The sequence below is a fragment of the Oppia nitens genome, unplaced genomic scaffold, assembly GCF_028296485.1.
Source record: "Oppia nitens isolate AA-2021 unplaced genomic scaffold, nextdenovo-longstitch-racon4-pilon3 scaffold5_pilon_pilon_pilon, whole genome shotgun sequence".
Taxonomy (NCBI): domain Eukaryota; kingdom Metazoa; phylum Arthropoda; class Arachnida; order Sarcoptiformes; family Oppiidae; genus Oppia; species Oppia nitens.
Genome location: NW_026533243.1, coordinates 8,209,522 through 8,281,610, shown reverse-complemented (window position 1 = coordinate 8,281,610; position 72,089 = coordinate 8,209,522). Strand labels below are relative to the sequence as shown.

Here is a 72,089-nt window from a genome sequence, read left to right as displayed (position 1 = left end):
AACCACGAAATTTGATAAAAAAAATGTTGAGACGCTTATATAAACATATACTATACATACCTTAGATTAAATATATACCTACCTATCTATACATCTCTCTCGTTAAACACCCCTCCCGTTCCTCATTCACTTTCTCTCTCTCTTTCACTTAATTCAGTTCACATAAATATATTTATTTATAAATAACTATTGAATACCACAACTCAATAGTTTTAGGTTTAAGTTTTTAGGTATATTTGCCTATGAATTGAATTCAATTTTTTTCGCCTCATATTTGTATAGTTTAAAGATAGACATACAGTACAAAATGTTTGGCTGAAAAACCATAAACATTCAAGTATTGTGTGTATATTAATGCTATTTGATGTATAGATTTTTTAAAAATAAAATTAATTTTTTTTTCTCTACAATTTGTATTTACATTATCTCTATCTTAAAGTAAAGTACACATTAATAAGATATATAAATTGATAGTTATTATTAAAAAATAAGGTTTTTTAAGTCTCTAAAGACTGTATTCCCATAATACTATATGTGTTTTTTTTGTTTTTTATTTATTTAAAATTAATTTATTTTACTCATTTTATTTTCTAAACCATCGAAATGTATTAAATTATGTATATATTTACTGATAACTCTTGCAAAAAAAACCCGACCCGACTCCATATAAAGGCTTTTACTATTTATTAGTATTATTATTATTATTATTATTATTATTTATTTTTGGTTTAATAATCATAATATTTAATAAAATTTTTTTATTTTAATTTATTTGGGAATTATATTTATCTCATGTATATATTTATTAAATATACATTACTACTATATATTCTGTATATAATATATATTAATACTATATATATATATACTGTATGAGTGTGTGTGTATAACTCGGTTTCAGAAAAATGGCCATAAATTAAAAAACTTATTATTATGAATGATTACCCCCTCCCTGTCCTATCCCTTAGACCCCTATCACTAGGGCCTCCAATTTCTAATCTATGAAACGATATTATTATTTATTTTTTTTCTCTTAAAATACACACAATATTTTTTTCAAGTCCGCATATAACGAGTGGTTCATGTAATAAGTAAAGTCAAATAATTTAAACCTGTTTTATCATAATTTGAATGATACAAACTGTGTTTTTTTGTGAATGATATGTATATACTGTTTATATCGTCAATATTATACATATATATGATATGTACAGTGAATTATATAATATACTGTATATTATAAAACAGATAAGAGATTACTTACAGTATAATATAAAAAACTAATTTCAAATAATATAACTAATACAGAACACGTATATAACTAATATAAGTATAATATATATATATATATATATATAAATATTATGAATATATTTATATATATAACGTATAATAAAAAAAATATATTAATATTACTAAAACACGGGTTTATTATTAAACAATTTATTTGATGAGATGATTGTAATGATGATCACATCGCGCGCATATTATTTCACAAAAATACCAGTGCTCTTGGATTATACAAAAATAAATAAAATACTATACACTCAMTCACACACACACACAACAAATGTATCGGTATTTCCAATTTAGAGATAAAAAATAATAATAATAACAAAAATCAATTCATTTCCGTGCTATCACTATCCTTAACCCATAGATATACATATATCATATCAAAGAAATATATATATATGCCATTCCCCTATCCATAATAAGCAAACATAACGATTAAAATTACCATTAAATTACTTTTTTTAATATAATCTTCTCTCTCTCTCTCTCTCTCTCTCTCTCTCTCTCTCTCTCTCTCTCTCTCTCTCTCTCTCTCTCTCTCTCTATCAGTGTTTATGAAATGCTTAAAATAATAAACTCTACACTTCATATAAATCCAAACTACATATATATCATATAAATTATGAAATATACTTTTGTATATCTATAATGTTATTTTTTGTATGTAGATTATAATAATGTAATCGATTGAATTAGTTTTTCTTTATTTCAGTTATTACATAACAACATCTTAGAGAGAGAGAGAGAGAGAGAGAGAGAGAGAGAGACGAATAGTCATAAACTTGAAATTAAATTTTCAAATCAAGAAAATATTAAATGTGTTTTTAAAATGAGATGATATGTGAAAAATATCTGAAAGGCATTCAAAAAAAGGAGACTTCATTTTGCAAATAGTTTTTACTTTATAATAATAATAATAATAATTGAGTGTAATAATAGTAATGATAATAATATGTAATAAATAGTCATTCAATTCCTGGTACTGGAAAATACATTACCTAACAAAACTACTATTACTACTACTACTACTAATCATAAACCGTTATAAATATATGTGTTTTAATCAATTGCTAATATGAATTACTATTAATTAAAATCATAACAAACTATTTGTTTGTTGGGTTTCTCYATCATTGATAAATATAAAATTATAAATCATTTATTTATTTCAATTTGAAAATAACTTGTTTAATACATATATAAACTTATTGATACAGTTACTTCTTTTCAATACAATATTAATTATAATATCGATATATATATATACTAAATGAAAAACTATATATTTTAGTAATCAATAAATATAAGATTATAATCTTATTAATGTGATATATAATGTTCAAAAATTTACACGATTTTATACAACTTGTTTATTATAAATATTATCAATAGTATATTTTTTCCAATATATCAAATATATATATATATAAATTATCTAGTTGATAATTTTTATTTCAAATTAAATTAATTTCTATCAAAATATTTTATTTTATCTCTTAAACTATTTTTATCATAAAATGATTTAAATATACAATTTTTTTTATTTGTAACATTGATTTCAGTTGGCATTGAATTATCATTTAAATATGATAAGGAAATCAGGAAATTATTTTATTTTATTATTTTCTTTAAATAATAATTTTAGTAAGCATTTATGAAATCAAAAAATAATAATAATAATAAAACATTTATATAATATAATATTTATTTATTTATACATTATTTTTTTATTTGTTACTCTTTTTCTTTTTATTATTTTTCTCAGCCAAACATTTTTCTAATGTAATTATTATAATCGTATAACAGGTCCGTCCGATAATCATATAATTTACAAATAATAATAAAAAAAGATATAATAATAAATATATTCAATTCAAATTGAATAATATTATATAATGTACACCACATTTATAATAATAAGTAATATATAACTAACAAATATATGTAATATATATTATACAATAAGTTATATACAGGTATAATATGTGTATAACTAATATCATAGTCGAGCCCTTTTTTTGCTCAGTTGACTTACATATAACTTAAATATATATTTTTTTATTATTGTTGGTATTATTAACTAAAATTATATTTGATTTGTTTATTTCCCTATTTTTATATCCATAGGAATAAAAACATAAACAAAACAAAAGCATATATATATTTAAACTTTTAAATTAAATTGTATTTTTCAAAAAAGCATACCATCATAAAATATAAAGAGAAATAATAATAATATAAATAATAAAATTATTTAATTTATAAACTCATAGTATTTTAAGGGTTGCATTTAAAATATCAAAATGTTGTTTGATATTAAGGGAACGGTAGGTTATATGATGAGTTTTATTAAAGGAGAGAGAGAGAGACTCTCCCATTTATTTGAATGTATGTGCCCATGAAAAATAAACTAATGACATATACAGAGTGATGATGAGCAGCCACAAGCTCAGGCATATACATACTGATGAAACCAGGAAAGGGATGATAATAAAGGCCAGTCAGTCATTTCATTGCCAGTGCAATAGTTTCTATGTCTGTATGTGTGTTGTCTATGTGTTTGTCTATGTGTGTGTGTGTGTGTGTGTGTGTAATATTTTATGTAATGTTTGTACAAAAATACATCCTTAAACATATACAGTACTCTATATGTATGTCTGTGTTATATGTATATTAAAAGGGCAAACATAAGGTTTGCCACAGAAAAATAAATTTATAAGCAAATATGCGATATTAAAAATATGTAATAATAATAATAATTTGATAGACTGAACAAAATAGCACATAAATTACATATCAAAATAATATATATATATATAAATTTTTAAAAATCGGTAACACATAGACAATCATAACAAACATTATTATCATATAATAAGTGACTCTTTTTTTCTCTCTCTCTCTCTCTTCAAATATAACAATACTGTTGTTTTGTTGTATTTATTTTTGATTCAAATAAATGACAGACACTTCAAATTATATAAATATAAAATATAGCACAAGTAGTAGTGTTTTATTTTTGAATGTGCGCTTCAAAAACTTATGATTGTCTATTTTATTTTATTGTATTTCAAATACATAAGCTATACACATACCGGAGCCGTTCAATAAGTTATATATAGCTTGTTGTTGTTTTTGGTGCTGTCTTTTATAATATTGCACAGTCAAGTGATTTTGTGGCCTTACTTTTTTTTAATATAATATATATATATTTGTGGCCATATATTAGGTGATGTTATATCACGATCTATGGCTATATGTAGGGGGAGAGAGAAAAAACGAGACATAAATATTGCTTTATAAGATAAACTATAAGAGAGAGAGAGAGAGAGAGAGAGATGCACTTGTATTACATATACTGTATAACCAACAAACTTTTATATACCAGTGCCAAGGAGTGCGCCCATGAACTTCTAATATAACAACTATCCCTCCATATAATAACTTTACTATATATTGTATGGTTTATATACAAACTCCTTATAAAATAATTATTATCTCTCTCTCTCTCTCTYTCTTTCTCAAAAATATATGGTGTTTAACACATAATAGAAGTCTATGGAGTTTTTTTTCGAGGTCTACTACTCTCTAATACTAAACTACAAGAGTCGCCCAAAGCATTCAAACCATATAATACAACTAACCAACAAAAAATAAATAATTTTTAAAAACTAAAAACATAGAAAATATACCACACTTTTAGTATATACTGTATATACAGTATAAAAGAAAAATTGACTTTTAGTATAATATATTAGTTTCGTATTAATATAGCAGCGGTTGTATGTATGGAAGTCCATCATAATTAAGTTAACAATAATAGATTTATATGATTGCTATTATTGTTATTATTATAAAAACTATATTATATACAATATATAAATGCTTTTTATATATATATTTTGTTTCTACATATATTTAGAGTAATAGTATTTTGTTTTTTTGCTGTTTGTTGAAAATATCATTATTAGCCTAATAACAGTGTCTTATAACAAATAAATGAATAGTAATACAAAAAACTTGATTTTTTCAATTATTTCCATTACTACATATTATTAATATTATTTTATTAAGAGATTTTAATTTTGTTTAGTATTTATTTTTATTACTATTATTATTATACGTAAAACATATTATTATCGTATGCAGTCATATAAATAAATATCATATATATGGCACATATATCTATTTTTTTGAGGCCAAACACACGGTTTGTTATTTTAGATAAACTGCTGAACTTCCAGGTCTACTCCCTGTCCACAAAACACATACGGAAGGGATTGAATAGCAAGTGTTTGGTATGAGTGTGTGTTGAGAAAATTGACTAATATGCCGGTGCCTTAAAATGTATGCACAGTGTAGTGCACACACACACACATACATACATACGCTCACATAATTAACTCCAGTTCCCATCGTTGAACTACTCAAACACCATACCATATATCAAGAGAGAGAGAGAGAGAGAGAGCTTTATAATCAACTTAAGACCTACTAATTATCGGCTCGCGAGAGGTAAACCTAAACCCAAAAATCTTTTCTCTCTCCCTGTTTGGGAAAGGGATGAAAAACTGTAAGTGCAAGTGTGTGTGTGTGTGTGTGTGTGTGTGTAAACAATAACAAAACTATCACTCATTTAGTGTGTCTCGATTTGCTTATGTATCCCATATTATATCAATGGCTCCAAAATATAACCATAGACTCTAATTATGGATATATGAGCTCTGGTAGTAATTAGCTCAGTTAGCTTGATTGAAAAAATTAAAGATTAACAGTTAGTAACTATAGTATTGAACAGTATATAGACAATTAGTTCAGTAATTAGTATTTGACTGGACATCTCAGTRAGATTTATTTTAAAAAAATTGTTCAACAAAAATAACATTAAAMACAACACCCAATGTTATCTGAAAATTATATATTTTAATCCAAAATATCTTTTTTTGTAAAAAAAATAAATAATGAAAAACAACAACAAATAAATATTTTAAAAAGACAACTCTTGTTATGTGTGGTTATTAATGTGCGCCCCATATATACATGAAATAAAAAAAAGTGCTCATAATTTTCAACACAATATAAATAATATATTTTTTAGAAAATAAAAAAATCTTAAAATTGTTGAATTATATATATATATATATATAAAACAGAGTCAACAACAAAAAAACAATGTTGTATAACTTTGAAATATTTTTATTATATATTTTACAGAATATATATAYTGTAGTTATAAGTTATTTAGTTTTAATTTATAACACTTTTTTGTTTGATAGCACATATGGTGGTGTTGTTCAATGTTATGCATAAAAATTTTACATAACTATCATAAAACTTAGTATATATTTATATACATTTTATTTTATTTTATTTTGTTTTGTTTTGTTTTTCTGTTATATATATATATGTGCTATACTTATGTTTATTAACAGATCCTTTAAGTGTAAAATTTTCATTTTATTAACAATTTTTGGTTTTATTATTATTAATATAATAATATTTTATATAAATTTTTATATACCCTTATGTCACGTCCACCCGATCTCTCTCTCTCTTTCTCATTGAGTCTCAATAATCACTAAATAAATCTTTTTTTAAATAACTTTCTACATATAAAAAATATAAACAAAATAAAACATTTTATATATATATATACAGTATATACTGTATATTAAAAAACAATACAAACTTATAAATAAATTTCATCGTTAAACAGCAWTTTATGAATTTTATTACATTATATATTCTTATTATTATTTATTTTTTTATTTGAATTTTTATTTAATTATTATTTTTTCAGTTTTCTCACACCGTCTGCTTAAAAACTTATTGGCAATGATTCTTATCATAGAAATTGCTATTATATTGTCTGTATATATATATATATATATATAATATAAATACTGTATATAAATATATTAATATAATGGTATAAAACTTATTGTCTGTTATATAACAACACAAAGGGCTCATTGACTTTAAATATCAGACCATAAGTTTACTTAAATACTAGCAAATAATAGGGCGTACCTTAAAAATGGTATAAAATCTAAAAGTATATATATATATATATATATTTATAACTTATTAAACAGTTTTTTGTTATATGTAGTTTTCCGCAATAGATATAATATTAACAAACAATCAAACAAACACTTATATTGTGTCGCTATGCGCCACTACATATCAACAATGGCGCCCACAGGTGCGCAATGCGCTTAACAGCACCTGTAGCTGATTTACAGAACTCAGTATGCGCTGAGACTAGTATGCGAACAGTCGTATAATTTGAATAATAAAAATCGTTTTTTGCTAAACACGTGTTTTTTCGATAATTACTTTACCGCCGATTCCCCGATATTTGAGTTGACCACCGCTCGCTATGCTATAGTCAACTCAATTGGCGCAGTCGGCAGGATCGAATTTACGCTAAAATTCACCGATTTTATAACCCGTTTTAACCGCTTTTACGACTAATCGTTTGAATGAAAAATTCAACGGTTTTTTAGACGCCTTTATTTTAACGACTTTTATTAAACGACATTTGCGACGACTAAGTGCTTATTAAGAAGCGTAAAGACCGAAGAAGGTACCGATGTCTCTCCGATCCGGTAATAACTACAGGGCAACCCTGCCGCCCACCGACGCCGAAGATATTACCGAAGATATTCCCGAAGATAATGCCGAAGACATGACGAATATAGCCGACGACTTGGATAGCCTAACTCAGGACATTAACGCCGACACCAACCTCGATGAGTTGGCAGAGCGTATGGCCACGTTGGCCACCGCTGCCCGCACCGCTGCGGCAGCCCGCGAACAAGTTATCCAAAACGGGCTTACAGCCAGACGATTGGCAAATGCGAATACAATGAGACGATTGGATTTCACCGATAGCCGTAACGCTAGACCATTATCGACGCCACATCACGCCAGGACTTCATCGAAGATGTGTGAATCGTTTAGTGGCGACAAATCGATTGTACCGATAGACGAATGGATAGACGGTTTTAATTCGCTGGTATACGATTTTACCGACAGCGTGAAGCTTACATCGTTGGCCAAACACGTTACCGGCGAGGCGTACAGTTGGTATTGCCGTGAGGTCGCACGGAAACGACCTGACATCACGTGGGACACGTGTAGGACAAAGATGATCGCCCGGTTCGGCCGTCAAGTAGGCCACGGAATAGTTGAAGCATCTGAACGACGACTTCGAGGAAACGAATCCGTTTTGTCCTATTATAATGATATGCGCCGGCTTTTGGACGAAGCCGAGGCCACGGATAAGCAGGCAGTCGGGCTACTTACGAAGGGTATGCCCGACTGGTATAAGCCTCACTTGGCCGCCCAGAAACCGAAAACTCCCGAAGATTGGTTCGGTATTGCCGTTGCAATAGAAGAAACTCGAAAGAGACAGCGCTATCCCGGAGTTCATACGATGGAAGACGCAGAAGACAAGAAGAAACACGAGAAGAAATACGATTGGAAGAAGAAGCGGAATAATGACAAACCTACCGTTCCTTGTCCTCGTTGTAAGCGATTCGGAGCTACCGAATACCATTGGATGCGACTCTGTCACCGACCAGACACAAGACAGCCACCAGCACCGCGGCCGACCTCAGGAAATGATGCGATAGCCGCAGTGAACGCCATTGTTATCAATGACGACCGACATTATGGCGTAAAGATTAACGACAAAACGGTCAACGCATTCATGGATCACGGATCCGAATTAACGATATTATCGAAAGAAATAGCTGATGAATTGCGTTTACGACCTACGGGAAGAGGCATCAAGGTGAAGACTGTGGCCGGATTCAAGACAACTCTCGGAGAAGTCCGAGTCGACATTAAACTAGACCGACAGTCCGCCAGAGTATCGATGCACGTAATGGACGATATCTCGTATGATGTCATCGTTGGTATCGATATAGCGTATATGGAGACGAAGGTACGTTTGAAGGAAAGCTATGCGATTAAGATTGTCGAAGAAGCATCAATGGCTCTAATGACAGTCGTTGGTGATGCTGAAGAACCTAAGGATCCGCTACTCTCAGAATACGATGTGTTTGCGCGACACGACAAAGTTGTCGGACGCGTACGAAATGTTAAACACGTTATACGTTTGAAGGCCAATGCCGTTCCGATAGTTCAGCGCCCGTTCCGGGTATCCGCTGAACGAGAAAAGTTGATGAAGAAGGAGACCGATGGTCTGCTAGCCAAAGGGCTCATCCGTCCGTCCCGCTCTCCCTGGGCATCACCGCTATTTCTCGTTGTCAAAAAAGACGGAGGATATCGAAGTGTAATTGATTACCGAAAGGTAAACGCACAGACCGTCAGTGAACGCACACCACTACCGATAATACGAGATCTGATCGACAAGTTGTCCGGATCTACCGTTTTCACCACATTAGACGTGGCGTGGGGCTATTGGCAGATGCCAATCGCCGAAGAGTCAATGGAAGTTACCGCATTCGTGACGCCTTACGGACAGTTTGAATGGACAGTGCTCGCAATGGGACTAACCAACGCTTGTTCGGTGTTCCAGAGGGAGATACGAAAAATACTTAACGAACTGGTCGGCAATGGTGTCGAATGCTATCTCGACGACATTCTAGTCCACTCTCGAGATAGAGATAGTCATCGAAAACTTCTTCGAAAAGTATTCGAAAAACTAGTCGCTGAAGGAATCCGTTTGCGCCGAGAAAAATGCCGATTCTTCGCCGAATCCGTTGAATTTCTAGGACACGTAGTGTCGGCCGGTTGCGTACAACCATCGTCTAAGAAGGTCAAAGCTGTCCGCGAGTTTCCAATACCGAAGACCACGAAGAATATACAAGAATACGTAGGACTCGTTAATTTTTTTCGACAATTTGTCGAAAACTTCTCTAAGATCGCCGAACCATTGACCGACTTAACTCGAAAAGACGTCCAATTTGTGTGGACGGACCGACAACAACACGCCTTTGATGGTCTAAAAGACGCACTTTGTTCCGCACCCATACTCCGAATTTATGACCCGAACCTACCGTTGATTCTCCAGACGGACGGCTCAACAGTAGGATTAGGAGCCGTGCTATCGCAGCGCGATACCGATGGTACGATTAAACCGATTGCGTATTGGTCGCAGAAATTGAATAAAGCAGAAACTCGATACTCATCGGCCGAACTAGAATGTCTGGCCGTTGTCCGTTCAGTCGAACATTTTAACGTATATTTAGACGGTATCCATTTCGACGTATTCTCCGATTGTGTAGCTCTTAAGTGGCTCTTTGGTGTGGCCAACCCGTCGAGTCGTCTATTCCGATGGTCAGTACGTCTGGGAGTATACGATTATACTGTACATCATCGACCGGGAAAGGAAAATCTTGCCGCCGATGCGTTCTCCCGAAATCCGGTAGTCATGGTCATCGAATTGGGCCGGTTTGCCGCTAAACAACACGAAATAAAAGAATATAATATCCGAAAACCGAAAATAATCGATGGACTCGTGAACGTTACCTATCGTGGTGTCACCAAACTGGTCGTCCCTCCCTCGATGGTTAACGAAGTATTAATCGAGTTCCACGATGGGCTAAATCATCCGGGAATCGCTAAAACCTTGAAAGCGATTTCGTCTAAACATTGGTGGCCGACGATAGGTTCCGATGTCGCCGCGTATGTCCGCAGTTGTCACCCGTGCCAGTTGGTTAAGCCGCCAAACGAGACAACACACGGTACTAGTCGTCCTATACCGACACCCGACAAACCGAATCAGCTCTGGTCGTTAGATACTATCGTAATTGGTTCCGCCGCAAGAAGTACCGCCGCTCAGTATATAATCGTTTTGGTCGATAACCATTCGCGATATACTTGGGCTGCGGCTGTTAAACGCAATTCGACCGAAGCCGCCATTAATCTAATAAGTCGACTGTTCGATAGCGTTGGTCGACCGAAGGCAATATTAAGCGATAATGGTTCGTCATTTACGGCTAAACGTTTTCGTAATTATCTACACGAACGTGGGGTTCGCCACCTCCTCACGCCTCCCTATCATCCGCAAGGAAACGGTGTGGTCGAAAAAACCAACGATGCGATCGCTAAAGGTATGCGGATGGCGTTAATCGATCGGCCGACAGTCCGTTGGTCGACAGTATTGGCCGATGTATTGATCGCCCATAACGATCAAATTCATGGTATAACGGGATACCCGCCGAGATATCTACATTTTGGTATCGTTGCCGATGGACACGCCGTCCCGCTAGTAGGACTAGAAGAAGCCCGAAGACTGGGTACCGAACGATCCAGGCGTTCACAAGATCTACGAAAAGAAAGACACGATGAAAGACATCAACGATCAGATCTACGCGTTGGTGATATAGTTAAGTACCGKTTGCCCGACAATCACCCGTCGCGTAATAAATTGACGCCTTATTACGTCGGCCCGTGCCGTATATCTGACCAAATCGGACCCGAAACCTACCGTATAGACCAACTAGACGTGAAAGACGGGACAATCGTTAAAACTTTGGTATCGCATTCCTCGAACTTATTGCGGTATAACTTACGAAAAGATTGCGTATTCATCGATAAACCCGACGGTAACATCCAAAACACGACACGTGAACCGATATAAGATACATTATTCGCGTGACTCGAGATAACGGAAAATACGAAGAAAACGACTACAATTTCATGAGTTTGGATATATCCCGTATCGCCGGTCCTGTCCGGTGGCGAGTGTGTATATACTACATATCAACAATGGCGCCCACAGGTGCGCAATGCGCTTAACAGCACCTGTAGCTGATTTACAGCACTCAGTATGCGCTGAGACTAGTATGCGAACAGTCGTATAATTTGAATAATAAAAATCGTTTTTTGCTAAACACGTGTTTTTTCGATAATTACTTTACCGCCGATTCCCCGATATTTGAGTTGACCACCGCTCGCTATGCTATAGTCAACTCAATATAAATATATAAAAGTTAAGATAAAATAAAAAAATTTAAAAATTAAATTATAAAATAAGTTATATACCCATTATTTACACAATAAATAATTATCATATTTATTAATTAACTTCAATGACAAAACAATTACAAATATTTCTTTTCTAACAAAATAAATAATTTTAATAAATTAAATAATTTGCATATAAAATAAGTAAAAAAATTATTTATATGTAAAACAATAATAAATAAAAAATAATAACTGCTTTATTAAAATATTTAACAAAAAATATAAATAAAAATACCACAAAATATCTATTTAAAAGTATTTTTTATAAAAAATAATAATCTATTGCAATAAACATTTAAATTTCATATTTTTGGTGCAATTTTTATTTTGTTTTTATTTTGTAGTAGAGTTAGTAGTAGTGGTATTGAAATATTTATGAGTAATTTAAATCCCTATAGTTATGTATATATTTATTAGATATACAAAAAAAAGTATTTTAATGCAAATTATATGACTTTCCGGTTATGTCATCAAAAAAATCTCTTTTGAAAAAAAACATTTCATATCTCTATATCTCTTATCTATTATCTATTACCGGAGCTATATATATATATATGATGTATATATTTAGTTATATCTTGTGTGTAAGTATAATAAAATATTATTTTTTTATTTTTCAATTAAACAAAAATATGAAATATTTATGTTAGTTGTTTGTAATTCAAAAATAACCCGACAAAAGACAACACACATATCAGATAACTAAAGTTAACTAAAAATCAAATGTATTTTTTTTTTGGTTAACTATTACTACAACAAAATACTAACACATCATATGTCGCCAAAAGGTTTTATTTATTTATTTTTTTCTTAGCCTTTCTCTCTCTCTCTCTCTCTCTCTCTCTCTCTTTACCAATGAATTCATTAATAAAATTGACTTAAAATATTCATGTCTTTTGAGTTGAAATTTTTTACTTTTGTTGTTATCAGTCTCTCTCTCTCTCTCTCTCTTTCTCTCTCTCTTTCTTTCACTCACTTACTCTCCCTCTTTCTCAGGTATATTGAATATCAAACATACTTTCCTCAGCTTAGCCCATGAGTATACCGTATATTATATATATATATATATAATAAACTAACTAATAATAATAATAATAATTTTTCTGAAAAATTATCCACCGATTTAGATGATAAGTACATATTTTTGTTTTAGTCGCAAATAAAATATGTATAAATACTTCATTAGTTATATACAGAGTGTCTCATCTCTTATTCAAAATACAGTAAATATTTTTTTCTTCCAGTCATTCAAGTCGTTGGGATTTAACAAAATAATAATAATATTTGAAATTATTTATTTTTTGGTTAAAATTATACAATTTTCTTTGTAAGTTATGAATAGCAAATAGTAATTTTTTTATTTTAGTTTTTTACTATATTTTGTTGTTGTTGTTGTTAAACACTAGGATATAAAAAAACTATAAAAATATAGATAATATATTTTCAATGACGAGTCAATTTTCTAGAGTTAACAATAATGATGATAATAACGATAATTGTTTGTCTCATTAGTGAATCTATTATGAAAAATAGTTGTCTATGAAATAAAAATAAAAATTGAAAACTTTTTATATATATATATATATATATTTATTCATTATTTTTACAATSAGTTTGCTATGAATTTTTAGTTTGAATTCTAAGTATTTATGTAATAGAGTATTATTTTTTTATTATATTTTCAACGAAAAACAAAATCAAAATAAAATAAAATAATTTTCAATTTTTCATTATATTTGTTGCCCATTTGTTGCGGCAGTTTTTTTTATTATTATTATTTAGCATTATTTTGTGACACAATGTATTGAATAGAAATTACACCTTAATTATTGTTTTAAAAGAAATTTTGTTTTTTATTAAAGTTTTTATTTTAAAATAAACCCGATAATACCTGTGCTGTTTTTATGGGTGTCTGGCATTTCATAGGGCATGTATGGTGTCTACCTGTGTGTGTGTGTGTACTCAGTACAGTATGTATGTGTTTATGGCTCAGGTATATATCGATAGCTAGAAATTCCCAACTCAACAGTCATAACTAACATCCAGTCACTAATAGTCACGGCTTTTCACTCAATTATTTTGCTAATAGTTTTCCAACAAATAAAAAAATATGTATATTTTAATACAGTATTATTGAATATATTGAATATTTAATGATAATAATAATAATAATAATAAGAAAATATAAATATAAAATGAAAAATTCTTTAGTTTGTAAAATTGGAAACAAAATAATTGCAAAACAGTTTATACTAAATATTTAATAAATATTTTTTTATTTTGTATATAACTATTATATATTTAGTTTGATCTTAATTTTGTTGTTGTTTTTGGTTTAGTAAACATTTATAATTAACATCCATGGTTATTTTTAACATCTGTATACATTAATTTATTAAACATGTTAAATACTATTAGCAAGTTTATAAATTATAGCAATTAAGTCACTACACACACACACACACACACATGCAAAAAAACAAGGGGTTAATCATGCAATGAGATTAAAATGAGCGCACATTTTTTTTGGTGCCTATTTAATCACAACTCAATTAAAATAAAATTATTGCCATCAGTGCTGTTATATATATATATATATATATATATATACCAGTATTTACATTAATTTAATCTGCATATACAGTATATAAAGGTAAATTGCCTTATAGTTGAATATCAAATACATACACACATATTTAAACACATTTATTATATTAAATATATACCATATTATACTATATATATATATATATAGCAAATTATATTTTTAGCCTTAAGTTTATTTTCTAGTATAATATATTGTATATTGTGTATGAGTATATATATAAATATATATATGCTATAATACATAATATATAGTCGTATTTTTGCATTAAATGAAATAAAAAACTTACGCCTGAATTCAATTTAATACATAATAATCTCTGGGTTTTTGTGTTGCAAAAGAAAAAGTGTTTTTCTCTAACTTTTATAAACTTATAAATTTATAAATATATATATATATATAACACAAAAATGCCGAGAGATTTGTTGAGTAAAAATTAATGATTTTTATCGTCAAAGTGAGAGAGAAAAAAATTTGGCTTTTTTTCCTCTCAATAATTTTAAACTTAATTAAATATTTTTTTAAATACTATGTATACTATGTCGATGTGTTTGTTGTTAATGTTGTAGTAGTAGTTGTGTTGTAATGTCTTTTAAGATTAGTTTCAAAGAGAAAATTATTTTCAGTTAATTTATTTTGATTTCAATATATATATATATATATATTTAAAAGGGAAGTTTTTTATATTTTTGAAAAAAGTTAGTGAAAACATGTAACAAATTGGTCATTGATTTGATCAGCAATTTTTRAAAATGATATTTAGGGCTAAGTTTTTTTTAACTGTATTAAACAACAACAAAATTTTGTACACAATATATGTAATACATATTTAATGAAAAGATAAAACTAATTGTGTCGATAGTAGCAATGATAATAGAAAAAAATAATAACAATATTAATAATAATATAGGAAATTTGATTTTTGTTGAGCATTATTATCAGCAWAAAATATTTTTTATTATTTATGGAGATATTAATTGATTAAATTTTATGTATACAAATTGGAMAAAAAAATGATTTATATTTTTTTATTTAGTAGAAAATAAAGTTTCAATTTTCAGTCAATTGATTGGGAAATAAGATAAATATTTTTCAAATATATATTGAATTCTTTTGAAAAAACTTCAATCACTTTTATATTTAAATTTTTTATTTTTTTAATTAATAAATAAATATCTATATATTTTTTTGTAAGTTTATAATTTATATTCTCAATCGATAATTTGTCACATAATAATTTTTTTGTTATTAATTATTATGATTTATATTATAATTTATAAAATATTTTATCTCTGAAAAATTATTAATCTAATATTTTTTTTTAATTTATAAAAATCATTGATAACTAAATCCAAGTCAAGGATCTCTTTATTGCAAATATATTAACTCTTTTAATAATTGTATAAAAATTTTCAAAAAATAATAAGATTTATTGACATAAATATATTTCAAATATATAAATATTTTAGGATTTTTCTAAATAAAAATAATTACAAAAAAAATAAAACTATAATATTTTAATTATTTGTATCGCATTTTTTCATTCCTAATAATTGCAAATAAAACTTTAATTAATTACCAAATTCAATGATAAAACAATACTTAATATTATTATTATAACACCAAATGATTTATATATATAATTTGCTAAATAAAAACAACAACAAAATACAAATAAATTATTTGAATGCTAAAACTAAAAGTTAAAAAAATAATGATAATAATAATTTTTATTTATCAATAACTATATAAAATAATATGCTTATCTGTTTTATCTTATTTATTAGATAATAATATAAAATTTATACATTTAAATATTAAATTTTTATAAATTTTTAAAAAACTAACAAAAAAAGTTAAAATTTTGTTTTATTATAGTTTAGTATCCAATACTTAAAGAGAGAGTTAATAATCAGTTCATTTGATTTCGTGACAGCATTTGAAGCGTTAATATTTATGTTTTAAATATAGTTTTATTTGTTGAAAAATTATATATATATATATAAGATATAATTTATATAAGAATTTTATTTTTTTATTTTTACTTTTATTTGAACCATTATATTAACATATATATAGATGTGTGGCTATTGAAAGATATTAAGAGACAAAATAAAATTTATGACTTTTAACAGTGATCTTTAAAATTGATTTTTATTTTCTTGAATTTATATCATATTTTTTATTTATATATATATATATATATATATATATATATATTGCAAACACTAGTCATTCAAAGTTAAAGAGAGAGAGAGAGAGAGAGAGAGAGAGAGAGAGAGAGATAGTCATTGAAAAACAAGTTTTTTTGAATCAAATGAAACTTTTTTTCTTATTTATTATTATTTATTATTATTTATTATGATTATCATATCATTTGTGTCATGCATTGAATATAATATAATATTATATATATATAGTTATGAAAGGGTTTTTTTACATTTTGCTATCAGATCTTTGTTTTAAAATACTTTCATTATTTAGTTATTAATATTATTATCAAACTATTCATTATAATCATATCATTTTTCATTTGTATTATAAATGAATTTATTATTTAAACACTTTTGCTTTCTATATTAATAGCATATTAAAGTGTAAAATTACAAAATTAAAAATAAAAAAAACTACAAAATCACACAAACAATATATATATATAATTATTTCAACAATTATTCAGATATTTATAATGAATGACTGCTATTATATATATATATAAATGATATCTTTGAAGGGCATCAAAAACGATGGTACAAAAAATAAGCCCACAAACTAAAGGATATAATAATGACAACTATAAATGATAATAAAATAAATACAAAAAAACACACATTTTTTTGTTGTTGCTGTCAAACTAGTGATTGTATGACGACTGACAAACATATAGACGGAGAGAGAGAAAGAGAGAGATAAACTCATTTTGATAATAAAAACTAATGTCTCAATCCTTATATGACATGAAAGGTATTGACCCACTCATGTCATCCCTTTATAACTATCACTACAACAACTATTACTACGACTACTACTACTGTATATATCTTTATCTATCTCTCACTTTAACTTTATTAGTTTAGTTATGGGTTTTATTATTATTATTATTATTATTATTAGACTATGTATACAACAATTTGGTGAAAGTTATAATCATTAGTTGATAGGAATTTAGTTGAGAATATTTTTTGTAACCAAAAGCACAAAAATAAATTAAATAAAATGACAAAAAAAAATAATTTAATAGTTGAGGTTTGAGATAATACTTTAGTTGTATATATATATATAAAAGTATATGACATTTAAATTTTTTCAATTATAATGATATATATAAATTGCAATTATCTTAATAGACGACATATACACATATACTGTAATACTGTATAATAACAAAATATATAAATTTTTATTATTAAATGAATTTATACTTTTATATGAATTATTTATTTATTTATTTGAAAATATAAGTTCAAAAATTTTATAAGTTATTTTTTGTATACTGAAGCTTAAATGCTTATATGATGTTAAATAATAATAATGTTTTAATAATAGTGAGTGAGTGAGTGAAAAAAAAGTTTTAATTAAAATAATAATAATACTATTTCTTTAAAAAAAATAAGAGACGCTAACATTGAAAACTCACAACACATTTAGCCATTTCACCAGAAAATTACATTATATATATCGTTTGCAATGTGTTTGTGAACTCAATTGAAAAATAAAAAGTTATTTTTGTAATGATATCTATACTATGCTTTTGTGTGTATGTATGTGTGTGTGTGTGTGTGTGTGTGTGTGTGTGTAAGTGAAAGTGTGTGACTTAGTGAAAGAAAAAAAATCAAATTTATTTACGAGAATTTACTGTATATAATATATATAGAGATATATAGACACACACAAAACATATTACATTATAGACAATGATATCAGTATATAAAAAACCAATGGATAGAGAAGCGGATGCCTCGAAATAGTTGAGACACAAATAATTAAAAAATTATTTTCACATTTTTCTTAAATTAACAGTTTTTTCAAAATACTAAAATCTAATACTGTTTTATAACGAAAGAATTTTTATTGTATTAAAACTTTTGTTTTTTTTTTGGTATGTATTGTTTAGTATCTCAAGTAATACTTTACTAATAAAATATTTTTAAGTCTTTATTCTCTATACACTGTAAAGCACAGGTAGTATACAATATGTTATATAAGCGTATACTAGATATATATAAGCTAAGTATATATATATATATATATGTGTGTGTGTGTGTGTGTGTGTGTGTGTAAACTTAAAGTTAGTAAATAACTCATCACTATTAGATTTATATGCCATTATATATAAATATATAAATTAAATTATTACATCATAAAAATATTATATTTATATAAATATATGCATATATTAAATTATATTTAGAAAAAAAACAAAATTTTTAATAAAACAAAATACAGTATAAGCTATAAAAATATTATATAACAGGATATGAATTGCAGAAAAAATATATTAAATGAATTTATTATTATTTTTGAGAAATTTATATATAAAAAAAATATTCTTAAGTGTCGTATAGTATAATATAATATAACTAAATCTTATGGTAAAAAACATTTTTCACTGTCGACAAAAAAATATATATATAAATAAAATTGAAATTAAATTATAGTTTTATTTTTAGTACCAAAATAAATGCCATAAAAATGAAATACATGGTAATATACTGTATATTTTTTGCATACATTTTTCATATTTATTAAAATCTATGTACTTTAATAGTCAACACAAATCTTGCATTTTTTATATAAAAAAAAGTGTCGCACGAGATTTATAAAAAAAAATAATATATAAAATTAAATTATAAAACATATTAAATATAAAAATTTTCATTCAAAAGTAATTTTATTGAAAAAAAGTGGGAAATATTTTAACAAAAATTTCACATATATTTTTTATATTTATATACTATGTGAGTAATATATTGTACCAGTAAATTATATATTTATTATTATTAGTACATAAATATATATAATATTATATATATATATATACTGTAAGTGTGCAGTGAAAATAATTTTTCACTTAAAAATTTATAGTAAAAATAATTCAATTTCATTAAATTAAATTCCCATTGCATTCATACCACACATCATAATATATAGTATTTTATTTGATATAAAAGTGAGAGTGATTTTTACAAATTTTTTTTTTGGTTAATGAATGGAGACATTGCTATTAATTAAACAGCACTTGTATTTCACAAACATAAAAGCATTTTTTTAAAAACAAATATAATATACATAGCTTTAGCCTAACATCATAAAGCACCGGGAGATCTATGCCAACCCGGCTATCGCATACCATATCAATATGAATGCAATGCAAATGAAAATGCAAAAAATTTATATTAAAGTACATTATATTAAATAATTTTAATTATTTATATTCATAAACAAACGTATAAAAGAAATATCTATTTAAACAAAACAAAAAAAAACGAATGAAAATATTTTTTTTTTAATTGCTTTCAATTGTAAATATAATATGTATTATAATATAAATCATTGTTTTTATCATATCTAATGACAAAAAAAAAACTATAAAATATTTCTCATAATTTAATTTAAATCAAAGATTCCGTTTTAATTGTATTATAAAACAATTATAAAACAAATAATAATAAAACTAATCATTATTACTATTGTATTTATAAATGTGAAAATTAAAAATGACTATTTGATTAATTATATAATTATTTAAAATACATTCCAACATAATTAATTGTATTGAAAAAACAGAGAGAGAGAGAGAGAGAGAGAGAGAGAGAGAGAGAGAGAGAGACAAAATTGCTTAACATATAAATATTTAACTATTTAATTATTAAAGACAAATTTTTTTATATTAAATAAAAAATTTCTATTATACTGTAGTTATATATAAATTTATATATCGTGTTTATCTACAATTTTATAATTAATTTTCTTCAATATGTTACACAATTTAATACTTTTTCTATAGTAAAGATAAAAAGTGAAAAAATCTTAATTAACTTTTGTATTATTATATTTGTTGTTATTATTGTTATTATTATTTTATTAAATCTTTTTATATTAAACTATTTATTAAATGATTACATTTTTCATTTTCATTTTTTTAAATGTCATTTTTCAACATTTATTACAGTATAGAAAAATAAAAATAAAAACTATTAGAGATATACAACTATTATATATAATACGTTTAATTAAAGTTTTTTATTATTATTATAACATTTCCAAAATATTTCATTTATTTTTAAACTTAACGTCTATCAACTTTATTAATCTAATTTTATTTTTATACTATTATATTAAATAATGTCATTTATATATATATAAACTTTTAATTTCATTTTGCATTATAAATAAAACTAAAATATAAAAAAAATAATACGAAACTTATAAAAACAACAAATATATACAGTATATATATATACTGTAGATATAATTTTTGATTTTTAATTAAAAGTAATCTTAATTTTCTAAATTTAATGAAATACTATTAGGACTTATAAGTTACTAATGGTTTGTTTGATTCAATAATAATTTTTTCTTATATGATATGACTTTTTCTTATCATTTTTATATACTTTATATAAAAAAGTCATATCTATTTCCAAATATATATTATATTTTAAACGATCACTCACTCACTCACATAAACACAGATATATGTTCACTCACTCACTCACTCACTTAGATTGCTTTAAAAGGATTTTTGATTTTTATTACACAAAAACCTTTAACTAATAAACAATTACAACAATTTTTATTACATATTAGTAGCTATTAAATTGGAAAATCATGCCTTTTATATATTTATATATATATATATATATATATATAATATATATATATATTACAATACATATAGTAAATATGACTAATAAGTGTTTGTATCTATTTATCAGTAGTATTATAAACTATGTATTATATAATTGTAAGCCTAACCCTACAATATATAATGTTTTGCAATCAGATATAAACAAAACACTAATTCATCATAAAAATGAATATCATATAAAATATTTAATACATAATTTGATTTTTATTATTACACTATATTAAAAAATTAGTTTTTTTTAGTTTATTGTTATTATGAAATACACAATGAATTTTTTTTATTAATACTGTACTATTAGTGTATGTGTCTTAATATTATAGTAAATTAAATTGTTTTTAATGCATTTAATCATTTTCTTTATTAGACAGACATAACATAAAACAACTAATCGTTATCTTTTAATTAGGGATTACTTATCAAAAAAAAATAAAAAGATTTAATACTTTTAAAAAATATTTTATATTTTTGACACATAATGTTATTTAAAATAATATTACAAAATTAAAAAAAAATAATATTTTGATTAAAACATATTTGACACTCAATTCATTATTTTTTATACGATTTTAATATACTTTAATATGGTATTGAAAATGTGTTATCAAATTTTTAATATTATTTATTCAATGTTTTTTATTATTATTTCATTTCAATAGTATTATAATTATTGTTTATTATTTTTATTCAAGTTTTGTTTTGAAAAATTTATAGATTTTGTAATGAAATGATTTGATAAAAATTGAATGAATTAAATGAGATTTAAAATTTCCATTATTATTGATGTTTAAGTTTTTTTTATATGTAATACAATTTATTTGTAATTATGTTTTATAATATATATAAATTATTTTAATAGTTATTTATTAAACAAGGATTACTAGTGTATTGATTAAGTCATTAATGAATTTGATATTATTATTATTAATAATAATTATATTATTTATATTATTATTATTATTATTATATATTTAATGTTGTTTTTTGGTTAAACTTATTATATAATAGTTTATAAAAGCGATTTAAACTACTATTACTATTAAACTCATTCAATTTGACTTATATTTTTAGGCCAAACTATTAATGAGTTTGAAGTTTTTATGATAAAGACATGAGTTATATAAGAAAAAAAATATTATTTAATTTAAATTAAAATTTAATCTATTTATAAAACTATTTTTTCATTATTTTATTATTATTATTATTAGTGAAATAAACTAATCGGTAATTTTATGTTTGTTAAGAGGAAAATACATTTTTAATTCATTCTAATGAATAGAAAAAATAAGTTTTAAAAATAAAAATCTAATTTCAATTTTATCTCTTATTTTTAAATTTAACCAAAAAATATATAACTGACTATAAAGTTTGAATTAAAAATAATTATAACAAAAAAAATCCAATTCAAATCAAAAACTAATTCATTTACTTATTATAAATGTCTATATATTTTCCAGTAATCCTATAGTAAAATAAATGATAGATTTTTTTTGGTGCACTAAAAAATCAATTGTAAATTAACTTCAATATAATATATAGTATTTTGTGTTTGTATTTATACAGTATTTGTTTAAAGTGTTTTATTTTTTTTATTATCTTTTCATTTAGTGATTTGTTTGTTGTATTTGTTATCCTATTTTAAAATTCATTCAAACAAATGAATCTCACAAATCAAACACAACACAAAAGTTTATTATTATTTTTCTAGCATTTGTAACAAATAAAATAATAATAATATATAAAAAAATAAAATTATAGTAAATTTTTTAAATACGAGAAAAAATAATCAATTTTTTCCAAATAAATTGAATAATTGAATATTTTATAAGATAACCAACGAAATAAAAAACAAAAAATTGGTTTAAATTTTAATGAAAATAATAATAATAATAATAATAAACACAACAATAACAAAAAATAACAAAATTTGTTGCATTTAATCACATCCTCTTAATATTTTTTTGTATGAATGCTAATATATATAAAAAACAACATTAATAAGTAAGTGAAAGTATAATTGAAAATATGAAACAGTTTTCAATACATAAATAATTTATATGTGAACAGAGAGAGAAAAAAATAGATTAAAATTAATAAAAATTAAAAAAAAATTTAGTAAAAACTAGTATTTCAAATAATGCTAATGACTAATAGTGACTCTGAATAAAAATTGCATAATAATTATGTTAATAATAATAATAATAAAAACATAACGTTAGTTACATAATAATAATAATACTATATTATTGAATAATAGTAATAAAAATAATAATAATATATTGAAATCGATTATTAATGAGAAAATATTTTTGTGAAAATTGTTTTTTTCCTGACAAATATTAATATATTGAGAGAAAAGATTGATATAATTTAAACTTTTATAATTTTGTTTCTAATTTATATGATTGTATATACAGTATATACTGTATATGTATAAAAGTGTTGCATATTTGCCAGCACTCAGTTAGATATATGTGGGTCAGGTGCTCCACAAGCATCATATTTATTAATATACTGTATATATAGTGTACATATATTTCTCGCTACCTAACTGAGCGCGATTTGCTCTAGTAGTGCTAGTAGTATGCATGTCCTACATATTGAGGTAGTAATAGTTAAATTAATATCAGATTAGCTATAAAACAACAACAAGTATTCTGTATATACAGTAATATACGGTATAATATATATATATGAGTAAATAAATTTATATTATTTATAACGATAATAATAATAATTTATATTAAATAATTTGGAGCGATATATATACAGTATATATGACGTCTACCTATTGATAAATAAATTTTCAATTTATTATATAGTGATTAATAATTTTATTTTTTTTGTTACTTTAAAATTCCCATTTTTGATGAAATAGTTGTCACAATTTTCGTTTTTTACTCTAATAAAAAAATCGTGTTAAGAAATTGTGTGAAAAATTACCAAAAATTATATTGTAATATATAAGACCTCCTCGAGGGGGTCCACTAGAGATGACGCCCACTTACTGTAAAACACATTCATATAGAGAGAGGCTATACTTATGGGACTATCAGATGGTATACACCAAAACATTATGTGTCAGCAAAAATAAGAGAAATGCTTACAAATAATAATAAAAATAATAATAATACTAAAATTGTTTACAAATTTACTAAAATTTATTGTGTTATCCAAAAATGATTGTAGAAATGAAAAAAAACTACTAAATTAAATACAAATTTTCAATACTTTTAGTGATTCAAGCGTAAGAAAATATAAAAAAATTATTACCAAAAAGAAACTTAGTATACAATGTATGTAAGGTTTTAGTGAACTCTCTCTCTCTCTCTCTCTCTCTCTCTCTCTCTCTCTCTCTCTCTCTCTCTCTCTCTCTCTCTCTCTCTCTCTCTCTCTCTCTAATATTATAATGTTTTGTGAATACCACAGCAGGGGTAGGTGAGGCTCAATTTTATTTCTCTATGTTGCAATTCAAGCACCGGTAGATTAGGTGAATTTTGGTGAGAGCATCCCATTCCTTAAGCTATATACAGTACAGTGTATTATATGATCTCTCTCTCTCTCTCTCTCTCTCTCTCTCTCTCTCTCTCTCTCTCTTTCGCTGTCTCCCTGTGTTTAACGCCTTGATAGGCACACATAAAACATTGGTGCAAATTTGCTTAAAATTTTTATCCAATTTCCCATTTATTTCATATAAATAGAGAGAAAGAGATTTTTGTGTGTTATAAATAAAATTAAATCTGTTGTATATAATGTAATTACACTATTGGCTAAGCAATAGGTAGAATATAGTAGACTGTATACTAATATATTTTACTACAGGTATATAAGTTAAATAGAAATTGAAAAAAATATAATACAATAAATTTAATCTTATATTATTATTTTTTTATCCTAAAAATTAAATATCCGACATATGGCTACAAATTATAATTGAGATTTTAAACATTTTATTTTATAGATTTTTTTCATAAAAAAATAACAATAACAAAATAGTTTGTTACTAAACAACAAATAGTCTTAATAGTCATAAATTTATATTATAATTATTATTTATAAGTTAATTTATTTATTTTTTTTCTCGTTAATGATTTAGTTTTTGTATACAAGTATTCAATTCAGTATATGAAGACAATTGTCAATTTATACTGTATTTAATAATATTTATAATATAACAAAAAAAATTGTTTACGACTATTAAAGTGTAACACTTGATAATTAGCATTAAAATATCATATATAATAATAATAAGTAGCAAATAGGAAATTTTTAAGTAATGATAATATAAAAAAATAATGGATATATTATCAGTAATTTATATTTATATATTACTGTAATACAGTATATTAGAGTTTGTATATAAACAGTATATATTTGTTTGAATTTATATAAATAAATGCATAACAAGTAAAACAGTTTACTTTTAATATACACTACTTATTCATTAATAAATAAATAGTATTTCCGAGTATTTGTTGCTTTAGTTTTTGATTATTAATGATTAAGTGAAATGAGGTCTTTGAACGCCCGGTGCGGTCAACACTTTCACTATTTGTTGTTATACACGATATTTTCAGTATAGATATACAGTATATATATATATATATATTGAGATCAGTTTTGTTAACATAACAATAGTGTATAATATGTTGTTTGACACTGTTATCGCAAGTGAAAACTTTTTTTTTGTTGATAAATATTAAAATTTTATTTTATAGCTCGAAGTTTTATCAGCAAAATATTTTAATATAATATATTTTTATCATATTTTATAGTAAAAATCTATTGACAGCTAAATACTACTACAACAACAACAGGTATTTGTTGCATATATAATGCATTATATTATATATTGTATAATAGCTGATATGTGTATTGATTTTTCTTACACACTTTAAGGCTTTCCTATTGTTATTTTTATTATTATTATTATCGCACACATAGCACATATATGCTGCAAATACAGTATATATACTGTATAAATATACATATACAGTACATTAACAATATTGTCTAAATTAATCGCATTTTACAATCATTATTGTATTGTATTTTAATGAATCTCATGGAGAAAAAATTAAAGCAATATATTTATATATATATATATAAAGTATTAGATTTATAATACCAGTATTTCCCTATTTTTTCACAAACAAAATAAATTATCTCATTTTTAAAAAATTTTCTCTTATAAAACTATTGTAGCTATTATTTAATACATAAATTTGTTTACTCTCTCTCTCTYTCTCTCCCCAAATGTTTAACTGTTTATCACATCATTTGACTTTAAACAAAACAAAAATGAAAGTGACTTTTAAAAAATAAATGGTCTGTTTTTCTACAAAACACTCATTGAATCATTTATATTGTTATTATTATTATTATATAAATAAATATTTGTTATGAAAAATATTTTTATTTTATATAAACTGCTGTCGGAAATGCTGGCGCTTTCACTTTTGTGTTGGATTTTAGAAAAATAAAAGTAATATTTTTATTATTTTATATATTTTGCGCATTCATTCATTCATTCATTCATACATTCATTTATCTACTGCTAAAATATTATTTATTATTGTTATGCATTTAATTGAGTGAATAATTTCATTCATAATAAGTGGTGTGAAAAAATTGTATTATATATAAATTATATATATATATAAACAAATAACATTAATAATAAAATTGTATTATAATTTTAAGCTTAGCATGTATTCAATGTATATATAAACGTTAAATATTTTAATATTATGATAGCTTTATGTGATTTTTTTGGAAATTTAGAAGAAAAAAACAAATTGTTTTATTGTTGTTTAGTTTGCCTTTAAATTCCTACACATTTTTAAATACAGTGTATATATATTACAAATATATATTATTATATATATAACATACATATACAGTACAGTATATATATATATATATTATATAAGTATTTATGAATATTAAATATATTAATAATTTTTTTATCTGAAATGAATAAAACAACTAAATTATGATTTGAATGTATTCGTGAAATTCAATGAATGAGTGAATGAATGGGATTACAGTTTTGTACTTTTTTTAATCATTATTATTATTGCTGTTAATAATAAACTTTTGTTTTGTAAATCTTATTATTATTAGTAAAAAAAGTGGCGCTTAGTGTACAAAATATTAGCGCATAATATAAATATAATAATAATAAAAAAAAAACAAAAACCAAAAGTGGAAATGAAACAAAACTTTCTTCAATTTATTTTTATTGTTATAACAAATCAAGTCATTTATAATTATCGTAGAAAAAGTTAAAATCTTGTTTTGAATATTTTGTTATTTATTTTTTTATTTTCGTTGAATATATTTTCAATATATTTATTTGTATCTTATTTATAAATAAGATATATTTGCCGACTCACTATGTGTTTTTTTTGAATAGTTAAAAAAACTTAATTAAATATTTTTACATTGAATTATTTGTTTAAAAAAATGAAATAAAATTATTAGTACTTATAATAAGGTATGACAGCTTTACATTCATAATAATAATTAGGATATTTCTACAATATATATATATATATATATATATATATATATATATTTAACAAATTAATATTTAAAAAATACAAATATTATTTGAATAATTTTAATAAACAAATCTATTTTGTTTAGACAAATATTTTGTTATCAATTAAATAGCAAAGTCATACAAAATAAATATTTATTTTTAAAAACCAGTATATAATTAAAATTGTACACAATTTTGTCGTTTAAATAATATTAATACAAAAAAATAAATGTAAATATTTTCTGTTATAATATAGAGCACATATAATATTTTATAATATATTTATGTATATTACTGTATATAAATTGTATATAAAAATCTACAATCATTAGTTAAATATAAAAAAAATTATTAATATTTTTTGTTTGGTTTGAAACCATTAAAGAAAGCCGACATCAATAACACAGAGACCAAACGTTTACAAGTAATTGAATAGAAAAATAAAGAAATTGTATAAAAATTTTTGTTATTAAAATTAATTTCTCAATTCATTCAAATGTAGTTTTTATATACATTTTATTTATTTATTCATTCATTCAATCATTTTCTTTATTTGAATAACGTTTTATTCACACGTTTTATAGTTTTTATATAAAGTATATTCAATCGTCAAACATATTTGAAACTTTAGCACAAAATTATTATTATAAGCAAAATATATAATTTATTATACAGTATTACTATTAATAATTTATTTTTTTTGTTGTCGCTATACTGTACTCTGCCTTTTATCATTTGCCATTATATTTGAAGTTATATTTGAATAACAATAACACAAATAATAATCACTATTTACTATATATTTTTTCCCATTATAATTGTTGTCAATAGRAAAGTAAGAGAGAGAGAGAGAGAGAGAGAGAGAGAGAGAGAGAGAGAGAGAGAGAGAGAGAGAGAGAGAGAGAGAGAGAGAGAGAGAGAGAGAGAGAGAGAGAGAGAGAGTACAGTACAGTATTTATCGACAAAACTTTTAATCTCATTGAGGCATTTAAGAGTATAGTAGTGTAGAGTTTATGTGAAAATATTGTCAATTTATTTTAGGAAAAATATAAAAAATAGTTTATTTTAGTTATTCAGTAACCATTTTTATTGGTAATACCCTTAAGGACCCCGTAGTGTTTGGCCAACAATGGCGTTGAATGGGTCCCAAAAAAAAGAAAGAAAGAGAGGTCTCCCAATGCTATGCACACATACAGTGGTTTATACAATAGGCCGTACACTGTATGTACACTAAGACTCGGGAGTTAAGCCGTCGCGGAGCAGTTATACCGAATATTAGGTATTGCCAAATAGGAGGTTATACCACATGTGCCATCAGTTTTTAAGGGTCTGTCCTCTTTCTCTACTCATTCATCTCATTGTATATTACAAACAAACTCTGACTCTCTTACTGTTTAACCACTGACTATACTGTATATACCGTATATATGACTGTCCCCACACACATATACACACAGTAGTATATACTCACATATTTATCTGCCGTTTAGGACAGCCTAATGAAAGGCCCGATAGTAATGTTAATAATATTCAAATATTCCAATATTACAATTGTCCTACTATTCCGGTCCTCCCTTTAACTCCGGGATTCAATTGTATGAATTTTATTCTCTCTCTCTCTCTCTCTCTCTCTCTCWCACACACACACATACATTGAAAGCTCATAGTAAACCTTATGTGGCATCGGTAGGGAAGGGGATGAAGTGGGGACAGGGAAGTCAAGCAAACATAAATACTGAGACTAATATGAATGTATAGGGAATGAGAGAAAAACGTTTTTCGCGATCACAATCTTATGGGACACAATCATATACAGCAACAACACTGGTAGCACAGATACCTCATAACAAACAGCACTTTGGTATGCCATTTGGGAATGGGACATTTTGCAGTGCCATTAAGCTCAGGTATGGCATAAGTTTGTCCCCATGTTTCATAGCAATGAAGTAAACATAGTGTAAATTCAGTGGTGCGAAGCAAAAGGCTATTTTGCTAAAGCATTGAGCTATGGGCCTACCAGTGCTCTGATAGCCAACGAGTCAATGGCAATGACTAACACATTGTTGGCCTACCTGTGCAATAGCTTTACCCCTCATCTGAAGCTAATTGAAATGCCGTCCACAAGAATGAGAGGGGAAATACAGGTCTCTCTCTCCTATTCTTTCATTTTTTTCAATTTCTTTTTACTATTTTTTTTATATTCAATTCTCTTTTTTCTGATGTATAATAATTTAAGACATCTCTCTCTCTCTCTCTCTCTCTCTCTCTCTCTCTCTCTCTCTCTCTCTCTCTCTCTCTCTCTCTCTCTCTCTCTCTCTTTCTCTCCCTTCTGATAGTGAGTGCAAAACACATATACATATTGAGAGAGAGAGAGAGAGAGAGAGAGAGAGAGAGAGAGAGAGAGACAGCACAGGCATACAAAACTTTGGTGCCAATTGAAAGTCTCTCAAGTGTTGTGAATCTATTGAGGCATTCATTGTAATGGAGTGACACATTCAATGCAACATCACATACACGAGTGCCACCACTTCTTCTACCTCTCTATCCATACGATATAAAAGCAATGAAAATATAATAAATTAAAAATATGTTTTACCTCTTGCTCTCTCTCTCTCTCTCTCTCTCTCTCTCTCTCTCTCTCTCTCTCTTACAATCACTCATTTTCTCTCTTTCTCTTTATATATTTTGTGTATTCAGAAAAAAAGACTACAATAAAAATTTTGAGTGAAATTATATTATATTTGATTTTTTATTTTGGCACAAATGTTGTGTTTAAGCCAAATGTACATTGAATTGAATTTAAAAACATTTCAACAAAAAAAACTCAAATAAAAAACTAAAATATTTTCCATTTAACTATACATTTGTATACAATCAGTAGTGTATATATGATATAATTTGTTAAAACATTTTTTCTTGTTGTTGTTGAAAGTTGTGATAATTAATATAACATTTCTCTCGCAAAAAAATAACAATGATTTTGATTGTGTCTTTCAAATGTTTAATGTCTCATAACATGTGACATATTGTTTGGCATATTATAAATATGTTATATCGTATTTAGTTATAAATAAATAAAGTAATTAATACTGACATTAATCTTTTATATACAKTTTATACAGAGTATAGTAGATTTTATTATATAATTTAGTTTTGTTTTTGTTTTTTAMTTTAGTTTAGCTGATAAATACATATGATATATAAAAATTGAATTTTACAACAACAACAACAATAAAAAATATACATTAATTTATTATAACGTAAAAATAATATAATTTGATATACAGTACAGTATTTTTAGCATTGCATATAAATTTATTATATAATTAAGTATTTAAAATAAAATATTAAGTAACGTTGGGTTTTTGTATTGTAAAACTTAAAGCCTATTCAATCAGAAATAAAATACATGTGCTTTTCAAAAAAAATATTGTATAAAATGCATGTGTTTTTTGAGCTACAGTTTCACATTATATAATAAATAGCAGTTATTGTCTTTCATAATATATACTGTATATATATATATACAGTATATTTAATATCAGACTAATCTATATTTCTTTATACTGTATATTATTTATACATCAGCTTATTATTATACACATTGAATTGAATACATACAGACAAAAAAATCATAATTAAAATATAAATCTCTTTTTTCTCTCTTATATTTTATATACACTATTTTGTTATAGATTTTTCTCTTTAATAACTATCTCTTTTGTGTGCAAATCCAGGCCAACATTCAGTCATCAAATATCAGATGGATTAGTGAGCGATCAGTGGGACCTTCCCCTCACATTAAGTCAACGGTTCACGAGGTATGGTATGTGTGTGTGTGTGTGTGTGTGTGTGTGTGTGTGTGTGTGTGTGTGTGTGTGTGTGTGTGTGTGTGTGTGTGTGTGTGTGTGTGTGTGTGTGTGTGTGTGTGTGTGTGTGTGTGTGTGTGTGTGTGTGTGTAAGCTAACTATCCTAAGGTGCAATTTATTGTATTGTATATACTGTATAATATAATTGAATGTCGTTTCATATTTCCGACATTTGGCAACAACAGCACACATGGTTTGGATATTATTATTTTTTTCACAATTTAATTATTTGTTACATATTTATAATATGATTATCACATCTCTATCCTCTCTCTCTCTCTCTCTCTCTCTCTCTCTCTCTCTCTCTCTATCTATCTATCTATCTATCTACACACACACACACACACTCAACAAGTGATGAGTATTTTTTATAAATATCTTTTTTGACTAACAAATAAAAATCAACTTTCAATAAAAACTGGAAAAACAATCAAAAACTTAACGCCAATTAAAATATGAAAATAAATTGCTGAGAGAAATATGTGGTGTTTTCTCTCACTTTTTTGGGTGAAAAATGCTATAAAAACTTCAGGTTTTATTCATCATTTGTTTGCCAAAACATTTTTCACTGTCTCATCTCATTTCAAAACACACTATAACAACAACAACATAACAACATTGAAATATATTGCAGTAAAACAGTTTGCACCCGACGTTCAAACACAGCACAGTCAGCTCCCAGAATATACAGCCACCAGTCGTCTAACCCAATCTATCACTTGATTTTTTGAAGTGTAGTTTCTCTCTYTTTCTCACTAATGTTTAATATATGATTAAATAAGTGTGCGATTTAATGGCCTCACATGTGGCCATTTAGTTATAGACAACACACACACACACAGGGATGCTGTCCTCCTATTTGATAGTGATGATGATCAAGGTTATTTTATTTAGGGATATAAAATAATTTTTTTCATAAAAAATACAGGTATCAAAACTATATTTGCATATTTGTAGCCAAAAGAAAATTTGTTGATTTCTGAAAACTTATATATAAAAATTTTGCTTATATAAAATAGTTTATTTAGCCAGATAAAATCAGCAATAGCAATTAAATTTTGATTAATTAATGGTCATATCTTAAACACCAATTCATAAAAAGTGCAAAAAAATTCTCTCTCTCTCTCTCTCTCTCTCTCTCGACAGGAACTCCTAAAAATTAAAGAGAGAGACCAAAAAACTTGTGGACAACCAACTGTGCGGTGCTATTAAACCCAAAAACAAAACACTAAGAGAAAGCATTTGTACGCCTGTTTGTATGTATGTATGTGTATGTGTTGCCCCATACCTGGTGTATATATGTCTGTCCAAATTGGATTGGCAACACAACACATCAAACCAATTGCCCAAAAAATAATTTCCTTTCAATCTATCTTTCAAAAAATGGTTGGCCCAACATATACACAGACACATACATGAGTTCTCTAACATTAATTGTATGGATAAATAATCTCTCTTTTTATTTACTACGATAAATACTTGAATATACTGTATATATATATATATAAATATACCATTGAATGTATGTGTAATCAAATGAATCTATCGATTTTCGTAGCTATTATCGCACCTGTAGTAACAGGTTCCTGTACCCATTACCAGGATCATCACTGATATATACTGTATATATATATTTATATACACAAAAATTTGCATATTATATACATGTCCTCYTTATATATATATATACAGGTATATAAATATATACCTTAACACACCCTAATCAATTGAGAAACAATTAAAATTGCTAACTAAGCATATAAATCAACATAATAAAAAAACTAAATAGTCATGTGTTTATTTGCAATAAAAACATTGGGCCAATAATAAACACCAGTGTCACTGTCCAAATATTTTATACATTGATKTTGTTTGCAATCAATGTCTAAATGTGTTGGCCATCCCTGAGCGCAATGTTTGTGTGTGTGTGTGTATGTATATATATATATATATATATATATATATATGTTTGAGTGTGATATTTTTTTGATGGTTAGTGTCAATGATATTACCCCTCCTCCCCTGAAGTGCATCCATGGGTTAAGGTGTGAACTGGTTTCGCAGGTATACGCTTCAGGAGGTTTGCACTGTTGTTGTTGTTGTTGGCGTTGTGTTGTTGTTGTTGTTATTGTATAATACACTTGTGTATGTGTGACATGACTTTACTGGAAATTTGCTAGCTGAACAAATTACTAATATAACACAAAAAAATAAGTTGTATATAATTTATATATATATACACAGTATAAATGTATGTATATGTATAATACTGTATACTATATATAAATATATATAAAATTATATAAATAAAAACTAAATTTTTTAAATCTCTCTCTCTCTCTCTCTCTCTCTCTCTCTCTCTCTTCCAATACTTTTATTGTGTATTTTATTTAGAAATATAGATATACTGTATATAAATTGTGACTCTTTGTTGTTGATGTTGTTGTTGTCTGTGTTATCCAAAAATGACTGTATTTTTAGTCTAAAAAAATATAACTTATTTTTGTGTTTTTTTTTGTTAAAAAGCAATTTTTATGATTCACTTGCATTTTGTCAGTGTGTCAAACATTTTCCTCTTTTATAGTTAAACACACACTTACTGTACAATTATAATAAAGCAATAGAAATGTAAATAAAAATAGATAATATGTTATTAAAATTATTTWAAAAATATATAAACAATTTATTTTTGTGAAATTTAATTTATTTGTAAATTAGATTTTTTCAGATTATTTAGACAAATAATAACTTATTGTTGGTCATAGAAAAWCCATTAAAAATATAAAACAATATAATGTTTCAAATAACCAATAAGTTTATTGAACGGTTTTTTTCAATGAAACAAATAAACATTTTTATTGTTTCCCATTATAATTGATAATTGAGTTCATAAAACTGATAAACTGTTAGTTATATTAAAGTATAAACTATATGTWATGTTTGTTTGTTTGTTTGATAAAAACTAAACATTACATTTATTGGCTATCAGTTTTATAATAATGTATTAAAATATAGATATATAAAATAAATATACACAAATTGTAAATGTATAAATACGGATATCATTATGTTTATTTGAGTCAATATTATTGACTAAAACTTAAACAACATTTTTTGAGAGAGAGAGAGAGAGAGAGAGTGATATCGATTACTTCCTAACATTTATTATCAATTACTATAACACACATCCAATATAACAATCATTTATATTATTATATATACAATGGTGTGGTTGTTGTGTGGATCGGTAGACAAACTAAACTTATATTCTACTACCAGTACTACTACTACTCTATAAATAATATGAAAAAAACCATTAAATACTTTTGCTGTGGTTTACAATATATACAGTATATGGATGTACTTTGGATACCCATCTCCTCTATCAATATCTTTATGGCTGCTATGGCACCGACAGCTCTGCTGCTAAAATAAGTATTAAACCACAAAAAGTATTTTGTTGTGCAATGTTATGATAAGACAAAAACACATTAATAATAACAAATAACAAATATTATAAGTTATATATATAAGTGATATATCACATATCAATGGTATGTAATATGTATAAATATAAGATCAAAAAACTAAGTGAGGAATTAGATCCCTATCCCCCACTCCTATAGCATCATAACTGCATACCCAAAATCCCGTAACCATAAACTTGAAAATTGTATTCAATATCATATCAGACAACACATTAACTATGATATAATACACTATATAATAATAATTGTGTGTGTATTTAGTATTGTTGGTTAAAAAAACCCTAACGCTTTAGTTCATGTATTATATAAATACTTGTGTATAGTTATGTACAATATATAAATTTATATACTCTATGATAGTATAACATATAAATTGTTTTATATATTATGTATACAGTATATAGAGGTCATTATGGGATAGGGAATAAATTTAGTGGGCCAACCATTAAAAACACTATTAGTATATACAGTATATTAATATTATATTATATAAACCACTCACCAATGCCTAACCAACTCACCCACTATTCCGTATCCTCACATTAGACTACACACTCAAACTGTTTGAATGGTATATAATAGCATATATTATGAAACACTATTGTCTAATAACACAGACATTTTGTGGGTCTTATATATATATAGCATAATATATAACAGTTTTTAGTAGTTGTGTTGCTTTTGTTTAGTAAATATATATATAACTTATATAATGTTTTTTATGTGCCCATAGTTTTATATACAATAACTTTAACTCTCTGTATTTGAAAGCTGTAGTTTATATGATGCCATTCACTACTATATACAGTATATAAGTTATACCGCAAAAGTCAAGTGTTATGTGATATGAGATTTTTTTTCGTTCCCTTCAAAATTGCAAAATAAAAATGTTATTATAAAAGACTCGGAGGGCTCTCTCTCTCTCTCTCTCTCTCTCTCTCTCTCTCTCTCTCTCTCAATAACACAACTGTGTATACAAACCTAATAATAATAATAATAATAATAATAATAATACTGGTATTTGTTATATCATATAAAAGTCTATTTTATTTAATACACTCTTTTTTCTGTGTATGGATTTTCTAGTTGTTGTTTAGTTCACTTAATGGTTAGTATGATAGCACACATAGACATTAATAACTTGACTTTTTTTTGTTATTGGTATCAATTGTGTAGCAATTTTTGTCTCTGGGGTCCATACTATGTGTGTGTCTATTACGTGTGTTGTCCAGCAATAATATTGATATGGCATATATATATATAACATATAAACTTATATAAGATTATATATAATCATAACATATCATTATATATATAGTATAAAAAAGTTGATTTTTAAAAATTATTTTTTTATAGCTAACATTCCTTTAAAGTGATGTTTTTGGACGCTCTGTATAAATATAGTTATGAATGAATTGACACATAAATTGCATTATTTTTACAAACATTTTTATACTAAAAAATACATTTTCCGTAAAAAAACATTTAGACAGACATAATGTCTATTATTTTTTTAAAAAAATCCAATATATCATATCATATAATTCATAGGATGGACAGTCAGTCTGGGTATTGGCAAACATTGGTGCAGATATTGTCTCTAAAGTTTTTATTGTTGTAATAATACTAATAATAATAATAGAGATATTGTTGTTACACTTGTCGTGGTTGTGGCCTATTGTTGGGTTTGTTATTATTGTTATATTTTGTTACATAATAAACCATGTCGCTTTTTCACTATGGGTATGTGGTGATTGCACCGGTAGGTGCACACCACATCCATAGAGAGAGACAATGCAATGGGACAGTCGAGGTATGCCAGAGAGTGGCACTTTTGATGTGACAATTATCGGCTCACACATGTGTTTGTGTCAAAAATTGTTTGACATTTTAGAAAAAAGCTAGAGATCTGTTATTTTCTCATTTATTCACTCGATATATATATATATATATTTAAAAAATAGGTATTCATCTCATGGCTTACTACTACTACTACTATTACTATTTGATACAACAACACACAAAAAACAAACAAAAAAAATCTCTGTGTCTCCAGTATTCAATCATTTCATTATACAAAAAATATATCTATCTATTGTTGTATAATTTATTTTCTAGTTTTTACAAAGAAAATGACTTTATTTTTCTAGTTTTGTTTTGTTGACGATTTTTTTTCCAATTGCACAACAAATAAAAAAATTTAATTCATTGTTATTTAATATTATAATAACTTTATTATATATTGGTATATGTACTGTATCATTCATATACTGTATATTTATATAAATAAATGTTTACAATTTTATTAAATAATAATAAATTTATATATACTGTATATTGTGTTTGCGTTATTTAGTAGACTTTATTGTCGTCGATATATATTTTATATATAAAAGAAATAGCGGAAAATTTTTAAGTCAAATATGTGTTTAATATAATAATTTCAAAACAATTTTGTTTGCATAACATTTATATTTTATATAATAGTATATACTGTGTGTATATATTAGGGCATTAATCAGATAAATATACAATTTATTAAATTATATTATACTCTTTTATATAAATAATTTCCTTTTATTTATTTATTTATTTATTTTATTATTATTCAGTAATTTTCGGCAAAATTTCTTATTAGAAATGTATGCATAAATAAAATTAGAATTTTTGTTGTTGTTTTGATTATTTTATAATTGATTTATTGCTTATAAACACATACATACAAACACACACATGTAGTGTATATAATATAAATTATATTATATAATATTAAGAGATAAATTAAAACTATGTGGACACACACATACACACACACACACACAGATGTCCTAATCTAACCAAATATATTGAATGAAAAATAAGTATAAAAATAGCAGCAAAAAAATAAATTGTGTRTACAGTATATGTTTTAAAAATATTAGGATATTTTTTATATTTTGATTTTTATTTATTATAAATTTTTATTATTATTATTATTTTTAGAGCAACCAATTTTGCTGGGTGATAAATTATTATATATATTTTGAGGGAGATATATATATATATCCATATAAATATACAAAATATATATATTTATATACGTCAATGATATAGAGCCGCAAAAATAACTATCAATTTTTCTCATTAGTCACTCACATGTCTGATCATTAAAACAACAAAAATAAAATAAACTACAAAAAAATATATATATATTTTTGTAAAATAAAATTATATAATCACACACATAGTCAACAAAATAAAATGTTAAACGTAAAAATTTTTTWAAATTAAGGTGAAAACGGCAACAAAAAATATTGATGTCTGAGAAATTGAAAATATTTGAATAATAAAAAACAAAACAAAATAAACTTTAAAAAATAAAATAAAATAAACTTAATATATATTTTAATTTTCTTATATTACGACATTTTATTTTCTTATACAGTATTATTTTTTTATTTTTAAAAAATATATTGTATATTACAGTACTTTATAGTATTAGAAATCAAAAGTAATTTTATTAATGTTATATATAATGTATTGTATAAATAACTTTTATAATACAGTACTTGAAGTTCATGAGAACCAAAATATTACTTTAATATTAGTATTATTATTATTATTGTTTTGTATATACAGTATATTTCTAGGGTTCCTTTAACACAACATATACACCACAAAATTCATTACAAATTTTTAGCTATATATTCACCCACACCTAAAAATTTCTCTCCCATTCCCTTTTCCTCTACCTTACACTTAATACAGATAGATATATAAGTTATATATAATAAATATTATACAACACACATAGTAGTTGTATATATATATAACATTGAAGTAGAGTAGTATCGATGCTTTAATACCTAACCCTCGAGGGCTTATATAATGGTTTTCAGTTTTTTTTAACTATCGTTAGGTTTATAAATGCCTTAAAATACGTTCACTTGAAATATATATTTTTATATGTCTTAAAAGCTCACTTGTCTTTAAAATTTATATAAAATAGTTTTATTTATATATATATATATATATATATATATACTATATTTTTCAGTACACACACACACACAAATGATAGTTCAAGTTTAAATGGCAAACACCAGTGAAACATAACATAAAAATACTGTATATTATAGTTTGTGTATATAATAATAAAAAAATAATAATAACAAAGAAAAAAATAAAAAGTTAAAAAGTTAAAAAGTATTTTATTTTAATGTCCTAATCATATAAATTGTGAACTCTCTCTCTCTCTCTCTCTCTCTCTCTCTCTCTCTCTCTCTCTCTCAACTATCAGTAAAAAACAATAATGTTTTTCAATGATTTCAAATGCTAAGCACCGGCAATGTTATTATACAATTGGACTAATATTACACAAATGGACACTAAAAAAAACTTTTTGTTACTGAAAACAATTGATAGCAATTGCGATATTTAACTTGACTTTTAGTAAAATAGGCAATTCATGATTCAAAGTTTGTTGTTGTTGTTTAGCACTGTAATATTTTTTTCTTTATTATTAGTATCATAATTACAGTATTTTTTTAAGTACTGTTAAATACTCTATAAATATTTAAAGATCATTTCAATTGCATTACAATGGGTCACACATAACATAAAGTCACTATAACTATAAACTTTTTCAAGTGCTATACTAACATAAACAGTTCAACTCGTTATCTCTCCCTTAAACTCATAATACTATAATAGTAAAGTCATTCAATGAAAATAACTTACATATAATATATGTAATATAAATAGTGTACACAAATTGTGTTTAACAATATTTTTTTCAAGTACCATAAACTCACTATCTTTAAGTGATATACTAGATATTTATATACAATTTTTTTTATATATATATATAGAACAGTATACAGTATATTACTACTAAATATACGGATATATAATATAAATAATCGTATAGTTATCTAGCGATGCGCTCGACTAAAATGCCCCTAAAAATTGTTTGATACATATCTCTCTCTCTCTCTCTCTCTCTCTCTCTCTCTCTCTCTCTCTCTCTCTCTCGGGTTAACTCTATTATTGAAATCATTGGGCAAAAACAATAGTAAAACACTAAAAATATGAAATAAATAATAGACAAAAAAAACTCTTTTTTTCTAGTTTTTCCTGTTGTTATTATTGTTGTCTTAACGAGTGATCAGTGATCACACAAAAGCAATAACAATAATAATAAATGCAATTACTGTACATTTTTTTTATTATATTTTTGGTGCATTACATCCATTTGAAAATAACAACACTTTTTGTGTGTTTCAAATACAACATAACTATGAAGAAAAACAGATTGCAAAGCAAAATAATCGATAGATAGTAATACACTTATTATTAAGTCCTTATGTTTGCATTTTAAACGTTTTATTTCTGGAAGTAAACGATTATCTCTAGAGAGAGAGAGAGAGAGAGAGAGAGAGAGAGAGAGAGAGAGAGAGACTTTACAAAAATGTAAGTTAAACCCCAATTATAATATAGAAGAGTTTTTAGCCGCAAAATTATCTATCATTTAAATTGTTATAATTAAAGTGCCATTTTTTGGAGCATTTTTTGCAGTAAAATTGTGTATATCTTTTTTTTAACAACAAAAATCATACATATATTTATAACACACTCACATACAATATGACTGAAAACCCCTTATCATTAACCCATTATTATTATTATCCGAAAGCCTGCACTTTGAAGGACATGGAGGTGTCCTTTAGCTTCAGGTCCATAGACACACTCACACAGGTCTGGAATATATAGAGTAATTGTTCTCTATTTTTCACGTTAGGGCTGTGCTGTCCCTATCATTAAGTTTCCCAACATTTCTTTAGTTTGCTAAACAGTTTCATTATAAAACTTAAACTAAATTTTTTCTGCTAAAAATATTATTTAAAAAAAGTTAAATGAATTTAAATGGTTTTTTCTTCTCAAAAAATGATATTTTTTGCAACACTTAATATTTATTTAATATATTTTTTTTAAATATATCGGTACCAAATGTATAATCCCATTAACTTATATTTGCTTATAATGTCTGTATATATATATATAAAGTTATTTAACCCAAAAACTAATTGGGATGTGACCTAATGTCGAGCGCTGGCACTTTTTTTTATATAAATATACATGAGGACAGTTAGCTTATCATACCTTATGCACCGGTTACCTCCCTGAGCTTTAGAAAAGACATTATTGTCAGCGCATATTTAGGAAATATTTTATTAGAGCACAAACAACATTATTAAAATAGTTTTTTTTTATTTATTTATATTATTATTATTATTTTACAAAATCCATGGACTATTAAATATTATAAAAACATGTTTTATTGTTAATTTCTATAATATTATTACGTAAATAATAATAAAAATTATGATAATAAATTATAGTATATTATTACTATTATTATTAAATAATAATAAAATGTGTTTCTAATGTTCAACTTTTGTATAACTGAAACATTAATTTTTAAGTAAATAAAACTATTATATAATCAATGGTTTAGTCGCTTTAAAGTTGTATATATATATATAATTTAAATAGTTTTAAAATTTCCTTTTAAATTTTTTGTTATATTATAATTAATAATTATTATAATGATATTAAAAAAATAATACTAGTTTAATACTAGTGGTTAATATTTTAAATATGTGTCACAAAATTTAGATACATTAATATTATACAAGTCGTATATACCAGTAATATATAAAAAATATAAAAATAGATTAGATTAATAGTAGGATTAAATACTACTTTTTATTTTTATTAATATTATATATGTATATTTAAATTTTTATTTTTCCAGTATTTTAATACTACATTAGCAAATTAAATWAAATAAATACATAGTATATAATTTCAGATGCTATGTAATGTAAAAATTATACATTTATTTCAATTTTCAAACTACTAATTATTTTCAATAGATAAAATTAAAATTAAAAAAACATGTCCTTAATTTGTAAATATTTCAATATACTATTTAATATCACTTTATATACAGTTTATACAGTAGTATTACTCTGTATTATTATATACCGTATTTCAATTTTACTTATATTTATTTTTAATGATTGTTTTTAAATCGATATTTTCAATCAATTAATGCATCGAGTATTTCATTAGTCTCCGATAGTTTAATGAAAAAAATACTGTATATTATAAAACATATACWGTATGTATACAACATTTATACAGTACATACATACAAACATATAAACATTATACTGTACTTTTTTTGTCAATGAACTAAACTGTATCATTATTAGTATTATTAGTGAACGTAAAAAATAACATACAGTATAATGATATTTTCAATTAAATTTTTTAACTCAAGCATAAACTGATCACTTGATTAGGCGTCTCATTTTTTTTTATATATATAATATAATGTGTTTGGTGTTTATATGCAGGGTTGCTAAAGGGGGGGTAGGGGGTAAGACGTCTTACCCCCCCTGAGATCGAGAAATTTTGGCTTTTACCCCCCTGGCCTGAAGCCAGAAAGTTAGGGGGCCCTACTAATTTTCGGCGCCGAAGGCGCCGAAAATTTTTTCAATTATGTAAAATTTTATATTAAACAAAAAAATAAATATTAAATTAGTTTTAATATAAATTAATAGCTTATGTATAGAAAATAAATAGATAAAAATGCTTAATTACATCAATTTAACATTATTTACACTAGTTAGGGCACTCCACAAGCTAAAAAATAAATTCCCACCAAATTTTCAAAAAAATTAATGATATTTTATTTTATTTATAGCTGTTTATAAAAGATAATATATATTTTATTTCTTATTAAAAGTCGAAAACTAAGATTTTTAGCATAAATTTTAAAATAATTGTATTTTAATATTTTTAAACTTTATATTAAAATTTGTTAGTTATGTGCTTTAAAAATAATAATAATAATATTAACTAAATATTACATAAATAGAGTTGGGGCACTCCACAAGGAAAAAAGCTCCCTAATAAATTCCCACCAATTTTCAAAAAAAATAATCAAATATTTTATTTTATTTTTTAGCCTTTATAAATGATAATATTTATATATATTATTTCTTATTAAAAGTAGAAAACAAATTTTTAGCATAAATTTTAAAGTTATTATATTTTAATATTTTTAAATTTTATAGTAAAATGTGTTAGTTATTTTTCAATATGAAATACTATGTAAAAAATATTCTTAAATTAATTATTTAGAACTAATTATTTATTTCTGACAATTTTATTATTATTATTATTAAAACGTTTTAATAAATACAGTATTAAAATGTGTTAGTTATGGTTCAATATAAAATACTAAAAAAATATATATTTTTAAATTAAATTAATTATTTAGAACTAATTAATAATTATTTCTGCCAATTTTATTATTATTATTATTAAAACGTTTTAATAAATACAGTATTATATCATTAATTTTTAATCAATAACTATTTTTTTTAAAATCTAAATAATATTTTTATTTAATAATTATAATTATATTTGTTATATATATATTTATGCAATTTTTAATATTTAGAAAACATTTTGAGTATTGAGAAATTAAGTTGAGAATATTTTTATTTGTTAATTTATTGAAAATTTAATGGGAATTTAGCGGGAATTTAGTGGGAATTTAGTGGGAATTTATTGGGAATTTAATGGGAATTTAATGGGAATTTAATGGGAATTTAATGGGAATTTACTCAAATTTGGCAAAAATTGTCGTTTAAAAATGCAATAAAAAATGTTCACCCCCCCCCTATACCCCCCCCCCAAGCTTTTTCGAAAATTTTGCCATTTTACCTCCCCCTATACCCCCCCCTGAAATCGAAAACCTTTAGCAACCCTGGTTTATATGCTAAAGCAAATACATGTATTTAAAAGCGATATATAAATTAATATATAATAATAATACAGTATATACATAATAAATTGAGAGAACATTTTTTCAAAATTGCTAAATATTTATTTATTTAACGAGATAGCAACAAAAAAAATATTTAAGTAATTGTAAAGTAATAATTTAAACAGTRTACTGTATATACAATATATTTACATATACTGTAGTAATACAGTAATAATAATTATAATAATACTCTGATGTAATCATAATGTTGTAATACTGAGTCAAAAAATATATATATAATAATAATAAGAAGAAATCAGTTAATAATTTTAGTTGACATAAGCCTTACATATATTTTTAAGATTTTGTGTGTTAAGAGAGAGACCAGACGCTTAAACCCTAAAATTTAATGACTAAATACCGGTGCCAATAGCACAGGTACCTGTAATATGTATGTAAGGCTTTTTCTTTAGCCAAAGTTAGATGAATGGCAATTACGAGATATATAGAGGGATATACATAGTCATAGGCATATATATATATATATATACATATATAGCTTAAAGCGATAACTTGTAGAGCATATCATAATAGCTTATCATAAACATAGGCACAGATATACGTGCTGTTTATGTATGTATTAAAAGTTTTTTAAAATCATAAGAAAGAGAGAGAGATATATACCTGTCTTATTGTATACAACAGTGAAATGAATGCCAGTTTCATCGCTAAATACAGGGCTCAGGTATTATATACTGTACTGTTGTTGTTGTATATAACTTATATATATACAGTATATCATATGATATGATATGTTATGATAGAATAGTTAACACTAGACAGGCCTTTACGACTCCTTGTGCTCTGAAACTCGCAACTCATATGTTTATTAACCAAAATATAAAAGAGAGAAAATTATTATTATTTTTTTGTCTTAACCGAGTCTTTTAACAGACAATAGCCATAATAATAATAATAATAATAAATTTTTGGTACAGTTTTTGTTGTTGTGAAAATACATAAAACAAAATAATTTTAATAAATAAACGATAATGCAATGTATTATTTTTTTAAAAATAAAATTTTAATTATTGTTTAAATAGATTAAAATTATTAGAAAAAGAAATAAAGAGTTCTTAATAAAAATAATAATAATAATAATAATAATAATAATAATAATAATAAGTTTAAAAATATATGTAAAAACTTTTTAAAAGTTACAATAAAACCAAATATAAATGTATTCAATGTATAACTAATTTTATAATATTAAATAAAATCTTTGAAAAATATTTTATTTTGAATATATATTTTAGTCTCAAGCACTGGTCATCACAAATACATACACACAGTAGGCTAGCACTTGGACTTATGAAGAGACTATCATTTTTGCCATAACAGTCGGCTGTAGTTTTTCCCAAATAGTATGGTTCTGTGTGTGTGTGTGTGTGTGTGTTTGGGGCAGTTTGGGCGCAGGCTTGTAGCGCAAGCGCTTCGTTGGGTCTCAGATACTGGTGTTTCATCTAAAGTAGAGAGAGAGAGAGCTAACATACTCTGTGTTCAGGCGAACTGGTATTTCCAGTCCAACAGAATCGCTGTTTAGTTCAGTATTGAGTGAGCGTTCAAACAGTTTGGTTGGATTTTATGATTTTTATCCGCTCATACATACATTTACTGCTTTCAAATACAATATACAGTAATACTGTACTTATATTATATATAAATATATAAAGACTGAAAATTCTTGTTACCAGAAGAGATATGCCTGAGCTCTGGGGCTATCGTTTGCTCTGAGAGTTTAGAGGCAATAATAGTAATAAAAGCAACAAACTGTATGTGAGAATACAGCCTACAAACCATTGGACTTACATATGATATGTGTTTTGTAATAATATATATAAACTAAAGTTTTTTTTTAGTGAAAATGTATTTTACAGTGAATTTTGAAACTTAAAGATTTTCTTCAAACAGAAAAAAATAGTTTAACATAAAATACTAATAATAATWATTATTATTATATTAATTTAATAAGAAATAATATTAATTATAATATTATTAATAATAATGTGTTTAACAACTGGTGAAATATCATCATTTAATTTTTGTCTACAAAATTAAACTACATGTGCGCTCTCATCAAATAAAACACACACTGATATGATTTGTCGAAAGGACAGACACCCGATAATTATAGATAATAATTATATTAATAATAATAATAATAATAATTGAAAACTTGATGGGAATATTATCTGTGATTTTATCATTATATCAATAACAACAAAATTATGTGTTGACCAACACTTGAAATAATAATAATWATTATTATTATTATACGGCACCAGTAGTTTCATCAGAGAAAGATAGATAGAAAAACTGGTGAAATAATGCTTTACACAGTAAAGCACTTGATTTTAATAATAAATTATTTGAAATAATAATTTTTCTGACATCAAACAAAAATATTAAAAATCTTCAATTAATTATTATTGTCTTTGAATAAAATCGGACAATACATTGAATTCAAWTAAAAATGACAACCAAATCATTAACACAACAACACCATCACAATCACCACTATTACTACAGTGGTATTATCACAGCACTGGTCACACAGTTAGTGTTACTGTTGATCACTGAGCCCAGCCATCGCTGGTCAGTAAATGCTGTCAGATATGTGGCTCCAGAGGACTGTGAATGGAGAGCCAGTGCCGATGCTGGCACTGGTGGTGGCAGCGGTAGCGCCGGTGATAGTGTACAGTTGACGTGTAAATTGAGGACAATTAACGGTGCCTTCGATAGCACCAACTTTAGTCTAATACAGGCCCAGCATACGGCTGGTCTGCATATCTTATGTGATGATATACTGTTTGAGAGTTCCTTATCGAACCGTTCGTTCGAGCACTTGACTCAGCTCCGGGAGCTGAACATCGACCGGTGCAAACTGCCCGAACTTCCACTGCTTACTTTCGCCGGGCTGTCACAGTTGCGCAACCTGACGGTGCGCTCCAATAACTTACAGTGGGGTGACCTGCAGCTCAAGATACCGACCGGCGGCCTATTGACGCCAGTGCCTCGCGTCCAGCGTATCGATCTGTCCACGAATGCCATCTCATGGCTGCCCGAATCGCTGTTCTGCGGCCTACAGGAGCTCCAGTTTGTCAACCTTACCGGCAATCTGTTCCAAGAGGTGGTTAGTGTCGGGTTTTCATCGAAAAACAGAGATAGAGTGCAATTACAGTGTAAACTGGACTCCATTAACCAGTTGGACATGTCTTACAATCGAATCAAAGTGCTTACCGACCGATGTTTTGGTCTATTATCGCGACTACAGATGCTGTCACTGCATCACAATCAGATCAGTCGGGCCGAAGAAGGATCGCTGGCCGGTCTGTCCGGACTGACCATACTTGACATGTCGGCCAACCAGTTGGTGGCATTGCCGCCGAAATTTTTTCAATCTGTGTCKACCAGTTTGACAGAACTTTACTTACAAAACAACAGCATATCGGTACTGCCGCCCGGCCTATTCAACCAATTGGGCCAAATGGTGCTTCTGGATCTAAGTCACAACGAGATCACCACACACTGGATTAATACCGATACGTTTTCCGATCTAATACGACTSATCCAATTGGATCTGTCGCACAATCGGCTCAGTCGTATCGATGCCCAAACTTTTCGCAATCAGTACTCACTGGAAGTGCTTCAACTTCATCACAACGAGATCGAGACCATTGCCGACAATGCCTTCCAGTCGCTCTACAATCTTCATACACTAGTCCTCAGTCATAATCGGCTCCAACGTATCGATTCACTGTCTCTATCGGGTCTTCATGTGCTTAATATGCTGGCCCTCGACTCCAATAAGTTGGACTTCATTCACGGCACAGCCTTTAAAAACATTACTAATCTAATGGAACTAAACGTGTCGTCCAATCGACTGGAAAGTGTTCCGACGGCTATCACTAATCTACAGTTTTTGCGTAGTCTTGATCTTTCATACAATCGTATCAACGATATCGCCAACGCCAGCTACCGGAGCAACGAACAGCTGTACGGTCTGAATCTGGAGGCCAATCAAATTGGAAACCTATCGAAAGGTGTCTTCCAGGATCTACCGTCACTTCGCATACTGAATTTGGCCAAAAATAAGATCCAGGGCATCGAACAGGGATCTTTTGACGACGTTCCCGATTTGCATGCCCTACGATTGGACAGCAACTACATTGTCGACATCAACGGTTTGTTCAGCAATCTTCGGGATCTATTGATGTTGAATATATCGGTTAATAAAATCGGTTGGTTCGACTATGCGCTGATACCTATTGGACTRCAATGGTTGGATATTCACGAAAATCARATCGACTCGTTGGGCAATTATTTTGAGTTGGAATCGGTACTGAAATTGCGGACACTGGACGCCAGTGTCAATCGGATTGGCGAAATCGATGCCAGTTCTCTGCCTAATGGCATCGAGAGTGTACTGTTGAACAGTAATCTTATCAAACGGATAGCGCCGTTCACTTTTATGGAAAAACAAAACCTAACGCGGACTGACCTGACCAACAACAAACTGTCCACTTTAGATATAAATGCATTTCGGCTCAGCAAAGTGCCGCTGAGACGACCGTTGCCCGAGTTTAGTGTCGGCGGTAATCCCTATCTGTGCGACTGTACAATGGAATGGTTGCAACGGGTGGCCACACTGGACGAGTCYCGGCAGTACCCGCGTATGGTCGACGTCCAGCAAATTGAGTGTCAGCTGGCGTTTGCCAAACAACAGTCAACAGTGCCGCTAACTCGGGCCAACTCATCGCAGTTTTTGTGTCCATACAAGAGTCACTGTTTTGCTTTGTGTCACTGTTGCGAGTTTGACGCTTGCGATTGCGAGATGACCTGTCCAGACAACTGTACCTGTTATTATGACCAAACATGGTCGACCAATGTAGTTGATTGTTCAGCTAAAAACTATAACAACATACCGCCCCGATTGCCCATGGATGTCACWGCATTGTTTATGGACGGTAACGATATCTATACGCTGACCAGTCATACGTTTATTGGACGAAAAAATATGCGACACTTGCATCTAAACAATAGCAACATTCATAGTATCGGTAATAATACGTTCAACGGTTTGGTTAATCTGGAAGTGATTCATCTCGAGTACAACGAACTGACTCAACTAAATGGTTATGAATTTTCGCCACTGTTTTATCTCCGGGAACTGTATCTCCAGCACAATCGTATTAACACCATTAACAACAATACGTTTATTCATCTGAAATCACTGCAAGTGTTGCACTTGGAGTACAATATGTTAGTCGAGTTTCAAGTGTCGACATTCAGTACATTCAATACTAGACTTACCGGTCTGTATGTGGCCAACAATCGTTGGTCGTGCGAATGTCGATATATGGAACAGTTTCAACAATGGGTCATCAACTACAGCACCGGTATGTTACAGGACACACGCGAGATCAGGTGCTACAATAGTACTGGTACGCTGGGCACCAGTATCTGGGACGTAAATGCCACATCGTGTGCCAATCAGACATCGGCCGATCTGATCTATTCTGGATTGGGACACAACGAAAAAGCGGCCGGTGCTGGCGTATCATTTCTGCCCAGTGCACTGTCCAACGACTATCTTATTATAATTATTGTGATAATGTGTATAATATTTTTGATGTTCATACTGTGCTGTGTTTATCGCAAAGAGCTTAAAGTATGGATATATAGTAAATACGGGGTTCGRCTGTTTCAGAGGACACGATATACACCCGAAACCGAAAAACTGTTCGACGCTTTTGTATCCTATTGTAAGAAAGACGAGTCATTCATTGCACAGATATTGGCACCGGAACTGGAGTGCGGTCCACCACCGTATAGGCTGTGTCTACGCTATCGCGATCTACCGATGAGCGTCTATATGGCCGAAGCCATTACCGARGCTATTGAGTGCAGTCATCGTACGGTTATACTATTGTCGGAACACTTTCTTAAAAGTGAATGGTGTCTATTTGAGCTAAAAGCGGCGCACCGGGAGGCACAGGTCAACAAAAATCATCGTGTAGTGGCCGTCCTGTTGGACAAGTATAATATGACCGATTTGGATGCCGACACCCGACTGTGTCTGCAATCGGTGCCGATTGTCCAGTGGGGCGAACGACGATTCTGGGAAAAGCTCCGGTATCTGATGCCGCCGGCCAGRACTGGCCACCAATTGAAACCCATGAACTACGGACCCGATGTCAGGCCGTCGCTCGAGTTTATGCGGACTATGAATACGAAAATTGTCTAACAATTTGTGTTTTAATATATTTTTTAATAATTTAATTGACAAAATAACTTATGAAACAAACAAACAAAAAAAACAATTTGTTTTCTGTGAATGTGTTTTAGTTGTGAACTTTTTTTTGAAATGAAGAAAAAAACTATTTGTGAAAATACAGCTAAATATTGAAAAAAAAATTATTAATATTTATTATTATTATTGTAATTGAAAACAAATTATAGGAAAAATTGATATGAATTTTTGCTGTTGTAAATATATACATAATTATTATTATTAAATATTATTATTATTGCTAATATGAAAAAAATAGTTTTATATGTATAAAAATYTATAAATTATTTATTTTTTTGGGAGACAAAACACACCAGAAATACAAGTAATTATTTAATTAACAAAAAAATAATTATAAAAATAAACAAAAATAATTGTTGACATTGAAATGAAAAATAAGTAAAAATAATTACAAATAATTTTTTTTAGTATTTGTTATGTTTTGTCTCTCAAAGAGAAAAATCTGATGATAAGAGAATATAAATTAATAATAATATGAATTGTTTTGTAAATATATAAATATATATATAAATAATTATAATAATATTTAAATGACAAAAATTGAATAAATTATTTATTATTGTGCTATTAATATCATTGCATTTATTATTATTATTGTTTTGCATAAATATTATATATATATATAATTCTCATTTGAATATTATTCCGTGTGATTCATATCATACCATTCACTACAATATACACTCCAAACACATMAAAACAGTTAAGAGAGAGAGAGAGAGAGAGAGAGAGAGATRGCATAGAAATAATCGCATAAAATATTATTATTGATTAGAGAATATTCTTATAATTTTCTCAATAACTCTCTCTCTCTCTCTYTCTCTCTCTCTCTCTCTTTCGTCATCATTCGTGTCAAATCTTAATGTTGTCTCTAATGTGTTGACAGTGTTTTCTCTTCTGGATCTAAGTCTTAAGCGAAAACATACACACGGATTGAGTCAATGAATACATTTCATGACGAGATTTGCTGTTTTTTTATTTGCCGTTCATTTCATTTCTCTTTATATACAATATTATATTATATTTATTTTTATGGTATTAATCTCTACGATCGGATCCCCGAGTTTTTTTATCTGTCATATACTACTGTACTTAAAACTTTCTTTATGTGTTTAATATCTTGTTGTTGTTGCTGCTGTTGATGCTGTCATATACAGTGGTATTGCCGGTGGAAATGCTGACTGACTGCCTGTCCATCACCTTAACGGCTAAGACACGCACACATCATATTAAGGATGAGACGAGATATGATCTCTTTGTTTGTCAGATCATAATAATAATAATAAGCATCTGATGAATGCCAACACATAACTAGCTATAGTTATCGAGGGTTTTAATAATGAATTTTTTGACATTCAGTTCACTTACACAGAAAAAACATATTTACAGTATATATATGATATAAAATGTAATATATATTATATAAAGTAAATGAAAATATAGTTTTCAAATTGAATGATAAATTTATATTACAATTTACTTATATGGTTTATTATAATTGTTTATATCATAGTTAGTTGTAAATTGTAATCCATAACACTGTATAATATAATGACAGTCAAACAACAACTACTACAACAACAGGCAGTTTATAATTAGAAAAAACTATAACTGAAAATATATTTTGACTCAAATTGTTTTCTTTTTATTAGTTTTTTGTTTTGTTTTGCTGTTTTATTTTAGTTGTTTTTAAAAAACTTTTGTTTCAAATTTCCTGAAATGTATAGTTATGTTATGTTATGATATATATATATACAGTATATTTTTTGTTGTTGMTTAACATTATTATTTACAGTATATGTATAATTTTTATATATGCATATACTTAATATAATATATTTGTCAAAATCTTATGAGTAAAATGTATATATAAATTATAACTGATTACAAAATAAATTATAATATGAGTCCTCTCTCTATATCTATCTCAACATAAACCSGGCTCACAATTACCTTATTGTTGAATAGTAATTAAATTGTCAACAAAACAGTCTATCATATTTCCATATCCCATACAAAATATGCCAGTCGTTGTTGATGACTATGTATTTAAAGTAATACAATACCAAAAATTAACTAATTTGAATATACTATAATTTTTTGTTATATAAGTGTATATGTTATTTACATATAAATATTATACATATTTATTTTTCACCCTCTTATACTTGAATTATAAAAAAAATTTATTTCCACAAATATATATATAGTCGTCAATTATAATTAGTAAATTTATTTTTCAACAACAAAAATAACTAACGGTACTCAACAATAATAATTATGATTAAACCTCCACATGAATAACAGTATAATATATACAGTATAAATAATAATAATACTGTAAATTATAATATGGCAAAAATTGCCTTAAAAATATTTATTTTTTTGAAAAATTATTCAAATTCAAATTAAGCAAACAAATTAAATGGTAATTATCATTTTAACGGTAGAATTATAATATTATTTATTATAAAAGAAAAAAGATTTTTTTTGTTAAACTTAAGGATAATTTCAATATAACAAAAATTTTCTATAAAAAAATTATATTTACTTAATAAACATATATTTTACGGATGGGTTTTATCCATAGAAAACTAGTAGTAATAGAAATAGAAATAAAATAAAAATTTTAAAAATTATTCATTTAATTTGCAAAAGATTTTATGAATTTATTTCTCTCTTCAAGCAATTAGTCGCTTGAAAATTGTTAACAAAATAATAACAAAATCAGAAACAAAAAAAAAACATTATTATTATTATTATTATAAACAATTGCGACGATCGGCTCATTAGTTGTGTGAGAAAAAAAACTTTTTATTTTTTTGTTGAATATATAATAAAAAATTTTTTTTATTATTACTTTGAATATATCTTAACAAAACTGTGATTTGTGTTGTTGTTGTAAACAACACAATATATAAGTTATATATATATATACAGCTGTATATAGCTATCAGTTGTGTATATCTATTTGACTTCAAGAGTGTTTCCTTCATTAGCCCAACAAATATATATATATATATATATATATATATATATATATATATATATACAGTATATATATGAGTGATATGTTTAGAGGCATATAATATGCATATATATTATATACATATTATGCAAAACTACTTGCGCTTTGTTTGGTTGGGTTTTTAAATTATATGCACTTTATTTTTCTGGTTCCCAGTGTTTTTAGTCTACAAAACTCTCTTTTATAATATTAGTGTTTTTTGGGTTTTATGTAATATACTGTAGAGGAGTGTTGTGTATGTTTGTATGTACTGTATATATATATGTTGCTGCTGTGGTCTCCCTTTCCTCTACACAAGGTTTCTCACACAGACACACACCGAAAACATATATGTATTAGATATCTATATGTAGTTAGTTTTTTCTTGTAAGTCAATTGCCAGTGTTTTTGGCAAAAATTGGTTTTTAAAAAGTCAACTCTACTATTGCCTGAAAGAGAAGTATTGACTGATTTTTTTTTAAAGAGTAGACAGCAATTGAAGTGAACTGGTATTCAAAATGTTCAAAAACAGTACTCTTTAGAAGAGAGAGAGAGAGAGAGAGAGAGAGAGAGAAAAAAAATACATTTAAACTGCAAAATACCAGAGCATTCATTGTGTATGTGTTGAGCACACAGAGCAGTGGTATCTCTGAGAGTCGTTTAGCTTGTATTTCGCACACAACAAAATTGTTGAAACAAAATATAGTTTTTAAGGGGACAACTGGTAGGCGGATCGCCATCTATATGTATAACAGTGCAAACACTCACTGATTATGATGACTATTGATGGGTAATCGTTGACATTTACCCAACCGATTGGTTAACCAGTTTTGACATCCGAGTGTGTATTTCAATGGCAATATAGATATATAAATAAAATATTTGATTTTGAATTAACAAAATATATTTATATACATATGATATATACTATTTTTTTCTAAATATTTTTAGTATTTATTTGTATTTATAAATAAAATTCTAACATTCAAGTGTAGGCAAACATTTAACTATAATTTGTTCACATATTTATTAAATGGGTTAGGCTTATGGATGGCTTAGATATACCTGTATATACTTTATATGTTGTATATATATATTATACTATTAAAAAAGTCATATATATATTTGGGAAATAAATAGTTAATTAATGCCATTTCCCAAATGATTTATATGTGTGACAATGTTTTTATTTTATTATTTTGTTGGTATATATATTATATATATATACTGTATATAATAGTTGAAAAGAGACATTTAATTGAAGTTTTATATCGTGTTTATTGAATGAATATATTAATAATTTATTGAAATTATTTTCTGTTTAAGTCAGTGACGATTTTTATAGTATTTTATTTATTTATTAATCTCATAAATATTAAAATCTAATAAATTATAAAAATTTCTATACAGTTTTTATTTGATAATATTTATATATTTATATTTATTTATATTACTAAATTGAAATAATTAATTTGAATAAAATTGTAAATATTATTTTTAGTTTATGATCTCTCGATATTCAATAGGAATAACATTATAATATAAATTTTTAAATAATAGAAAAATCATTTTTGAATATATACTATATATAAAAAATAGTATATAAAAATAATATTTTTAAATATTATTTATTTATTTTATCTATAAATATTATAAATGTATATTAAAATAAATTACTTAAATAATCAATATATAATTTATAGATTAAAATTTATAAATAAAAATTAATATTTTTTGATTAATTTGTGGTATATTTTAATTTATAACATTATTAGTTTTTTAAATAAAACTAACAAAATTCATTATGATTTAAAAAAATAATATATTCTAAAAATTAAAAAAATATTTTTAAAATAGGGTAGTCATTATTTTCAGAAAAAAAATAAATAATTAAATGATATGGCTAATATATTAAAAGCAATTTCTTGTATTTAAAGAAAAACAACTCTGATATATGATATAAAAAATAAATAAAAATAATTTTTTTCATGTAATAAAATATATATATATAAATAGTATAAACAGTACTGTATATACACTTTACTTTAAAGTAAAAAAAGTCTGGAAAACGATTTAAACTGAGAGATTGAAAATAGAGTTAAAATCTAAGTTAAAGACTTTTATGTGTTTTCTGCTGAAAAAAAAATTATTTATAAGAAATACAACAACAAAATAAAATAAAGAAAGAGAAATATATATATATATATATCGAGAAGTTTGTAATATAACGATATCATGAATTTGTCAAACAGTTTGGTCTCAATATAGTAGACATACTATATATATATACAGAATATTCTGTGTGTTAGCCATTAAATCATTGCGAATAACATGAATCACGTGAACCTTAAAAAGACAGTAGATTTTAGGCGTTTCACTGAATAAATAAAAGTTTTATAATAAAAGAGTTGTTATTATTATATAATATATATGATATAAGAGAGTTTGTAAGTGAAAAATATTGTTTAGCTAAAAGTGTCACTATATATAGTTTATATATATTTAATATATATTTAGTATATATTAATATATATATATACAAACATTTCATAAATGGTACATAAAGTGTGTTTGTATATATATATTTAAATTGTCAAACAATTTCTGCTTTTCCTCTCTCTCTCTCTCTCTCTCTCTCTCTCTCTCTCTCTCTCTCTGTGTGTGTGTGTGTTATACTTTTAAAACAATTCATCTGTAATTTATTTAGTTTATGTTTGAAAATTTTATCTGTGTTTGAGTATTATTGTCTATTTTTAATGTCTCCTTATGAAAGATATATACCATACATGAGAGCTCATGGATGATGGGGTGAATGGAGGGGTTATCTAAACTGTTTCACTCATTATTATACAATTTTATATTATATTATATTTCTAATGATATTTCTTTACCCCAACATTTTTACTGGAAAAAGGGGTGAATAATAAACGTTATGGTTTTCCCCCACAAAAACATTATCTGGAAAACAGTTATAGAAAATTAATATAAAACAAAATTTCATTTAAATTTAAATTATTATTATTAATATGTAAAATTGTATGACTGAAATGTTAATATAGATTTTACTGCTATTACTACTATATTTAGATACAGTATTACACACACACTTCAAGCTATGTATGATAAGTCATACAAAACAGTATCAGCGGTCAAATTGTAACTCATTTATAATCGTTTGTTTCATATATAATATTTATAAAATAAAACTTAAATTTCTAATGAGAGACCCATTTGCATATCGATTAGAGATTTTAAACATTTGTTTAAATTAATAATAAAAACTACATCTAATATAAAAAAATCCTTTGATATAAGCGAATGAGTCAGTGAGTGGTGTGTGTGTGTTAGTACATGTATGAGTCAGTGAGTAAAACAGAGAGAGAGAGAGAGAGAGAGAGAGAGAGAGAGAGAGAGAGAGATTTCAATCACATTAATGGATAAACAAATTTAATTCTTTTATTATATGCCATTAATTTTCATAAAAATATATTACTAAAGACATTAGGTTTTTTTAAAATAATTTTTTTTTATATATAAATAAATTTTAATTTTAATGCTTTCATGGATTAGTTTAGCCTAAAAATATTAAAGGAAAGATTTATAATTATTTTTGTTGTATTTTAGTCTAATTTGTTCTAGGAAAATTTTCAAATAAAATAACATATTATAGTGCAATTAATATTATATTAAATATTTAAATTTAATAATTTTTTTAATTGAAATATTACTTTACAATACAATGTTTTTTTTGTTGCTTATCTATACAATTGTATCTTAAATATATTATTATTATTATTATTTTCTCTAAACTAATTAACAATTAAATTTAAAACTAAAGTAAAATAAATTGCAAAAAATAAATAAATAAAATATTTATTTATTTAAATAAAACTATATTATATAATACTGGCATTAATAAGGAAGTCTTTTATTTTATTTTTTCTCATTTTGAAAAAACAGTGGATAATTAGTTGCAATAAATTTTCATTGAATTATTTTTGTTGTTAGATTTGACTGTATGTATATGTGTGTGTCCTTTTGTTTTTTTTGTTTGTTTGTTATTTGCTATATTTATTATTTTATATATATTTTTTTATTAGTTAATAATGAATTGCTTTTATTTGTTGAACACATTATTTGTCTGAAACAAACACAACAACAATACAACTCAACTAATTGTTAGACAGAAAAAAGGCGAACAACTTCTGAGCTTTAATTGAAAACAATTGATTGATTAATAAGACATTTGCTTATTATTATCACTATTGCTATTATAACCGGCTATTGACTAATAAAAAATGTTAATAAATATAATATATATATATACACTGTATATACTTTATGTGTATATACAATATTTTAATAATGTTCAATATTGTATTGTTATTGCTAATATTTGTTAAATTTCTATGTTATACAACAAATTAATTGCTAATCATTGAATAAAATTGATTACATCCGATAAATATTAGTAATTATAATAAAATAAAATGTAGACAACAACATATTATTATTAATAATAATATAAACTATATCTACTGTATTTTATTTTAATACTGATAATTATTATTGATTATTTCATTATAATTATTATTACACGAGACTTTAAAATTAATATTATTATTTTTAAAATATAATTTCAAACATTAACCCAGAATACATTCACAAAACTAATGTTGACTTATAATTAAAAGTATCATTTCATTAGTATTATATAACCAAATAAACTACTGATTTATTATATAATTACTAAACACTTACTAATTACTGTATATCATATTATTATTATTATTTGGAAAAATATGGTCAAAGATTTGACAAAAAAATCGCAACAATTGTCAAAACAATTGGACACCAATTTAGGCAAAACTAATAATCTGAACGAAAGTATCAAATCGTTTGAAGAGACGGCCAAACTGTTGGAGGGAACGGCCAAACAGTACGACACTGAGGCCAACCAATTGGAAATCGGTTATCGAAACAAATTTTTCAAATATCTGGTCGTCGGAAGTGTTATTATCGGTGGACTAATGGTCTATAGCTTCGGTGGTATTATGTATGCCGTTCACCAGTCGTCCGACGATTATTTAACTGATTATTCATAAAATAAATTTAGTGACAATTTTGCTTAAATATATACGCTATTTATATATATATATATACTGTATATGTTATAAATTTATTTTATTAGTATTTAATAGATGTTTGATAGTAAAAATTAAAATAACATAATAGTTATTTCCATTACCACTTTACACATTTTCTACAATCACTGACTAACTGACTGACTGCCCATTTATAATGACTGTCCATTAACTGCCGGCGCTTTTATGTCTATTGTAGTCACTCTTTATTTAGGACTACATATAACCGATAGACAAGTTCACTGTCGACACACACACACTCATGTCGTTAACTATTATTAACAGTATTCTCTAATACAAACTACTCTTAATGTACAATGTTTTGGTCATCAAGTGATGCGCTTCTCTATCTATCCATCTTTTTTGTTCTGTCTGTCCGTATAAATATTTAGCTCTAAGTGAGTGCGAGCACTGGTATGTCTGTGTGAAGCAAACATCTTCCAGTTTGAAGCCTTAATTTAAGCCAACTGTGACTTTCATCACAACTTTCTTTTACTTTCTCTTTTCATCGCCGTCTCTCTCTCTCTCTCTCTCTCTCTCTCTCTCTCTCTCTCTCTCTCTCTCTCTAACTCTAACTCTAACTCACTCACTCACAACTAACACATAACATACCAGTACTGGGAATAGGGATGAAAGCATAGATGAGAGAGTAATCAGAAATTAACTTTCGGTTCGCGTTTTTCGCAAAATTTTCTCATTCATTCACTCAACGCATATATATAATATATATAATATATATCTAAATGTCTTAATAATTTCAGACTTTACTCACACACACACACACACACACAACATAACACAACAACATACATAACAATCTTAACAATCATTTTATAAATGTTAACCAAAAGATAAATTATAGAGAAATAAGAGAAAAGAAAAAAAAATATTTTTTTTATTTTATTTTATATTTCAATTTATATTTATTTCATAGGTTTTCACAATCGCTTATTGTCTATAAGGGATAAGCGTCGCTCTCAATCATTGATGGCCAACATTTATTTGGGGGGTGTGTGTATGTATGTATGTGTGTGTATGTGTGTGTATGTATGTATGTGTGTTTATGTATGTATGTATGTATGTATGTGTGTGTGTGTGTGTGTGTGTGTGTGTGTGTGGTGTGTGTGTGTGTGTGTGTGTGTGTGTGTGTGTGTGTGTGTGTGTGTGTGTGTGGTGTGTGTGTGTGTGTGTGTGGTGTGTGTGTGTGTGTGTGTGTGTGTGTGTGGTATGTGTGTGTGTGTGTGGTATGTGTGTGTGTGTGTGTGTGTGTGTGTGACTATGTGTGGACTAACAGTCCAATGAGCTGTCAATCGATTTTTTCCTGTGTTTATCTCTCTATTTCTTATATATATATAAATCCAATATATTTAAGCATTAAATATAATGCAACAGAAAAAAATACTTCACTAGTATTACTGGAAAATAGTGAGCGACACATAAAATGTGTGCTAAAAATACATTAAAAAGCTATGTTTCGACGTTTGTGTCGATACTATTCATTCAATGATGAGAGAGAGAGAGAGAGAGAGAGAGAGAGAGAGAGAGAGAGAAAGTGAGAGAGATATTCATAAAACCTATTTGACACTCACCTCCATGTATGACACACCGTATGGTAAATACTATATTGAATTGTATGTATGTATGGGTGATATACACAGTTGGCATCACTGGCACATCACATCATCATTTTTACTTATGGCAAACCTATAGGCTATTCCTAAACAATGCACTTAACTATCCGTATTAAAAGATAGATATATATTTTATATATATTTGTCTGTTATTTGTTTACCATTGCCTAACATATCAAACATATAATCAATAAGTTTTTTTTCAAACAAACAAACAAAAAATTTATCTCTTTCTTTCAACTTATTTACTAATATAATAAAAAGCATAGCATTTGTAAGAAAAATGAGTCAAAATATATTTATCTTAAAATACAACAACTCTCCAAAAATATACAGACATATACACACACAAAACAAATGATATGATAGCACATGTAGCAAATGTGACCATAGGACATGTATGTACAATACTATGGCACACATACAATGGTAGTACAAGTGAGTGAACAAATTGTGGACCCTTTCTATTATTAAGTTAGCAATGATTTGTTTATACAGCACACACACACACACACACACACACACACACACACACACACACACACACACACACTCACTCACACATACATACATACATACACACGCCATACGGTTTAACCCATATATATACAAAACCAATGGATCGACTCATCGATAGTTGTGAAATAAAAGCAAAGATTAAATGTGAGGAATATTCTGCCGATTCTTTTGGACACAACTTTTAACACACAAAAAACATCACATGAGATGTTATTCACAACAATAGACTACAGGAATCTAGTATTAGATAAGTGATGCTCTCTCTCTCTCTCTCTCTCTCTCTTTCCTTCAATCACTCGCTTACTACCAATCAATTGTTTAGCCTCTTCTATACAATATCTAACCAAAAATGCATTGTTCATAATGAGAGTGAGAGAGAGAGAGAAAGAGAGAATAGCATCAAATTATAGATACAAAGCTAACCATATAAAGCATTTCTCTGTTGCCTCGCTTTTCTTCACCAAATAAAACCATTAGTATTAACTACAAGACACACACACATACACATCCATACATACATACATACATATATAGACAGACAAATGTTTATAATTGACAGGTCAGCCCTAAATTTGCCCGAATATCCATTTTTATCCTTTTTTTATTTTTCTATTTCTTGATTAAAGGAATTTCCTATTTATTTATATAAAAATAAAATAATACCAGTGCCAGTGTACATAGCTATAAATTTTAACATTACAAAAAAACAATATCAGTAAACAAAAAAATCTCAATAAATACAAAAAATATACCTTATCGATTGGGGTTATAAAACAATAAAAACTTTACTAAAAATGTTTGTAATAAATGAGATATATTTAATGTACAGATTATATAATAATAATAAATTTTTTGATGCATAAAAAATAATATATAAATTCAGGAATTATTTCTTTTAATTGTTAAAGTATTTATCAAACGGATTATATCGTATAGTATTTTAGTTTAGTTTTTCTTAATTTTTTTAATGTTAACAACAAATAAACTAAGAAACAAACAAAAAAATGTTAATTTTTAGTAAACTTTTTTGTTTGTTTGTTTGCCTGTTATAAATTGCTGTAAACAATTCAATATTGTTTTATTTTTCTATTAATTATTGTTAATTTTTTGTTTGTTTTATAAAATATATTTTGTCGTTATTTTGCATAAGAGATGAGACTAACTGTTATTTATTGTATGTATGCATAGATGGATGGATGGATGGATTGTAGGGCTTTCCCATTAAATGGTGTGGTTTTACCTTTAAAAATCAAGTATACATTTATTAATAATATTGTGTGGATAACTGTTTTTATGATAAGCAATATAATATGCTGTAATATACAGTAATATATTATATTTTATATTTTATTACCTATTAATCATTAATTTACAGTATTTTTTGTTATTTTAATTTTTATTGTTGCTTATTATTGATAGCCGTTATTATTTTATTCAATTTTTTTTCGTAATGTACTGTATATAATAGCAAATAATTATTTATTTGTGCCATCAATTTATTAAATATAGATCGTTATTAATAATAAAAGGGCTAAAAAATTATTTTATTATTATTTATAACATTTTTATCGCTTTTTTATTATTTTTTCATCATTATTATTATTAATAACTATTATATTTTTTGTTGGTGTAATTCTCCTCTCGTTATACATAACATTGTATTATATTTTATTTATTTTATTATTTATTTTTTGTTATTTTTTCAATGTTAAAAATCCTGTTTCTTCTTCAATAATATTAATACTAATAAATTACTTCTAAACTAATTTATTATATATCAATATACTGTATATTATATAACAGGAGTCTATTATATATATTTAAATTATATATGTAAGTTATATATGGTATATATTGTACAGTATATATTGTAATGTATATTTTATATAACATTATTTAATTTTTTCTGTAATGCAATATATTATAGATATAAAATAAAAATAATGTAGAAAAAAAATAATTTATTAAATACTGTATGCTATGCAAAACAAATTGAAATTAATTAAAATAATTTTTTATCATTATTGTTATTACTATTAATATTACAGTAATATTATTTAAAGAAAATTAAGAAATTTACAGATAATATTATTATTAATATACACAATGTTAATGAACTTATTATATATTAAAATATATGTATATTATATTAAATATTATATATATATATATATATTAAATAAATTAAATTTATTATATTTGCTATCAAAATTAAGTTGTATAATTTATTTGAAAATATAATGATAATTTAATGCAATTATGTAAATATTTACAAATTTAAAGCTTAGATGCAATTTTATTAATATAATTTGTATTTAAATTATATTATTATTATTATTACATTGAATTTTACATTTATGTGTGAAAATATATTTAAATTGAATTATTATTATTATTGTTGTTTATTTTTGTTTGCAATCTAAATATATAGTATATAAAAAATTTTCTTTTAATTTCAGAGAGAGTTTATTATTATAATGTAAGAGGATATACATTATTGAAAAAGTAAATATTGAATAAACTAATGATTAGATAGTTTTTTGCATTCAATATAAAAAGGACGGTTAGCTCTCAAAAAAATATTATGGGTTGACTGCCAACCCTTAAATGATAATCATTTTCGTATAAAATGCATACAAATACACACAGTTTATTATATATATATCGTCATTGATATCACCATTTAATATAAGGGTTTACGTTTGACTTACCAAACATGCAATATATATAATACAATCGTTTTTTTTTCAAACAATTTTTTTCACTTTGAAAATTATGCACATTTTGAATGTCATACACTATGATATATATTATTGAATTTTTTATTTATTATAAAAAACTTCATATGCATGTAATGAATACCTGTTATGGGAATTGAATTGTAAAAAGTTATTTAATTCAATCTCTCTCTCTCTCTCTCTCTCTCTCTCTCTCTCTCTAAATGTTAATAACATATAATATTGTTTATAATATCAGTAGTTAATATCTACAAAAAATAAAATTTACTTTCAATTTATAGTTCAACTTTTAGAGGTCAATGAAAAGTAAAAATATAGACTACTATATTGTAGATTATATAGTTGTAATGTATGCCTATATTAAATAATAATGTGATATTTTTTTCTGCTATTAAATTATTATTATTGCTAATATATAATATTAAGATATTATAGTGTATTATATCATAGACAGTCATTTATTTCTAATATTCATATTTAATGATAATAATAACACGTGAATTTATACAGACTTGTTTTGAACCCAAAAAAAACAAATTTTAAAATTTAGATATATTTATCATTAATGTCAAAAATGTTTGAATATTTTTTTGCAATTTAATTAATTTCCAAATAAATATACAGTATATATACATATATTATATTTAATCTTTAATCTAATTGTTTAAATCACAACTAAATATAATAGCATTATTATATATAGAGAAAAATTTGGTCAAAACATTTAGTATTATTATTATATGAGAAAACAAAAATTTTATATAATATATATGAATGTATTATAAATCCTGTTTGGGATGGATTGAGCAAAATATTTGTATTCACTCTAATACTAACTTATATAATCATATTTTGTTTGCAAAAAAATAAATAAATAATAATTTAATATAAATAATGTATAAAAATATTATATTAATATATATTTATTTTGTTTTCAATATTTATCTAACTTTATTTCTGGAAGAGAGAGAGAGAGAGAGAGAGAGAGAGAGAGAGAGATGATACCGATTTATACGACGACACGCATCAAAATCATTAATAATTATTTTATAAAAAATAGTTTAGTAATATTAATATAGTAATATAACTTTATATATAAATTTATATATAAATTTATATATATTTATATATATATATATATATATATATATATGTATTTTATTAAGTATATTTATAAAAATTAAATAACAATTTTGTTTTTCATAGACCAAATTTTTTTATACATATTAACTGTATAAACATTAATTTTTATTAATAATAATAATAAAACATCATTACATTGAGACATTATAACATTAATAATATGTGGCAAAAATTTAACTAAAATAACTTTTAAATCAATATAAAAATAACAACATTATTATTATTATTATCAGTATTACCTGTTTTTATTGTATTAAGCAAATTTTTTAGATAATATAATATATTGATTTTTAGTGTTTATATAAAAAAAATAAAAATTTATAGCATATTATAAATATAAAATTAGGATTTTCAGTCCAAACCCTATCTCTAATGTTTTATATTTATATATAGTTTTATTTATTAAAATAAAAATTATTTCTAACTTCCCAATCATAACACTATCTCTATTGGGGCACAAAAAAAATTAACATAACATTTCCCAATAATAACATTTAAATCAAAGTTCAGATTTAATGAAAACTAAAATACGAAGTCACGGTTTTTGGTGCTGTTTTTTCTGTGCATTAATTAACAAATAAATAAAATTAATACATAAAGAGAGAGAGAAAAAAAATCCCAATTTAGATAAATTTCTTATTACATAAATATGTGTATATGTAAGCAAAAAAGATTAATAAAAAATAATTTACACCAACATATATATATATATGAAGTAAAATTACAATATTTAATTTGATTAAAATTGAGCATTTGATTTAATCAACTTTTTTGTGTTCATTAAATTTTAAATTTAACATTTAATAAAATAAGGGATTTACATTAAACTATTTTTATTTGATTTTTAAAAAATTTGATTTTTTGAAAAATACTGTATTATGCTTTGCTATCTATCATATAATTTCATAAATATAAAAATATATCAATATTATTATTATTAAAAAATATATATATATATATTAAACATTTTGTTTTAGTCAATCATTTATACTTAATGTTAGTCACAAACAGTAATTTTATTTTATTTTTTGCTTTAAGACAAATACAGTATAAACATTAGTTTATTAGCAAATCTGTTGGATAACCATTAAAAAAGTGTACCCAAAAGCTATTTAATATACTCTACTTATATTTATTATAAATATATATTATGTTTGAAAAGTGAAACAATTTTAATTATAAATGTTATTTATTAAGCTAACTGTTTTAGCATATATTTTTGTACACAACACTACACTTACACACACACACACACACATTGAAATACACATCAATCGACTATTTCCTAATAGCTATTGACTTGTTATTATTAGTATACAGTATAAACATATATATACATATATTTTTAAAAAACTTGACTAAAATTGTAGCCTACTGTACATGTCATCAAACTTTACTTTCAAAAAAGTTATGTCGAAACATATAATTATAAATAAAATAGATAATAGTTATGTTAAATTTTTTTTAAAAAAAGATTATATTTTAAAAATATTAATATATCTATATTGATATAAACAATTTAACAAGTTTATCAATAGCCCTAATTCATTAGCATATTATAGCAATTTAACACTACATTATAGAGATTTTATTAGTAAGTATTTTATTATTACAGTATTATTATTATTAAATTGCAAAATCATAATTTTCTAATGATGCACTTATTTATTTAATAAATAAAGTAATGTTATATCACAAATTGTAGGTTTTAATAGTTTATAAAAAAATTTTTGTTGTTGAGAAAAAAACAAATTACAATTTTATTTTACTGAAACCTGTACTGAATATCCAACAAAAAATATAACTGTTTAACTTAATTAAAATAAATGATAGGCTAATAACATTGACATTTGTCTCTTATCATATGGTAATCTCTCTCTCTCTCTTTCTCTCTCTCTCTCTCTCTCTCTCTCTCTCTCATTAAAAAAAACCATTGATAAACCGTCTATTTTTTCTACACATATATATAATTTAACAAAATTAAATATTTTTAATTAAATAGACAACAACAACAAGAAAATCTAGAAATTTAATTTAGAAAATTATTTTGTTTTACGATAAATTCAAGAAATACTGTACTAATAAAAAAAAAGAGAGAAACGTTTACATAAAATAATGATTTTTAATTAGTTTCCCACACTTGAGATATACTGTATGTCTGTGTTTATACTTATGTTAGATTTAGTTTTTTTATATAAATAAATTTATAAACAAAAGTATAAATATTTTTCAATTAAATTAACATTAAACCAATTTAAATGTTTTTATTATTATTATCTAATTTCTCATTCAATTTAACATTAAATGTAATTTTTTTTATTTGTTGTATAATATATATACAAATAAAGAAAATAATAATAACTCATATAAGTTATATAATAAATACAGTATTAGTAAATAAAAATCACATAATATTAAAATTACAAAATTATAAATGAAAATAAAAATAATTAATTTGATATTAAATAATACAATAGTGAAGACAATTTAGATTTTTGAAAAATAACTAAAATAAACAAAAAACACATAAAAATCTTTCTTTCTTTTAATAACACCGACCTATTGGTCGATAGTTTTACTAATGTTGTTACTGTTGTCGTCGTCCGACGATTTGTCCAGAATTACCACTTCTTTGTCGTCGTCGTCGTCGATGTCTTCTTCATATTCATCGAGACTTTGACTTTCATCGTAATACCAGTCGACATCATTACCGGTAACATAGTCATCGTTTTTACGGTTATCGGGTCTGAAGTCAGTAATGGTCAGACCGCCAGTCGTACGATTGATCAGATCGTAGTAGCCTCTGATAAGCGGATCATTGGGCGGGACATCGATAGTCTTCAGTTTCGGTGCTTCGGCTGCTGGCGCTGTAGAGGACATCGATGACGTACCAGCTCTGGGCTTAGCAGTAGATGACTTGTAGTTGTCATCGTTTATGTCGCACACAATGTCATAGCGTGTCTTCAATGCATGCAATTTGTTCAGTAGGTCTTTATATTGAAATAATTTATTACCGTTTCTCAAACCTGACCACATTTCGTGCGGATTTTCCATTGCCTTGTGATCCATGTGTAGCCGCGATCGGACAGTTCGTTCATAGTATTCATAGTTTGTCTTGAAATGGGCAACAATAATGTTTTTGAGCATTTCAGGCATATTTCTAGTATCGGTACTGTTTTCATCTAACATCCCAATGACTGCCACCCGCATCGTTTCAAACGCAATCACATCGTTATAGTTCTGGACTTTCTGCGAGACATCCGATTTGTGGCGCTTTCTGTTAGATTTCTCTTCATGTCCCGGTTCGTTGTGATAGGGCTTCTCATTCATCAGCGACTGAATGGACAGTAGTGTTGTAAACAGTGTCTGAGCAGCTGTCCATTTTGGTCCACTCCAAGTGCCCAAAATACTCAGACATACCTTACCGCAAGAGTATAGGTTAGGATTGAAGCGAACTTTGTTGCCACCGGTAGTCATAAACTTGACTTTTGGCGGTTTCAGCGGATAATCGGATGGTATTGTCAACAGAAAATAAAAGTATCCGCTTTCGTATGGCGTTCCTTCGGGACCTAAGATGATGGCATGAATTTTGGTAATATCGGTGTCTTCTGTGACCAAAAAAATCTGTTTTGATGTCTCTCTATAAAACTCGACCAAATCCTTCATAATTCTGGTGATATGTGTCCTATTAAGGCCTGACATATCTCTCTCTCTCTCTCTCTTTTTCTTTGTGTTTTATTTGCTGTTCTGTTGATTGAATCCAATGAATTCAAATTTGATCTCAAAAATCACAGACAAAAAAAATTAATACAAATCAGAGTTTCTGATATATTTTAGTATTGTATTGTATAATATCATTGGAAATAACGGTTTGAAATTCAATTTGTATTACAGTTTTTTGTATGTGTATTAAATGAATGTATTATATTTTTAGTCATACAACTCGTGTTTTCATGTCTCGTAATTATCTATCACACAAACCGTATTATTAATGCGCGCGTGATTGTACGTGTTTTTTGATTTATTTAATAAATATAAAAACTGTATATATAACGTAAAAAAATTTTGTTGTTGTTGATGATGATAAATATCTATTTATTTCCGGAAAACTTCATAAAAAATTTTTAATAAGATATTATTTACATTAAATTTTTTGTATGTAAAATAATTAAATCATATTATTAATAATAATGAAAAAATTACAGAAAAGTCATATAATCAGGCGTTTCCTACAGTATTAACCTGTGCTGATCAACCACTAAACAGCTAAACAAATTAATAATACAATTGTGTTTTGTTTCATATCTCGTTTTCATATCTATTGTTGAGAGAGAGAGAGAGAGAGAGAGAGAGAGAGAGAGAGAGCTAAGAGAGATGAAAGTGCAAAACTGATTATATGGTTTGGTAGTTATTATTTATAGCTCACACATACCCATGAATACCACATTCCCTGTAAGTTGTTATATAATTTATGTATTTTTGTCTGATTTTTATACAATTTTTGCGATATATTATGTGTTGTGCGTGTATTGTCTTTTAACAGCTCTTATATACAGTACTTATATATATATATACGGCTCTAGAGATCATTACCTGAAAACAATACATTACTCGTAAAATTAATAGGAGTGTTGAGAGCAGGGATTGGGAGGAAAGGCATTGGCCGACAACTACTACTACAGCACATCAACCACAGCAACAAAGGTCACAAAAAAACAGATCTAACATTAATTTGGTGAACAACTACAACAACAACAGCAAAAATCATGAAACAGATCATCTCCTCATAGATACCGAACCGATCCGATCAGTACTTTCCTCTTTACTTTTAGTCATAACTCTCTCACTAAATATTATATATTTTTAGATAATATATTGTGAGAGTATTTTGACCACAAAACAGACAGACAGTCAGTAAATAGTTTAGTAAAAAGATGTTTTCATTTCTAACATCACGAGCTATACGTTACATAAGTGCTTATATAAGTTATGTAACACTAAGTGTGTGTCCATAATTGTATGTAATATATTACTGATTATAATAAAATAATTATTAAATTATATACTAATATGAAATAATATTCACTTTGCTAGCACTCAATATTGCATAAATCGGTGTTTTTTTGTGGGTGAATTTAATTTTGTTATTTATTAATTATTTTCACACTATATTTACTGTATAGTGCATGGGTTACTCAGCCAAATGCAAGTTTTATAATTGTAATAATAATACGATAGCAATTGTTGTTATGAAATGCATTTCGTGTTTTTATTTAGTTTTACAAAAAAATATAAACYAATTTAATTATAATGATTTAGAAAGACTAAGAGARAGAGAGAGAGAGAGAGAGAGAGAGAGAGAGAGAGAGAGAGAGAGAGAGAGAGAGAGAGAGAGAGAGAGAGAGAGAGAGAGAGAGAGAGAGAGAGAGAGAGAGAGAGAGAGAGAGAGAGAGAGAGAGAGAGAGAGAGAGAGAGAGAGAGAGAGAGAGAGAGAGAGAGAGAGAGAGAGAGAGATTTGAAATCACAATCTATAAGATATTACAGAAAACTTAAGAAACACGATATTATGGTTTCCTATATTTTTTCTATCAGTTCATCACTCGAAACAATGTCTCCAAGGGATGGATATCATGTCAAAGTGCACATACATGTAGAGTACTGTAATATACAGAGAGCACCGGTACTTACAAATAGTATATAGACTACTATTATTTGTACTTTTTATTATATACCAATATTTCAAAGACACTCAAATATCAACGTTTAGTTTTGACATTATATTTGTGTTGTCAGTGAACACAMAAAATATATGTCTATTTATTTCTCAATAGACAAACACACAGTGAAAACCCAGCCATTCATTCAAAAATACATACATAAAACTAATGCTTAAAAACTCTCTTTATTTTATATATATATATATATATATGTTTTGTTATCATCTCTCGAGGGCTGGCATTGAACAGGACATCGATTTTATTATTATTATTATAATATAACTATTTTTTTATATCAAACAACTTTTTATTTTTTATATACTGTATAATACATTGTATTTTTTATATAAATACTGTGAGATGAAAGATGTTTTGAAAATTATTATTTTTTGAATAAATCTCTCTCTCTCTCTCTCTCTCTCTCTCTCACACACACACACACACACACACACACACACATACACACAAAACTGACTGACAATCTGTTAAATCAACACACAATATGTTAGGATATATATATTTATCTGAAATCATCTCTCAAAATCTCTGAGCAATCATAGCTCTCTCTCTCTCTCTCTCTCTCTCTCTGTCTCTCATTCACTACCACTTACTTACTCACTCACCCTCACTCTCTATCTCCCTATCCTTCAAAAAAATAAGTCTATCTGTCTGTCAGTTATTATATAAAGTCAAAGCACTCACTCCTCTAACTATCAGTTTTATTCATATCTATCTATAATATTGAATGTAATTTTTATTATTTATCAAAAAAATCTTTTATACAGATAAAAACAGTATACCTTTATATATATACATACACTGTTATACTATTAGACAATTTTATTGTAAAATTATTATTTTTATACATATAAATATACAAAAATTATACACTCTTTTTTACACAAATATAAAAATTTTCAATTTTTAAAACTTATGAAATCGTTTTTAACTTTATATGAGATAAAATAATATTTATTATTATTATTATTAATATAATTTCATTAGTTTTGATAAATGAAACATAAAAAAAATAAATAAATTACTTTAAATAAATACAGTATACTATATACAGTATTATTACTTTAATAGTAAAGTAAAGAAAAAGTTTGCACACAATTTAAAAATTTAAAGTCAAAACAAATGATAAATTAAGAGCACATAAAAAATGACAAAAACTATTTCAAGTTATGTATGTTTTTTTAAAAGTAAAAGTYTGTTTCAAAATAGTTAGACTTGATTTTCATTTTGCGGCTAAAATCTCTCACTCACTCACTCTTTCTCAACATTAAAACTGTCGGAAATATTTTATAATTTAT

At 26.0% G+C, this 72,089-nt stretch overlaps 2 protein-coding genes across 2 annotated transcripts; one reads left to right on the top strand and one right to left on the bottom strand.

Moving 5' to 3' along the window:
- Positions 1-46,974: 46,974 nt before the first annotated feature.
- On the top strand, positions 46,975-51,819 carry LOC128961746 (toll-like receptor 6). The gene is made up of 2 exons (XM_054308007.1): positions 46,975-50,802; positions 51,709-51,819. Exons 1-2 carry the CDS (start codon positions 47,035-47,037, stop codon positions 51,817-51,819), a joined length of 3,879 nt encoding a protein of 1,292 aa, XP_054163982.1. The 5' UTR covers positions 46,975-47,034.
- Positions 51,820-67,552: 15,733 nt separating this feature from the next.
- LOC128961317 (ubiquitin-conjugating enzyme E2 Z-like) lies at positions 67,553-69,277 on the bottom strand. Its single transcript, XM_054307540.1, has 2 exons — positions 69,260-69,277; positions 67,553-68,836 (listed from the first exon to the last, which is right to left on the bottom strand). The coding sequence occupies exon 2, from the start codon at positions 68,756-68,758 to the stop codon at positions 67,616-67,618; it is 1,143 nt and encodes a 380-aa protein (XP_054163515.1). The 5' UTR covers positions 68,759-68,836; positions 69,260-69,277; the 3' UTR covers positions 67,553-67,615.
- Between the last annotated feature and the right edge of the window lie 2,812 nt (positions 69,278-72,089).

Excerpts from the sequence above, each read along its gene's own strand:
- LOC128961317 (XM_054307540.1), bottom strand. The coding sequence starts at position 68,758 with ATGTCAGGCCTTAATAGGACACATATCACCAGAATTATGAAGGATTTG.